The following is a 71729-nucleotide window of genomic DNA, read 5'->3' as shown; positions in this document are numbered from 1 at the left end:
TGAGGTCACACATGCCTAGGATTTTGGTTCCTAAATCCTAGTGCATGTCAGGTATGTTTGCATTGCATTGTTTATCTTGCCATATCTTGTTTATGCTTTGCATTCTGTTTGTGGAACCATATTTTTTTCTATCCCCAAATTTTCTCTTATTGTCTTGAGAAAATTTCTACTGGTATTTTATGGGGATGACAGAAAAAGCATGTCGGGCAGCAGCTTTTCTATCTTGGTATTTCTAAACCTCTCTCCTTGAGGACAGGTATGATTTTACCTCACATGCTAGGACTAGATATTTTTTCTTTTCCTCATAGCATGTCTTTGTTGTTTTTTTCATCCGAAAAAAAAAAGAGAGAGAGAGAAAGAAAAAAATTGGGGGAGAAGATGCAGAATTTTATTTTTTCTTTTGATAGCTTTTCAAATATTGCATGTATTTTGCTTGATATCTCAATTCATTGTGCTTTGATTAAAAATGCTTATATATGATTGAGAGTTTATGCCTGATATCTGCTAAGTTTTCCTGTTGCTTTTCTCATGCGATGAAAAATTGTACACTATCCAAAGCTCCTCTAAGGTACATTTTTTTTACTCTCTGATTTTTAACTTCTGAAAATTCTGATGACTGATTTTTTTTTTTTCTTTTGCCTAAGATGGTCAAATTGACCAACATGAAAGTTGAACCTAGAACTCATAAATTCTAGCATTGTCTCTAGGTTGTAGCACCAAGTGATAAAAAGCATTTAAATTTCAGTATATATGGATAAATAAAAAGATTCATTGCTTATTGTGATGTAAATCTATTCTTAAACTTGTCCCTATAGAAATAGTCAGTGACCAAATCATTACGAAAATAGACGGTCACTAACAGACTAAGTAAAAGAAAAGTACGGCATCTTAGGGTGAGTGTATCAAATGAGGGTGGCTAGGTCCTAGTAAAATAAGGTTTGACTTTTGACTAATCTAACATTGATTTTCTCTCTTGTTTAGAAAATTCAATTGTTTTAAATCATATCAGCAAACATCATACCCTATTAAGAAAACTTTCACACACACACACACACACACACACGCATAGCATGAATTAAGTCATCTATTTAAAATTTCTATCTGCAGGGAAATTTATGCTTATTGAATACTTAACTCTTAATTATATCTTTGCATATCTTTGAGTTGCTATTTGACTATCTTATCAGTTATTTATACATATGTGTTCTGAAGCTAACTTTAGGAAAAATTATCTTTATGCAAATTTTTCTCTGATTTTCAGCTTTTCAATGTGAAGCATCCAGACAGACTTGGCTTACAGTCCGGATGCATGCGGTCCTGCCGATTGCTAATCTGGCAATGAACCGTCCAGACGAGTTGGTAACACATCCGGACACGATCCTTACAGGTATTTATCCATCGCTTTCTTTCTCAACCAACTGCAAACCACTGCATTTTTATTGATTTATTTTGTCATGTTGTGTATTTCTCTCGCAAATTTCTCCTAAGATTTTGGCATTCCCTGCACATCTCTTCTTATTCCATTATATTTTCTTTGTTTTCCTTTGTTCTTTTAATTTGTTATCGTTCTTAGGATAATGGAATATTTATTGATTGGAATATTTTTGAGATATTGTGCATCCTATTCTATTTGTGTGTTGGGTTGGTCTTGATATCTCTGTACCTTATGGATTGCTGCTTTACTTGTGTAAGTTGTTTTGGCATCCAATTGATAGCTGTCATAATACCACATTGTTTTTGGAACTAATAAGATCTAATCTTTCTTGGTGGTGGGATTTTTGAAAATATTTTTGTTTAAATCTTTTCAGGAATATGTTAGCCAGGGGCTCCTAGCACAACATCCGAGAGATGGATCCATTGGAAAAGAGACTGTTGTTGAAGTCATATGTTCAATTTTCAAAGGTCTCGTGATTTAGATGAGCTTTGTCCCCCCAGCTCATGTAAAGCCTTTTGTAGCATCTTTCTTCATATCTGCTCCAGTTAGAGGTTCAGTGGTGAATCTTCTCATTTATCTTCCAGACTAGGTGACTAGAGGATTTCAATCTGCCGATAATCAGTTTTAGGCTTTCCAAACTAATTTCTCTCCATCACTTAGTTCAGTGGATTAGTAGGATTTGGAGCTTTGGGGATTTTTGTTCCTTCTTCTAACAGTTGTTTTACAAACTTCTGATTGTTTGAGCTACTTGCTGATACTTCTCTATTATCCCTATTATTTTTGGATTTTAGAACTTTTTATCTGTGGTTTTTCAATACTCTGTTTACCCTTTATCCTTTTGAGACAAAAAGGGAGAGTATTTTTATTTTTGGACTGAGATTGTATTTTTAAACCGGTCAAGTGATTTTTGTCCCAGAATGGCCAAAGGGGGAGTTTGTTAGTTTTATTGGCTACATTTTGTTAACAAAATCACTATCATGTAATGTTGCTGTCTTAACAGGGATACCGTATCCTTTCAGAATCATTAAATATTCAAAGATTATTTCTCTAAAATGGAAAGGGCCTTATTATGACATGTTTCAGTGTCACAAGCTTCAAGAAGGCAATTTCAAAGTTCTAGGAAGATTCTGCGAATCCAACTCAGTAAAAGTCGGATCCCTTGTTCCCATCCAGACGGTCCAGTGAAGCATCTGGACGCCCTCCTGTGTTGAGAAGATTTTGACAGCTCAGCGTGCATCCGTCCTGACATCAGGGCAACACCGTTCAAATGCGGCCTTAATAAGGAAACGCGTGAAACATGTTATGCAAAGGCGGTTCTACAGTTCACCATTCGGACGCTTTATGCCTCCATCTGAATGCCGCCTAGAGAAATTCAAATTAGTGTCAATTTAGGTCTTCTAAAGCTTAAAAATAGAGGCCTTTAGGCATGTATTATTTACAGAATTCGGTATTGAATTCTCTAGAGCTTAGAGAGGGTGTTTAGGTAGAAATTGTGTAAATCTGCTAGCTCTCTAAGAGTTGCCTGGTGTGTGATTCTTGATCGTGTGAAGTCTAGCTTAGGGAGGAGCCCTAAGGTAAAGGAATCCATTGAAGACTGTTAGTTTTTGTGTTGGCTACATTTTGTTGGACAAAATCACTTCTATGTAATGTTGCTGCTTTCACAGGGATGTTGCTTTATCCAGAGTCTACTCTTTAGCTATGTTCTTCGAGAAGATTCTGTGAAGTTTTCAAGGATTTGTTTCGGTTCCCTGTCAACCGTCCAGACGACGTGGTATTCCGTCCGGACGCTCATCAGTCAGTAACATCCGTCCGGACGACGAGAACTTTCCGTCCGGACGCCCATCAGTGTCTAGAAGCTTCGAACAGTTCAAGATTGCATCCGTCCGAACGTAATGGCCAATCGTCCGGACGCTCTTCAGAGTTCGAGAAAATCCCAGTGTTTCAGTGCATCCGTCCTGACGACGTGGTTATGCCGTCCGAACGCCATTCAGTGTTTGACAAGAATTAGGATTTCTGCCTCAAGACACAGTTATAGGAAGATGGCTGCTACAGTCCGGACGATGTGTGATCCCGTCCAGACGATGTCCTCTATAAGGTAAGAACGTGCATACCAAGTTCAACCATCCGGACGTTAGCCTTCATGGTCCGGACGATCAAGCTTCATATATGGAAATTGCATGCACCAGTTCAACCGTCCGGAGGTCAACCTTTCGGGTCCGGACGCTCAAAGCCTTTATATGGTAATGACGTGCAGCCGAAGTGCAACCGTCTGGACGATAGGGCATCACCGTCTGGACGCGGCCTTGTATGGAAGCTTTCAGTGCTACTTTGGAAAGGTCGTTGTAGTTGACCGTTCGGACGCTCTGTCAAGCCGTCCGGACACCCTCGGGTATTTTGGTTATAACTTTTTATTCAAATATCGGATTGGGACAAAATTAGCTTCATTGGAAAGCTAAGAAAAAGTTATGTAATTTGAGCATCCGGACGGCCATTAATAGGATCTGGACGGCCTCCATCCGGATGGAAAGATTTGCCCATCCGGACGGCCCTACAGAAAATTCCAGAATTACTTTCCGGACAAGAAAAACTTGACCTGTCCAGACGACCCTTGCTCCCGTCTGGACGCGCGTGTCTCAGACTCCGTTTTTGACTCAAAATAGGGTTTCCTAAGCCTATAAATAAGAGGCTCTAGGCATGCTTTCAACACAGAATTCGGTGGTGAATTCTCTACAGATTAGAGACGTGATATTTCCTCTAAAGCCTTGCCAAGTGTGTGATTTGATCAGCTGTGAAGTCTATCTTAGGGGTTGGCCCTAAGGTAAAGGATTCCATTGAAGACTCCTTCAGGTAGGAGACCTGGTTGGGAAGCGTTCGTGTTGGGTTACACGTTAGAGAGCAAGGTACGACCACTGCATCAGGGGTATGTGAGTGTTACTGCTTTGTATCTAGCTTTGTCTTCTAAATAGTAGATATCCTGGGTTTGGCTGCCCCGGAGTGGTTTTTCTCTTAATTGAGTTTCCACTTTGTCAACAAAATATTTGTCTCCTTTAAATTCCGCATTTAATATTTTGTTGCACACTGTTCACACACACTAATTAATTTAGAAGTCTATTATTTTTTCAAAGACCCCTTCAGGTAGGAGACCTGGTTGGGAAGCATTCGTGTGTAGGTACACGTCAAAGTGCAAGGTACGATCACTGCATGAAGCTATGTAAGTGTTACTGCTTTGTTACTAGCTTTGTCTTCTGAATAGTGGAATTCCTGGGTTTGGCTGCCCCAGAGAAGTTTTTCTCTTATGCTCCGTTTGTTTCGACGTAAAATGGTTTTCGTCGTAAAATATTTTCGACGAAATCAATTTCAGAAAAAAAATATTTTCTCAAAAATATTTTTCGGCCTTTGGTTCGCACGAAAAAATTACGAAAAGGGAAAATACATCTGTCGCCAGAATTCGGCAACAGCCGGTCGCCATTGCCGGATTCTGGTGAGCATGTTTGGCCGAAGCCAGCCAAAATGGCCAGATTCCAGCAGAACTCCTCCGGCTCCAGTCAGATCAGGCCGAATTCCGGCCATTTTGGCCAGATCCGACCGGATCAGTGGCCGGGACTGGTCAGATCAGGCCGGATCCCGGCCATTTTGGCCAGATCCAGCCGGATCAGTGGCCTAGTCCGGTCATATCCGACCGAATCCTGCCATTTTTGCCAGATCCAGCTGGATCCGGTCAGATCAGGCCGGATTCCGGCCGGTTTCTGACCATGACTGGATTCCGGCCAGATTTTGCCGGAATCTGGTCTGTCGGCATCCGGCGACGGTGGCCGGATGTCGCCGGATTCCGGCGCCATCATTCCGGTGCCGAGATGATGCCGGATTCCGATGCCGCCTGGTTTCGGACGACCGACTATTACCGAATTCGGGTAGTCAGATATCAAACGTGCGTGCAATGACAAAGAATATAATTTCAGAAAAGGATTTACGGTTTTTATTTTCCAAAAATTAAATAAGCTTTTACGGTCAAACCGAAAATGGTTTTCGTTGACCATTATTTTCGCCCCTACCAAACACCGTAAAATACCGAAATTATTTTTCAAAAATCATTTTACACCGAAACAAACGGAGCATTAATTGAGTTTTCACTTCATTAAACAAAATATCTGTCTTATTTAAATTTCGCACTTTGATATTTTGTTACACATTGTTCACATACACACGGTGAATTAGGAGTCTTTAATTTTTCAGCTTGCTTTGGTGAGACACTGGGTGTTTCACTTATTCTCACTTTGTTTCAACGTAAAATGATTTCCGTCGTAAAATATTTTCAATGAAATCATTTTTCAGAAAAAATGATTTTCTCGAAAATATTTCACCTACCGTTAAAAACAGAATCCGACAACTACTATTGGAATCCGGCCGCGGTCGCCAGATCCGTCAAACCAGATTCCTGCAATTACTCTTGGAATCCGACCAGTACTGTTAGATTCCGATCAAGATTCAGCCAATTTGGCCGGATTTGCAAGAACAGCCAAATTTCGATCATTCTCTGGCCTTCCAGCCAAAACGGTAGGGATTTAGCCATTTTGGTTGGATTCCCACTGTTCTCTTGCTGGATTCCGGCCATTCTGGCCAAAATCTGGTCTGCCAGAATCTGGCGACGGCAGCTGGACATCGCCATATTCCGTCACCGGCAGGATTCCGCTGGCCAACATTAGTTCTGAAATCCGACAAGTGCCGCTGGATTCCGGCAATCGGATACCAAAATTCGAGATCTTTGACGGTAGACTCGAGCTACCAACAAACTCCAATGTTTAGCTTTGGCAAATTCTCATAAATGTGCGGGCAAGAATGAAGAGTTTAAATTTGAAAAGCGATCTACGGTCAAACTGAAAATAATTTCCATTGACTATTATTTTTGCCTCCACCAAACACCGTAAAATGTCGAAAACATTTTCCCGAAAATATTTTACGTCGAAACAAACGGAGTATTAGTAAATATGGATTACAGATAAGTGTCCAAATGGAATTTAGGACAAGTGTGAGATTGTTGGGACTCATGTCCAAAACTCATATTGCATTGATGATATTTTTCTATAATTATATAATATTGAACAATGGACATATACATTAATGTTTTACATGTACATGTATGTTTAAATATTTTCATATTATATATGTGTAAGGTCCCAAAGTTACATTGTATTTGACTATAGTGTAAGTAATGAGATCATCACACAGAAGTTCTTAGTAAAAGATTTTTCATAATCGTAAATGGAACTGGGAAAGCCATTCAACCTCAACGATTTATCTTGATTAAGAGAAGCAGGTAAGGCTTCAGGTTGATATGTCGGTGTAAAAGCAAGGTAGTGTCATGCACCAAACGAACTACGTGAGTTATCATTCTTTTAATACTATGATAAAGAATGATGTACGTGTACGTGTACGAAGACTTATAACAATTACTCTAAATCCTGAGAAGATTGTGAACTTAGATGTAAAGTGTAGGTCACTTTGATGTATGAAAGTGAGATTAATCAATTGTTAACATATCTATGCATTGGGTGATTACATGTAGCATTGTGGGAACATTTTCTTCAAGAAAGAATCCAAATCCTTTGTCATGGAACGAAGTGATAAGAAATATTCTCCTTGATGTAGATTTAATGGGAATAATTATCCTAAAAGTTCGGGCCTAAGTGTTTCTGTGGTATTTACTGAAACTTTGTTTTGTGCAATGTGAGATGAAATCTCATAAGGTACAAAAAGCATATATCATGCAATTAAATTAGGTTATCAAGGAAAAGAGGTACTGAACAACGTTATAGTGTACTGACTTTGGTTTGACTACGGATTGATTCTATGGAGGGGTAATATATAATAAATAAGTACGTCACATGGATTAATTCATTAATTTAAAAATACATATTAGAGTGCAGTCACATTTGTTTAGTAGAATCAATTGTGATTAATAGTGTCGTGTGATATTGTCACTGACCTATTGGAGCTAATTGTACTTTTCCATTTAGGTCCCTTGTTGAGCTTATGAAAATTGACCATTTGATTTGAGCCTCAGTTATGCATTTATTTATTAGGATTCTTTTATTTGATAAAACATGGGCCAAAGGAATATGATTCCTACATGACTTATTACTTAGAAATGATTAGTCTTAGGAATTTATTTCCTAAGGGCTTTAGCAATTGAATAGCTTTGGACTCTTGAAATTTATTCCAAATGGCTTAAGTGGAGTTTAAAAGAGCATTAGGCCTAAATGATAAAACTCAAGCCCATGCTTAAAACTGTGTAGTAATTTAACCCTATCCCTAAATGCATGGGGAGAATTTTTCTCCCCATGGTCATTTGGTGCAAGGGCAAGGGGAGTCTTTTTCTCCCCTTGGTCGTGCACCCTAAAGTCCTAATCCTTCTAAGACTCCAATTTTGGTTCTATTATGAATCTAGTCCTAGTTCTACTATGGATTCAGTCCTAGCTCTACTATGGCTCTAATCTTGGTTCATCCATGACTCCAGTCCTAGTTCTACTACAACTTCTTGTTTATCTCTTAAGCCAATCATGATTGTAAATCCAAGTCTATAAATAGAGGACCATAGTGAAGCATAATTGATCAATTCACTGTATCAATAGTATGTAAGTCCACACTCACGGTTATAATCACTCATCAAAGAGAAGATCTAGAGGTTTAATCAAGAGCATCAAGAACGTGTTCTTGATCATTCAACATGCAAGGAGAATCTCAACCAAAGTTAAATAGCCCTACATGCCTAGGAGAGGCCGAATTCGATTGTAAGTACCTCGAACTTGTGTATTTGATTTATCTAGCCCTGTTTATCTGGAAAAAAAGAAAAAAAAAAATCTTGGGATTGGTTTTCATTGTGCTTACTCTGTACATGCATGATCCTTAGTAAGTGGTATTAGAGCAAACTTCAAGAAAACCTAGTTTAGATTTTATATGTCATAGGGATAAACCCATTAATTTGAAATACATATTAGAGAACAGTTACATTTGTTTAATGGAATCAATTGTGATTAATAGGGTCGTGTGATATTGTCACAAACCTATTGAAGCTAATTATATTTTTCCCTTTAGGTCCCTCGTTGAGCTGATATAAATTGACCATTTGATTTGGGCCTTAGTTATGAATTTATTTATTTAGATTATTTTAATTGATAAAACATGGGCCAAAGGAATAGGGGTGAAAAGGCGGTTGCGGTTAGCAATTATTAGCTAAAACTGCTAACCGCAACCATCTAGGCGGTTATCGAAAATCCATAGCCACCTCTGCTAACTGCCAACCGTTTTTTTTTTTTTTGGCCTTTTGGCTGTTGGACCTATTTTGAACATTTTTTTGCCCTTTTTTTTCTTAGTTTTCAAATTTAGGGCTTTAAATGTATGATCATATTTTTTTGTTCCTGTCAAAATGTCTATTATGAGTGGTAATATTGGATTATTTACTTGAAAATTCATAGTCCAAGACAATCATATAAATGAAAATTCACAACATAAAAAAATCAACAATCCAAAACAATATATCCATAGTCCACACACCTGCACTCAACATATAAATGAAAATTCAAATAATCAAAAGCACTTCTACTTCCACTTCCACTTCCACTCAAGTGGATTTAGACAAATAAAGTTTAGTAGAGAAATTCAACCAATAAGACAATAACAACAAAAAAAGGACAGCGACACAACTCCCATTTGGTCTTCTAGCAAAATCCTATGTAGATAACAACAAGAAATATTATAAACTTCAAAAAAATTGACAAACTAAGCAATAGTATTGTAATATAAATATCATGACAAGTCAAAAAAAATGATAACCTTCCTCTGGGCATAAGATGTTTCAGTCATTGAATTTGAAGGTTGATTATGAAGCCCATCTACAATAGAAAAAGATTGAGTTAAATAAATAAATAATGAAAAGTAAGTGAAATGAATTTATAAATAACTAATTCATAAATATTTACCACGCTCATCATAGCTGTCCATAAAGTCCTCCAACTTTTCCTCACTGTTGATTGAGTGGTATTTTAACAAGTCTTGTGTGTAAATCAAGGCCTCAACGATAAGTGGAGACAATGAACTCCTAAAAGGATCCTGATAAACGTCGAATGTTGCATATTCAAGCCCCTTAACTTATATATGTTAATTCCTTAGCATTGTTATTTGTTTAATTTTGTGTTGTTTTAATGTTTTCAGGTTTTAAATAAAGATGCAATTAATTCCATTGATTTTGGGCAAAAAGCACACTTTGAGAAGATTTAAAAGATATGTTTAAGCTTAACCAATCATAATAGAAGACCTATATGATGTGGTTAAGTTTAATCAAATCAAGTGAAGGATTAAATCGGAATTTCTCCACTAAGAATCAAAATCGGATTGGATTCAAATTTGGATTCTGCATATATCTCAGTGTTTGGATCATAACGTTTTCGTTAGATATCGGATTGCAATAAAATTAGTAGATTTGGAAAGATAATAAAAAATAAAACAAATATGTCAGAAATAGCTTTTCCCTAATTCGGACATTTACTATGCCAAAATCACCCCGCAATAAAAGACCACAATTTTGGACGAATTTGGAATCCTTTTCCTACTTGGATTGAAGTTTCAATTTCCTACTTTGACAAGAAGACTCAAGAGACGATTTTCCTGAAATTTCAAGAGCTTTTAGGCCTCTCCTAGTCTCTATAAATAGACCCCTAAGCTTCAAGAGAAGGTGTGCCGGTGCTTGGGCTTAACTTAATTAGATTTAGACAGAAAATTCTTCTTGGAGGCCTGACAAGTTGAAGAAGAGAAGAATATGGCAGGAGGCCATCCCAGCATCACGATGAGCGGCTAAATTCTTACAAGAGTGTTGACAGCCCTTTCCAAGTAACCATGGTTTAATTGTATTTTAATTTGGTATTTTCAATATGCATGATGGTTGTATAACTGTGAGAATTGATCTTAATGTTCATATTCAATCATTATGAATTTCTTATCTTGTCTTAGAAGGTCTTTTATATTGATTGAACTCAATCCTTTATATTTTATGTGATTATGTGAATAATTGTTATACAACGGTTTTAATTGACATATGATTAAAAGGGTTAGATAGACCATGCCTAGGGAAGACGGATTGTACTACACCCTAGTTTAGTGTAATTTAGGTAGACAGTTCGTACCAAACGAAGATGGTTTATACTTTTCCATTGATTGTGTGTATCCTATTAAAGGCGTAGCTAATCCATACCTAGGGAAGACGGGTCGTACCGCATCTTAATGGTTAGGTGGACGGTCCGTGCCAACCGAAGATGGATTATACTTATTCTTTAGAGATAATTTCTTGACTACTCGAGTAAGACAAGCCCTATATCATGCATAATATGAATTTTTCTTGTTAATTTATAATTTACCATTGTTATGCGGTGAGTGGTGAAATCAATCCCCTATTCTTTATCTCATCCCTACTCTTTTTAAATTTATGTTTCTTTTACTTTTATGTATTTATTTTAAAAAAACAAAAAACCAAATCAAACATATTTTTAATTAAGTTATATTTAATCTCGAAAAGCTTGATAATAATTTCTACGAAGTCCTTGAGGTTCGACACCCTCTCTATAGCCTTATCCTACAAGGATTCGTCATATTGCGAGTAGTAATTATTATTATTGATATAATTTGGTAAACAAAAGACCACATCAGATCCAGTACACGTCCTTCATTGTTAGAAGCGGGCTCAGAGGCAATGGTGAAAATAGGGATGGTCAATACATCACGGGCTATCTCTGCGGGAGTGGGATATTTTGGTGCATTAACCTTCCACCAAGTTAAGATATCAAAATCTATGATATCTGCTTCACACCCATCCAACAAATATTGATCCATCTCCGACCTACATTCCAAGTCATTCTCTGTCACAAGGTGTTGGGAAAATATCTTCCTAAATTGTCTCTCTCTATCTTCCTTACTACCATCACTATGAACATTCAAAAGATTGACATTTGATCTTCCTATATCTACAACAATGTTATATGACCTCCCCCTCTTCCCCCTATGAAACTTATTGTATTGCCCAATGAAACGATTGAGGAGGTCTCTCACTTTTGCCTCTATTTGATTCGCCCACACAGGCCAATTACATTTTCTCAACCAAAACACCAACGCCTTCATCTTGGAACGCAGGTCAAGAACAAAAGCAGCATACAAGGTATGTTGAATAATTCAAAGTCGCAAGAAATATGAATTGGAAGTGACATAAGTTGAACCAAAGAAAATCAATGTGGCATCATAAAAAGTTTGCAAAAAAGTCACAAATGCCCTAGCATTTTCCCAATTCAATAGTTTGAGGAACTACAAAATGATTATGCTCATCCTCCCCTAATAAGTCAAAAGCTTTTTGGTACTTCTCAGCTATTCTCAACATTAAATATGTAGAGTTCCTTCTAGTTGGAACATCTAGACACACCATCTTCGTACATTGAATATTTTTCCACTCTATACAATCTTTAAATTTTGCCATCCTCTCTAGTGAAGACCTCACATATCTCATTGCGTTCCTTATATTAGGAACACAGTCACCTAAGTCTTTCAAGCCTTCATTTACAACAAGGTTTAAAATATGAACAACACACCGCATGTGAAGAAATTCTCCTTCCAAAACAATAGAACTCTTGTCCTTCATCCTCCTTCTTATATACTCAGTCCCTACACCATTGATTGCGGCATTATCAACTATAATAGTGAACACACTATCAATCCCCACTGCATCAATGAAGTCTCTATCACTCTTCTAATAGTTTCACTCCTACGATTGGAAATTTAGCAAAACTTGAGTATTTTTTTATGCATTGTCCAATCAGAATCTATGAAGCTAGCAGTAACACACATGTAGTTTATATTTTGCGGGGATGTCCATGTATCGGTAGTGATGCAAACCCTTTTACCACTCAAAAAAGCCTTCAACCCAAGCTTTTCTTCTTCATATAGTTTCATGCAATCATTTTGTAAAGTAATACGGCATGGTACTTTGAACCTAGGTTCAATTCCATTCATCAATTCTCTAAACCCATCGCTCTCCACATGCCTAAAAGACAGCTCACTTTTGATGAAATACCGAATAACCAAATTTCTTACATCGTTCGAATCATACTTCATGAATCCCATTTGCTTCCTATTAGATCCTTCTACCGGTTTCTTAAATGACATTTGCAACAGTGTTTGATTTTTAGGTAGATTTGATTTCTTAAGTGGAGAGTTTGGGCAATTAGAGGTAAGGTGGGTCATGGGTGAAGTATCATTTCTCTTATAGTGACACCCTATCAACCTATTGTAGTAATTGCACATAGCTTTAGGGTTCTCCTTGTCGACCAGTTCTACTTTTCTTTTCTTTTTAAAAGTGATTCCATACAATGGAATCAAATTCAGGGTACTTACAATTGAATTCAGCTCTCCTAGGCATGTAAGGCTATTTAAATGCCTAGGAGATGCCAAATTTGATTGTAAATACTCCAAACTTGTTATCTTACCTTATGTATCTTGAAACAAAATTTTTCCTGGGATCGATTTCCGTTACGCTTACTCTATACGTGCATGTTCCCGAACAGAATAACTATTCCTTTCCTCTAGGAAAAAGACCATCCATTGCACTTCCACAAAAATCCGCACAAACCTTCGACACAACGACTGAGAAACCGATGAACAAATCCCATTGTTTTACCACACCTCATCACCACTCCCTCACATTATCACATCGATTTATCCGAAACAACCCTCTCTAGCTTGGTATCTTTTCATATTGTCTAGCTTAGTGGAGGACCGCAATGATAAGAAATAGGTTCGAGGCAACTTAGACCAAATTTTTTGAGTTGGACTCACCCAAGGTGAAGCGTCTCAAGGAATACCTTTTGGGGTTCCTCGACGACTTGGATCCTAATCCGACGATTTTGGACCTTGACTTTGTCATGAAGAGCTTTGAGGAAGAAATATCTCTGGTTTGTACTTCTTCCCCAGTGCCGGTAGTCGACCTATCGCCAGATTCTAGCGAGTCCCAACCAAAGCTCAAGTAACTTCTGAAAGCTTCGAACAACGAGCATGGTCTGCCACCTTCTAGGAATTCTTTAGGCGCGAAGGTGAATAACTCGGAGGCCGAGTTGGGCCGGGTCTTGTCCTTTTCATCCGGAATCAGTGAGCTTTGGGGATTCGAGGATCAGATTCTAAGTTATTACTCTTTCAATGGGTATAAATTATAATTGTATTACAAGAATATTTTAGGAAGCTTGATAACAATATGATTTCATCCTCCAATGTATTACACTGTACCAAACAAAGAAATAGGAATAGGAATAGCTATCCAATATTACAAACAAACCAAAAATTAGAAATAGCTATTCCATTGCATCTTTTTCAATCTCTAGTAATAGATATTCTAATACAATAGCCATTCTGCATTCCAAACGTGTATCCATAGTTTTAATCGATGGTGTAAATAATTAATTGAACTTTCTAAAATTCTTCCTTTGCTTTAAGATTAGGTTTAGAAATTCTTGATCTTTTATTATTATTATTATTATTATTATTATTATTATTATTATTATTATTATTATTATTGTTATTGTTATTGTTATTGTTATTATTATTATTCCAACTATAATACATCTATGTGGGTTCAATATTATCATTAACAGTCTAATCCCTTGTTTGGGGTATAATGCAAACACAATGAACCTGAAATTTGATTGATATTGGATTTTTCTTTTGTCTTTTTCTTTCTTTCTTTTTTTGGTGGTTTGTGTGCTGGGTAAGGTTTAGGGGTTGTTTTGGATTTCCATTATACATGTGAGGACCCCAAGCATATCTATTTTCACACATGATCTTTTTTTCCTTTTAATAATTTCAGTATGGGGTGAGAGGCGATGAGTAATGCCCCTCCCTCTGTTATTGTCTGATAGCCAAGACTACCATTGTCTGCTTTAGATTTGTTGGTATCCGAAGAAGTGAATTCAAGTTGGCATCTATTCCCTACAATCACTAAAACCAAAAACATTACAAATCAGAGAAGCTCCGAATCAAAAATTCTAATATTCCATCTCTATCTCACAAATCCTTTCCCTCACTTTTAAGCCATACCCAACATTTGTTTGTTTGTTTTCCTTACCTTACCTTCATGGAACTTTCATTTTTGTTCTGTTCCCAAAATTTGTGTTTTCATGTATATCAAAGTGTCCCCCTTTTCTCCATTCCCGCATTGAGTTTGAAAAAGAAAAATTGTATATCAAAGAGAGAGAGAGAGAGAGAGAGAGAGAGAGAGAGAGTGTTTGGTGGGTATTGTCAGAGTCTGAAAAGGCAACATGCCTTTTGCATTAAAAAAACATTTGATAGGGGTAATAAAAGTTACTCGTAAGTGTAAAAAAAGAAAGTGATAAAAGTAAATAAATTAAACAAATTTAAGACGTAGAAAAATGATACGGACTTAACTGAGTTCCAAGAAGATTAGGAAAAAAAAAAGAGAGAGTTCCAAGAAAGTCAAAAAAGTAAGTCTTAAGAGTTTGGCCCAACACAGAGACAAATATTCCTTAATGAATAATGAGATACTGGGCTTTATTTTAACCAATAGAAAATGTACAAGTCATCTGCATGAGTTACGGATGGTTATTTGAACCCATAGGTTTTCTCTCTCTCTCTCCTGGGCAAAAGAAATCCTTCTAGTCAAGGACACCCCTTTCCAGGAGAAAACAAAAAAATCAACAACTTCATCGTTGTCCCAGAAAAATGTGAAAGAGAAAATGAAAAAGAAGATTAATTAGGGATATAATAACAAGATCTGGTAACTACTTTTATGGATCTTTGATTATGAATCTCAGGGCCGAGGAAGGGCAAGTCCAACTTCTTTGTAGGTAATAGTTTACACACCTCTTTCAAATTACAACTTAAATCATAATGTTCTTTTCAGACTTTTAATTAAAATAATACTTCTCACTTACTAAGATGATGTGGAGCTTATTCATTGGTACTCATAATATTTTTTTTTTATTAATTGTTTTGATCATCTCCAATAAATAAGTACATGTAGCATTTCTCTTCAATAATTGTAATTTTAGTCTGGATAATGGGTAAAAACTGCAAACCCAAGTGGTTTAATGTAGTAATTTGTAATTCACTGCATCTCCATTTATTTCTTTCACTCTGCTCTCCTTCATTCTCAAGGCAAATATCGCTTTGTTTTTTTAATTTTTTTTTTTTAAAAAAAAAACGAAAGGATTCGTGGAAAATGACACGAAGAAAAGTTGACATTTCCGCATCATCTTTGAGTGACATTTGTTCAGGTGTGAATCTGCATTCGACATTTTTATTTTCCGGAAGTTTGAGCAAATTCGATGTTTCTGGAGCTTCTCTTTCGGGCTTCATTTCTCTTGAAGATCTCAGGAAAAAAAAGAAATTCTTCTAACATTTTGATCCCGTGGAAAATCAATGCCTTTAGTCGTGTTTGGCAGTTTGGCCCAATGGAGAAGGCGGAGCCACCCCTTTGGCCAAGGGTGATGGCTCGAGTTGTTCTATACGTGCATCAAGAGTCCAGCTCTTGTCCCTCGTGGACAAGTTTTTTTCTTTTTTTATTTTTAAAAAAAAAAAAAAAATTCAAAAACTAGTTTTTTCTTTCCCCAATTTTTTCCCTCCTCCCTCACCCCACCGACAGCCATCCCCCCGCCACCCATCGGAGTGTTAGAGAATAGATCTCTACAACAAGTCAAGCCTATCTCTGCAGCAAGCCAAGCCCATTCCTCTATCTGTGCAACAAGCCATCCAGAGCTGCAAGCCATATCTGCAGCAAGTCAAGCCATCCTCTCTACAACAAGTCTTCCATGCCAACAGCTCAGCAGACCATTCTTCAAATCTTCCACCCATACCTTCTTATATTTCTCATTTAGTTTTTCCTTTTGTCCTCTGGTTCTTAACCTTTATTAAGTCCATATATTAGCCTATTTTGTAATCAAAACTATGTAATCAAGATCAGCAAGATGTAGTCTTTAGTTTTACCTTGTGTTCTTCTCTTGTTCTTCTTTCCCTTCTCTGTTTCTCCTTCCCATTTATTTTTCTAACATGGTATCAGAGCATCCAAAGCCAACGCCAAGTCTCTTTCAATCCTCCTTCCCATGGCAACCGTAAACCCCTCATCTTCAAACACTTCACCAACACCCAAACACTGTCCCTGCAAATCGGTGATCCCGTCCAACGATCCAGTTCTCTCCATGAACTTTCCATTATTCCCTGCTGAAAGCATTGCTACAGCTGCTTCCGCATCCTTCCTCTACTGATCAGACTGCACTTTAATCTTTCTCAACTCTGCTTCCATTTCTGAATTTGCTGATTGTGCTGCCTCCAGCTGCTCAGTCACCCGCTCTGTCCTTCTGTTGCTCCTATCTGCCTCCTCCATCACAATGCCAAGCTTCATGAGAGCCTCTCGCTCAGCGTTCTTTGCTGTCTCTACTTTTGCAGCCACCTCGTCATTCACTCTCCCAACCTCTTACACCCAACACCACATAGACAAATTTCTCCCCAGATTTCTCCCCAATATTCAGAATTCTACGCCAACCTTTGCACCCTCTCCATCTCTTTAAAAAATAAAAAAAATAAAAAATAAAAAACGCTCCTTACTCTCTTTCAGACCTTTTGTCAAACACCTTAGCCAAAGCCTCTAACACACGACCTGCATCTCCTTCTCTTTACTTTCAGATCTATCTTCTTCTTTTCTCTTCATTTTTACATCCTCTAACTCTCACTCTCCTTACTCTCTTTCAGACCTTTTGTCAAACACCTTAGCCACAGCCTCTAACACACGACCTGCATCTCCTTCTCTTTACTTTCAGATCTATCTTCTTCTTTTCTCTTCATTTTTACATCCTCTAACTCTCACTCTCCTTACTCTCTTTCAGACCTTTTGTCAAACACCTTAGCCACAGCCTCTAACACACGACCTGCATCTCCTTCTCTTTACTTTCAGATCTATCTTCTTCTTTTCTCTTCATTTTTACATCATCTAACTCTCACTCTCCCAATGCACTGACTCTACAATCTCACTCTCACTCTCTCTCTCCTTCGTCTTCTACAGTGATCTACACCGCCACAACGCCATGAAAAGAAGACGAAAACCAACCCAGCCTGTCTCAATACCCATCTCAGCTTAGCTAGAAGTAAAAACAGAAACATTACCATCTCAGAAACACGTCTTTTGTTTTTCTGGTCTTTCAATCTCCTCGGTAGCTGTTCTTTTCTCCGTCTCTCCTCTCCCTACACTCTTTGAAAATCTCGGTATCTGCCTTATATTTGTCTACACGTGAGCCTACCTTTGTGTGTATTTTAATATTAAATGTCTTCCTTTTTAATTTTTTACACTCTACCGTTGCATTTTACAATTTTGTCTATGGTCCATGGTCATCACAGTATGTTCTATGTTTCACAGTATTGTCGATGGTCTAGGGTCTATGTTTCACTTTCACTCTTCTTTTTTTCTAAACTCTTCCGTTATATCTGACTTTGCACTTACGTTTTCACTTTCTCTTTTGTTTCATTGTTTGTCTCTTTTGTGTGTTTTACCTAATCTTACGTTTCACTTTTTGTAAGATATGTTTCGGTTGTATTTGTTTAAGTAATTGTTATGGTTAGTCGGACATTTAAAAAAAAAAAAAAAATATGGAAAGCCCATAGTTGGCCTTCTTCTCTTGGTCTATTGATGGCCCAATTTCTAATTTGTGACAAATGTTCAAAGGCCTAAGCTCATTTAAGTCTTTTGTTAGCTCTTTTCTCTTAGTCCATTGATGACCCAATTTATAGCTTGCGGCAAATGTTCAAAGGCCCAAACCTATTTAAAAGTTATTCGGCTCTTTTCTCTTGGCCCATTATTGGCCCAATTTTTTGCTTGAGGTAATTTTTAAGACCCAAGCTCTTTTAAGCAGTTTGTTGACTCTTTTCTTGACCCATTGATGGCCCAAAGTCTGGTTTTGTAGTACAGTTTGAAAACCCGAGCTAATCCATTAAAAAAAATAAATAAATAATGATAAGAAGCAAAACACAAACTAAACTACTGAAGGAAGTTTTTCCCCATCAATTTGCGGGGATTCTCGAACGGCAAGTCAAGCACATCTCTGCAGCAAGCTAAGCCCATTCCTCTATCTGTGCAACAAGCCATCCAGAGCTGCAAGCCATATTTGCAACAAGTTATCCACAGCAAGTCAAGCCATCCTCTCTGCAACGAGTCTTCCACGCCAACAGCACAGCAAACCATTCCTCAAATATTCCACCCGTACCTTCTTATATTTCTCTTTTAGTTTTCATTTTGTCATCTGGTTCTTAACCTTTATTATGTCTATATATTAGCCTTGTAATCAAAACTATGTAATCAAAATCAGCAAGATGTAATCTTTAGTTTTACCTTATGTTCTTCTTTTCTTCTTCTTTCCCTTCTCTATTTCTCCTTCCCATTTATTTTTGTTGGCTCTTTGTTGTATTTCACTTTTCTTTTGTAAGCATGCTGTTTTTGGACCTATTTGTTGTAATTTCTATGTTTAGTTGCTATTAAAAAAAAAAAATTAATTAGAAGTAAAAGTCAAACCGAAGGAAGTTCCTACTATCAGTTTGTAGGGGAATATTAGAGGATATCCACGGCAGCAAGCAAGTCACCGCTCCACTGCACCAAGCCATCCCCAAATCTGCAGCAACCACTCCTCTATCTCAACCCATACCTTCGAGCCATACCCATTTGTATTTCTTCTTTAGTTTATGTTTTTGTACTCTAGTGTTTAACCTTTGTTAAGTGTATATATTAGACCATTTTGTAACAGAATAGGCAATGAAATCAGCAACAATGTAGTCCTTAATTTTACCTTGTGTTTGTCTTCTTCTTCCCTCTTCTCCTTCTCTGTGTTCACTGTCTTCCCTTTATCTTTTATTTCTAACACGGAGCACCGCCCACAGCCGAGCAGGAGCGCCGACCACCGCATTCTCTCTCTACAGTCTCTGTCTCTGAAATAAGGTAACATCTTTGCACTTTGTTTGGTTTTACAGAGAAACCTAAGGAAACTGTTTTAAAAGGTCATGGAAGAGAGGGGAATGATTTTTGGGTGTTTTCTGTTTTGGGTTGATGTTTTTGGTAGCTGGAAGTTTTGCATAGCTAAAATCGAATGGAGTAGAGGGGAAAGATATTTTTGGGTGTTATTCCTTTTACGGATTTTGGTTGTGGCAGGGCCGAATTGGGGGTGATGGTTATTGAGCAATTTTTTTTTTCCTGTTGAAATTTCTGGGTTTGTTATGGCCGAAAGATAATGGTTTTTTCTGTTTAAACTTCTCAAGCGCATTAATCATGGTATGTTAATAGCTGAATTATTATCTTTGAAAACAATATAAGTCTTAAAAAATGGTGGGAAACCAATTCTATGGAGAATTTGATTTCTCTTCTGTATTGGTTGTAACCTTGGTCAATTCAATCGATTAGCATGAATGTATGGACTAAAAAATAGTGGCCCTTTGCATGTCTTGTGGAATAAGTAAGATTTCAGGGATGGTTTATTTCTGTGATAGCATCATTTGGTGAGTAGCAATTAATGAGCTTATATGTTCTCTATATCAAACTTTTTCAATTTTATATGTTGCTCCCAGCTCAGCTTTTGATCACTCATCTGATTGTTTGTTTTGATTGTTAAAAGGATTATGAAGACTCTGGTAATTCAATCTTTGAACGGATTTCTCGTTGTTACCCTGTCTCCTTCATTGATAAGGTTTGACAGTTGCCTTTGCTGAATTTCATTTACTTTACTATGAGCAATTCTATTGGTTAAATTGGAAATGTTAGAATCATCTCTGTTAGACTCTAACTAATTATAAGAATCCCTTGAAATTGGTTGTTAGATTTGTAAGCTTACCAATTTGCATTATTGACTAAGTTGATATTTATAATAACTCATGACATAGAGGAAAATACTGGTTTATACACATAATTAGTTTTCGTATTGTATACATGAGTTGGTCTAGTATTTACTCTTTAGTTAGGCTCTTGATTTTTTATTGATGTCTGATTCCAAATTTATTATTTCTCTGAATCTTTGCAGGCACATTTGGAAAAGGGTGATAAAAGTACGTTTACTGCTAGACCAATTTTGTGATAATATCCTCTGTTTATATGTTTATTTTCTCTTAATTCTTGATAGTTCTTAAAGCTGAAGTATTTTATTCCTGAAAACATGAACTAAGACATTTGGATTTTTTAGGGTCCAGCAACTTTAGACATAGAGTACCCTATATTATTTGAACTAATTAAGAAATCCTTCTGCTGGACGAGTTAGTCAATGTGGAGTCCTAGAATTTGTTGCTGATGAGGGACTGATATATTTACCATGCTGGGTATGCTTTTCTCTCTTTGATCTTCTAAAATTGCTATGGTTCTCCTGATGTTTTGCCTCTAATTTAGTGCTGCCTTTTGTTTTTTTCACTGCTAGAGGGAGACGTGGTGCAAGTGAAGAATGCCAGCCTTGCAAAGGGAACATATGTGAAGCTGCAGCCCCACACCAAGGACTTCTTAGATATCTCCAACCCCAAAGCTATGTTAGTGAATTTGCCATTTTCATATATATATATATATATACCTTAGCAACAGCCATGCTCTCCGTGTGCGCACGTGTTACTCTTGTCTCGTATCTTACCTCAATGTTCATTTGCAGGTTGGAAAGATCATTAAGGGGCTACTCTTGTTTAACCACTGGTGATACCATCATGGTTGCTTAAGCACGACCAACCAGAGGGTCAAAATGGAACCAATTATTCTAAGTCAACAAATCCTGCCTCACATCAACCCTCTGGAAGGCTTGTGTTTGGTTCAAATGCAAACAAACCTGAAAAGGAAGCACCAAAAGTACGTCTTTCTTGTCTTGTAATAAAGCTCCCTATTTTTTGAAAAAAAATAAAAATAAATAAAAAATTCTTGCATAACTGGTGCAAAAACTTATTGGTTTTTGTAATGGTAGGTTGCCCCAAAGAACAACAATCAAGAGCTGCAGCAGAAGATAGAAGAGCCAAAGTTTCAAGCATTCACGGGGAAAAAGTATTCACTGAAAGGATAATCATAGTTAAGCTTTTCTCCTCCCGTCCCTTTAATAGATATGAGATAGAATCAAAGTCATTTTGGCAATGAAAGATTCATACAGTAAGATTAAATCTACATGCAAGTTGTAAATTAATCTTTGTGGTATCCACTAATTAACTTAAATTATTAGGAGATCTCATTTACTTGATGTAAGTGTAAGGTTTTTAAGCATTACCTGCAAAGTTGATATATATTCCATTGTTTCTATTGCCTAACGTGATATTTCATGGTTCAAGTGATATTATTGTTGGAATACATATAACGATATTCTCTTATGATGTGTCATTTTTGTGAGCAACTGAATGAGTGACGTAGCAACTGAGAAGCATTTAGCAAAATGAGTGACTAACTAACTGTTAGGCAATTTCAAGATTCACTCTTCTTGGAGTAGGTAGATCTAAAGCCTATAACAGAGTTATAGGTGCTAACTCTTTTTCATATGAAGCATTCTAAATTTCTAATTGTTGTTTCTGGACTCAGCATTTTCCACTTATTTTTAACATTTTCTTGCAAGCTTGGAAACATTATGCTTGTGAACTTGGTTCTTGTCTGTTTGTAATGAATTCCAATGAATTTTTGTTATCACATGTGTTGTGTGGATGTTGTGGAGGGGGGGGGGGGGGGGGGGGGGGGAACCACCTACTTATTGTCCGTCAGACATAAATGTCTATATAGTGGATTTGTCAGGAGCATGAAATCATGTTTGCTTGTACGTTTGATGAAAATAAGATAAAATTAAGATGCATATCCATTTGTTCATTTTAACCAACACCTAGCTTGTCAACTTTGAAAATAATGTAGTTCTTATACATAAAGATAATATCAACTGAAACAACACAACTTTTCAAAATAATGTAATTCTTATACATGATAACATCAATTGATTTGTGTGCATGGTACAATACCTAACACCTATTACAAACACCAACAAAAATTACGTGTACTATAAACTCAAAAACATCAACAAACCAACACTACCATTAACTACAAACAACAAGAAACTTACAAACAAGTGCAAAACCCACCAACATACTACAATACGAAGTTTAAAGTATTTATATGCAGTACAACTACAAATTCTAGCTTGGACAAAATGAAATCAACTAAAAAACTCTAGCCCCCGACGCCAAGCACCAAGCCTGGAAACCTATAGCGAACAAAGGAGTTGGTGTTTTCCAGTGTGTTTTGGGACCATATAACTGCAGATCTCCATATTTGCTTAAGTTATACAAGGAAAAGGTCTCCACAATCGCCTATAAGTATTGGAGCTTCGAGCAATATCAAATTCTTCTTTCTTGATCTCTTGTTGAGCTTCTAGCATGATTGCAGGATCCTGGAATAACTTTGTCATTGCCCATTTAAGTGTCATCAATGTTGTATAAATTCCTGCAGCAAATAGGTACTGGGACAGATTTTCAAGGCAAGATCTAAGTAAGTAGAGCAAATAAATACTTGGATATTGAACGATGCGGGCAACATGGGCTGATGGGCTATAAGTATCATGGAAGGCCATTATATAATATATTAACCTTTAATGGAATTAGAAGGCATATAAATGACAGTACTTGGAATAAGTGGAATAAGACTGACACTTTAACACATCAATAGAAACATAATTCTATGTGCTATATTCAAGTACAAGGGAATTGCCTTGAAGCTATTTTAATTAATGAGGAAACAGCCAAACAGGAAAAATGTAACCAATATGGAGAACAGACAATCAAGAGGTACAAAACATTCACAAGCTTAAATTGCATAGACAGAGTGAACAGAAGGCAATGCCAAATTTTTGGCAGTAGAATCAAAATGGCCAGAAAGGAGCACAACCTAGAAGAAATATGCAGACAAAATTGATGTAATTTAGGGAGCAACTGTAGATTGATCAACAGAGGACTCTGTTCGTGGTGCTCAAAACAGAGGCAGAGTTTTGTTTTCTGTAAAAAAAAAAAAGAGTTTTTTTTTTTTTACTGTTTATTGATCTTTTTCTTTCCTCTTGCTGTATTTAACTCCGGTGTCTTGGTGATTGAACCGTCGATGTGCATGTTTAAGAAGTTAATGGAGAAGAGAAAAACGTGGTAATGACGTGCTGAACAATTCAGAGGAAAACGTGGCATTATTTTGAGGAGTTTTGGTACTTAATGGACACATGCACATTTACTGCCTTCGTAATGACGTGCTGCCGACTTGATTTGCTCGGTATTTCTCTCCTGGTGCGCTGTTTGTTTTTCGAGAAAATGTTGACAAAGGAAAGAACAAGAGAACCACTTCCTTATAAAGTTGTAACAGTGCCAACTCTTTTGGTTTTCACTCATGGGTTGAGCTCCCTTTAGTCGTTGACGTTGAAGACCAGTTTCTCATTCCAGTAAGGGTTGAGATCTTTCTGCTTGGTCTGAGTGCGTTGTTTCTGCGTGAGTTCCGGTAACTCTGTGCCTTTGTCCGAGTCTCGAGCCCATCCAGCGCTACCCAAGTGATTGTGTTCCAGCAGACAGGTACTAATATGAGAAGAAGAATATAAACGAGAGAGGAATAGAGATAGCTGCAGAGATGAGAGAGTGCAAGCGAGAAAGAGATGAGATAGTTTAGAAAAAATAAAAATAAAAAAAGATAAGAGAGAGAGAGAGAGAGAGAGAGAGAGAGAGAGAGAGTGAGAGGACTGAGGGAGCTGAGGGCAAAAGAGGAAGAAAAAAAAAGAAAAACTCATGTACGCGCGTGTGAGGCGTTGACCGTCGAATTTAACCCCTCTGACCGACGGAAAGGGAAAAAACATGTAACTTTAGTAGTTGAATGCTCTATTTTGATCGAGTTAGTAGTTTATGAAAGATTTGTGCAAAAGTTGGTAATTCATGGGGGAAAATATAATTACCCCCTTTTTTTTTACCAGTGAGATACTATGCAAGATCAATGTTAAGGAGATTTTCAAAAGTAATGACTACAAAAAATAAAAATAAAAACAAAAAATTCATAGGACCATTAGATCAAATACTAGTGTTAGCCTATAACCTTGACACCAAGAAAGAAAAGATAAACGAATAGGAAAATAAAGATAATAGCATAAATAAAATAAAATAAAATAAAGACAATAATTTTTATGTAGTTCAGTCTATGACCTACGTTTACAGGATAAAGTCCAAATGACTACATCATGCTCTTATTGCTTGATAGTGTTACAATACAGAATACTCCTATTAATAGGAGAATTGAGATAGATAAGAATAGTAATGAAATCTGATTAATTTGATTACCATCAAACCTAATTACAATCAACCTTATAAAAAAAAAAGTAACCTACAATATCAATATAATATATTTCCTTTAAATATAGGAAATATATATTATCTAACAATCCATTGGACAATAATGAACTGAGCAGGCTAACACTTAACAAACTTCCAACTAAAAATGGGTGATGGGTTGGCTTTCGTCTGAAAAAGGATTGGGTTTGAAATCTATATGGATATAAAAGATCCCTCCGTTTGTATTGTAAGTGCTGCTAAAAGGCTTGCAAAGTAGTGGCTTAATCATGCATGAAAGATAATTCTAATAGATAAGCATAAGTCAATGAAGGTGCCATATATTCTTTAATTATGGGTTTTTTAGCATTAAGATCCTACTTTGCATTTTTTTAGTACTCAAGAGAGTATTCAAGTTCCGAAACTAATTAAAGGAGATCGAGTTCCATTATTTTAGTTAACAAGGAGTTAAGCTGAAAGGTTTAAGTTGCAATTAATAATTTTAAACTTTAGGGTGCACGTACAAATAGTTGCTGATCGAGGGTCTCGATTGCAATATTGATTTAACAATTAAGTAGAGAAAAGATATTAATGTTGCAATTGAAAGCTTGAAGAAGGCTCATGATCTTAATTTATGAACTTGATGCCATATATATATATATATATATGTGTGTGTGTGTGTGTGTATTTAACAGCCAGTTAATACTTAATATTGAGTCATGGAAGGAATTGGCAATTACTATGGTAGAGAATTTCTTGCTCGCATCGGTTGCATAAAAATATATGTGGAATTTCTTCGTTATCTGGAATCCCAACACACCGGGTATGCTGCCAAACCTCGCAAATATCGCATGAAACCATTCGTTCGCCATCATCGTCTTTGGCTCCACATGCACAATCCACAGCATGGCTATTTGGACCACATTCGTAGATTTGCCTAATATTATTCATAATTATTCCATCCTCGTTTGTTCTCCCCTCAAACACAAGCTTACGACCCACTTCAACCAGCCCAAAAACCAAATCCGTTCCCCTCGCATTCAAATTCAACACTGATTCCACCACAAAGCTTCTCAATCCCCAATACATTTCCCGGAAGTTCTCTTGGACTTGTCTCTTCAGTTCATCGACGGTAGCACTGTTCTTCAACGTGACGCACTCGTATGGCGGCATCAATGCTTCGTCTGTACCACCTTCAATATTGCTTCTTAGAAGAACAGTAGAGTAGAGATTTAGCTTTCCTTGGAACCCCAACTCAACTTTCAAAGGCAGCTCTCCACAATATTCTTTGATGAGGTACTTGGAGTCGAGAATTATCCTGGCAGCCACGGGTATAGATGATAAAATCCCCGCGGGCTTCTGGGCTTTGAGAATGCACTTGTACAAAGACGACATGTCCTTCATTAATTGTACCCTGTTGATCTTGTACCGTGCCTTAACTTTGGGATTGGTCACGACAAAACCTTCTTGAGTACTGGGGAATACATTGGACACGTCTTCTAGACAATACTCGAGAACTTTTGTGACAGGATTTAAGCTGCGACGAACCAAGTAATTTCCCACAATGTGATTTCCCAGTGATTTGAGCACAAAGTCTAGTAAACCTGTGTCGCCAATGTAGGCACGGGCAGCATCCCTTACTTCTTGCCTTGAAACCCACCTGAATTCGGCCCTCTTCAGAGCTTCAATTATGACACGAGTGGCCATTTCAACCCTCTTAGGCGACCATCTGCAGGTTGTTTCCACCAGGATTCCCGGGTTGTACGTATCCAAGCTGCAGTTTTCCTTTGGAAGACGGGCCTTGAGCTCTAACATGAAGTTGAAAAGGTCACCGAGGTTGATCAAGGAATGGTCTGAAAGTGCTTGATATCTGGAGAAGATGATGGGTATTTCATGGTTGGAAGTGCCGAGGTGGGGGATTAATAAGCACAAGGGCATGCCTTGTACTGCTTCTATTGCCTTTTGGTACATTGGTTGAGTAACGCAATAGCTTCCACGCCCGAATCTGTAACCCCAGCGGCTGAACCATGCCTCCCCGTATGCTACTCCATGTAGTAGCCTTAATTCCATACCTCTCTTCTCAGAAATGTCATTCAAGCTCACTTTCCTGCCAAATTCACATCAATCTTTCTTTTAATCCTAGACCTGTTGGCCCATCAAGGAAGATTAATTGTAAGGAGGAAAACACTGAAAACTAATGGAGATTCTTTTTCATTGTTGCAACTAATAGTACTGATCGATCATATGGGTACTCAACAAAACAGACATTATCCATCATCTTACAATATTGTAAAACGTTCATGTCTTTTTTGACGTTCAAAGGCAAATAAATTAATGTTCAACAAAAGGTTTTGGTAAGAATTAAGTCTTTTTAGTAAAAGGGTATAATATCGCTTGTTAATGACAAGCAAGTAAATTGAGTTTAGAATTCCCTTTCATCTATCATGGGAGGGAACGCTAGTTTTGTCTTAATTCTTTTGCCTGAGTATTTTAATTTAGTAGATTCCTCTATATATAATTATCATATAATTAAATAACGTGGCAGTAAAAATTAGCTGATCTTAAATTTTTATTGTTACGTCATCCAATTATATGATAGTTGTATAAGAGTTTACTAAAGGTGTGTTTGACATTGTAATTTCGTAAACAAAAAATGTGATTTTAAACCAAATTACAAAAAATGAATCGTTTGGAATTACGTTCTTAAAAAAAAAAATTAAAAAAAAATGTGATTTAAAAATTTTGAAAATCTGCATTTTCAAATCGCAGGCAAGGAAGGTACTTTTTGAAAACGCACAACTTTAAAAACTAAACTGGAATTTTAAATTCAAAATACTTAACTACGTTTTTAAATATCAAGCACATTTTAAAATTATAGTTTTTAAATCACACTTATTGAAATCACAAGTCCAAACAGACCGTAAATAGCATTATTAGTTCGCTTTTGAAACGGCAAAACATCATGGTAAAGGTTAAGCTCATTACTAAGGTTTTAAAGAAATGAGATGAAACAAAATAAGCAGAAATCCACCTTGCTCGCAATCCGATGCATAAACGATCCCAGAAATCCAAAATATGGTGTCCGGCCAAGTCCGAACCCATTTCAACCCCATTAACACGCAGCAAATGGCCGAAGCCGTTAGAATGAAACACACCATGCATGAGATGGCCCTGTGATTCCACTAAATTTGAGTCCTTATCATTCGGTGGACCTGCCCCATTGGCTTCGCAGTTCAAATATGTAGCCCCCGTTTCCTTGGAAGGCAGTAAAAAGTGATACTTCTTATTGCAAATCATATGCTGGCCCCAGCCTGAGCTATACAAAAGCGAAGCACCGGCCATGAGCTATATATATATATATATGTTCAAGTCAATGTATATATAAGAAGAATGAATTGAATGAAGGTTAAAGAGAATCAAAAACATTACCTACGTATTGGCAGTGCTTGCAGTGAGGATTGAGGGATGCTTCAACATGTTCTTCAACAACAAACAGAAGGATTTGGACGGGAGGGTGGCGATGGAGTTCGAGCAGAAAAGACCAGCTTGGCATTTGCCTGCATGAGCTACTCTCGAAATGCCCAAATTCGAGGAGGGCTTTCACATTTTCTCGGAATGGCCCTACAAACTCAACAGGGTAACCAGGCTCACCAAAGCTCTTGAATCTGAAAACCCTCTCTCCCCTCTTTCTTTTCTTGCTACCAATTAGGTCCAGATGCGACATCTTGATGCCCTCAAAAGATAATCTAAGGATCGAGGAGTTATATGGTAGGCATGAACGATCGAGTTATGATAAAAGTGAAACTTCAAGTATATATGTTAAGGAAATAAAACAGCCTTTTTACATGTAGTACTGCATGCTCACGCACATGGTGCCTGGGAAATAAAATTGGAGGAGACCCAAAAGAGCCTCCCTCAGCTTCTACGGCCCGCTGTGTGCATGATATGTTTCAAAAATGGACTCCGTTGCAAATCTATCGCGGCAATGAATGCCATGACTGGCCTCTTAAGAGTAAATTAGAGGTACCATGCATTTGATGATGCAACTATCCCACCATTAGAATCCCTTTATGCTCCGACAATTTCTGTGGTCAGCTGGGAGATGTTGTTTTTATCTTCAGGAGAGACACAAACGAAATATTTATTGGCCAACTACCCTTCTCATGAGAAGGTTCAAAACAATTGAGCCTTAATTTGGTTTCTAACATGAGAACATATATGCATTTCTTTTTTCCAATATTGGAAGAGGTACCTAGCTAGCTAGTCCTAAAAAGTTCTGAAAATTGCTTCAAATTTTTAAATGATCGATCAATTTGTTAACAATAATACAAGACAAGTTGAACGTTATGATATTCAAAGTAAACTTGGTCTAAAAGCTTAGGCCCCGTTTGTTTGGGTGTAAAACGTTTTCTAGAAAACATAAAATGTTTTCCTCAATTTTGAGTCTTTGGAGTGGCTCAAAATGTTTGTCAAACCGAAACGTTTTCGATTGACCACAAAAAGAAGTCTAATGGGACAGAAAATGGTTTAAGCTTCTAATTTCAAAAAATAGAAAAAATTTCATGATATTTCCCTTAATATATATTCTCCTAATATTTTTCATAATCATTATGATTTCATATTATTTTAATCTCCATTTTAGGTATTATTCTATAATAATTATTTTTCTAGAATAAGGCGCAATACTCTATAAAATGATGTAGATATTGTAAGGAAATTTAATAAATGAAAACATCAATTGCTTTATGCAACAATTGGAGATTGATACCATTGAAGTGATCAATTGGAGGTTTAATCCCTTCGAAACGGTCGATATATCCTTTTAGTTTCTATATTTTTTTTATATAGAAAACCCTTGGGTTCCTATCATTTGGTATCATAGTCGTTCAATTCTCTTGTACTTTTTTCTTTTTTCATGTTTTTCCGTTTTGCCCATTCATTAAAAAAAAAAATCCAAGTTTGTGGTGTTTGAATGTGGGGTGACATAGCTATGCTTGTGGTGATGTTGTCGGGTTTGTGAGGTTTGCCCGTGGGGGGTGTCGTTCTGTTGTGTGCAGTGGTGTTGTGTGGTGTTCTACATGTGTTGTGTGGTGTCGGTTGTTGTGGCATGTGTTGTGTGGTGTGAAGTTCATCGGTGGGCTACAAATCCGTCAATGTTCTTGGTGTGAAGATTGTGAGTGGGCTGTGTGGGTTAACAATGACCGTAAGGTGGAGGTTCTGCCATGGTGGAGAGAGTATCAACCAAGAGTTTGTGGTGTCGAACGAAGTTGCAACAGTTGCTATGTCGGGCCGAGAACAAATGTGAACTGCCGGTGGTGTGAACGAGTTTTTTCCATCTAATACTCGTCTAGGGTAAGACATGGCTGAAGGTAATGGTGTGTGGGGGTTGTGGGTCTTCAACAAGGTGATCTGAGATTTTGGGTGATTTTGGTGGAAGAAATGGTGCATTTGGTTGCAGGCTCAAACCCTATGTGTGCTTCTTTATTCCTAACCTAGTACAAGCATAAACTTATTCAGGTATAGGAATTGTGTTATACTAGTTTGGGTTAATATCGGAGTCATTTGGTTGCGGGAATACCGCTTTGTGGTGTTGTGCGGGTTGTTACAACGTGTGTTGTGTGATGTGGAGTTCAACAGTGGGATGCGGATTCGTCGTTGTTCGTAGTGTTGTTTGTGGTGTTCAAGATTGTGAGTGGGCTATGTGGGTTAATCGTGACCGTAAGGTGGAGGTGCTACCACGGTGGAGATAGTGTCAGTCGAGTGTTTATGGTATCAAACAGAGTTGCAACAGTCGCTACATTGGGTTGAGAACAAAGATGAACCACCGATGGTGTGTGCAGGTTTTTTTTATTTTTTTCCCTTCGATGGTCGTTTCGGGTCTAGAAGATAGTGGTGTGTGGGTGTTCAACAAGGTGATCTACGATTTTGGTAGAAAAAATAGTGCATTTGGTTGCAGTCTCAAACCCATCTAGATGTACAACTATAAACTTATTCAAGTACATGAATTGTGTTATACTAGTTTGGGGTTAGTATGGGAGTCAATTGGTTGAGGGAACAAGGTTATTCTTATCTCGATGTTTTTGCAATTTAGAAGCAGTTTTGTTTTAAAAAGATATATATATTGTGTGTTTTTATGGTTTGATAGGATTAGATTGAGTCTTGAGACCAAACAGAACAATCACTATTTGTCTTACTAAATAGTATAAAAGATCTTTTTGTGGTTTGATAGGAGTAGATTGAGTTTTGAAGGGATCTTGTAATTAAATGCACGTTGTAATAAGTTTTGTCACTGAATGATTAAATGGGGAGAATTCTTTTGTTTTTCCTAAGGAAACATCGGGCCAAAGTGGGGGAGTTTGTTAGGTTTTTATTTGGCCTAGCTTATTCAGTGTCCAAAACAAGTGCCTTAAGTATATTGTGGCACATGTCTGAACAAGACATTTTGTTGTCCAGACAGGCTTCTGGCAAAGAGTTACATGCATTGGTCTGTGCGCACATGTCTGGACAAGAGAACTTCCAAAGAGTTATGTGCGCTAGTTTTCAGGCATGTCTACTTTCGAAGAGCTGTTTCCGTTGACCTATTAGTAGATGTCTGGACATGATGTTGTCCATGGAGTACCATGTGTTGTTGTGTGCATAGGTGTCTAGACATGACCCTCTTACAAGACATGAAACCCTAATGATGTTCGAACAAATCATTGACATATCTAGAAGCCCGCTGTAGTTTTTAGAACCAACTTTAGGTTTCAAGGGCTATTTTCTCAAGTCTATTTAAAGACTTTGTAGGCACGATTTTCGAAGAGTTGAGCAATGTTATTCTCTTTCTATATTGAGTGTTCCTAAACATTAAGTGCTTAGCATTGTACTAAGAGATATTAAGGGTTTGGGCATTGAAGCTTAAGTCTCTTAAAGTATTCAAACCACATTGTTTTTCATCAACAAAACAGATTGAAGTCTACTGGTGAGTTGGTAAGAGAATCATATAAGAAATATACGCCAGTGAGAAGCCAGAGCTGTTGAGGACAAGAGGCTAGTGAGAAACTTGTCTGCATATAGATGATCTTAGTCATTATAGTGGGTTGTAATTATACTATGCATGCGTATTATTCTTTCTTAGTGATTAATTTTCTAGGTTTGATTGCTCACATAGTGGCTTTACCTTTGAGATGTTCAAAAGGTTTCTACTTTGTCAACAAAACCTTGTGTTGTTAATGTGTGCATATATTTATTGCTTTGAGTAGTTTAAATTATATTTGCTGCAGAATTTTATTGTTTAAATTACTGCTTAATTGTTGTTTGTGAGCTTTGGGATGTAAATTTTGCGTCTCACTTAAGGACTACATGTATATATACAGAATAATATGCACATGTATATAATAATATGTCTAATGTTTTTGAAATAATTCAGCAAAGAAATAACTTTATTTAATAAACTAAAATGTCATACAAAAGGAATTGGCTTTGAGGGCATAAACCCATTTATAACATTAAATCTCTCTCTCTCTCTCACTGTTTTTTGTTTTTTGTTTTTTTTTTTTTTTTTTTATCAATAACCTTAATTTTACATTTTTCACATTTTCTATACCATACAAATTTATTATATTCTCATTTCAATATAACCTCAATACGTTTAATAAAAGTTTCATTATACTCTTTCTAATACAACAATTTATTCTAAGATTTGAATAGCTTCTATATACTTCATTTAGTCCTAACATAGCAATAATATTGTCTATAACAGTTATTGACCATTACAACAATTATAATGTACGAAATTTAGTCATAATTCGAGAATCTTGTATGAATATCCTTCGTGTATCAAACACTCACTAATATACTAAATTTTTATTCACAAATACTCACAAACATGTTGGATGCACACACTGTTGTTCACTGACATTCTGACCATTCACTAAATGAAGAAAATTTTAACCAATTTTTTTCTCTTGCACTCTATCCTTTAAATATAAAATTTTGCTTGATTACTTTTTAATTTGTTTGAACGATTTTAAGCTTGATCGAACGAACTTGCATTAAATGCTTTGTCAATTGACGTGCATCCCTACCTAACCCCACGCGTTGAGTTACTTGTGGTCATTGATTTTTGTTCGATCAAACTTATTCTCGATCGAACGAGTTTGTGTTTGTTTGATTCATCACATGTTTTTTCCTACTGATACATGGAGATGCTCTATTCTTTATTTTCAATCGAATGAGTTTTTGTTTCTTCCCGAGATGTGGAAGATTCTGTTTTTGTTCAAACATTGTTCATTCCGTTTGAACGAATCCCCTAAGTCTAATTTTTTCCTAAGTTTTATCCCCTTTTTCTTGTCTCTTTACTCTAACACATACGAGATCCGTCGTATCTCAGCTACCATTGTTTATGATGTGTATCTTCACTTATTTTCTTTGTATTCTATCTCTTAGTGTGTATTTTATGCATTTGTTTATTTCCTTAACAATTAGAATACAAATTTTTATTTCTTGGGTGTTACAATTGCAATTTTAGAGGAAAGAAAGTGTTTCTCATTGACGGCGTCAACTGTTGATACAGTGACCACACGCCAAGCACCAGAAGGAAGCTGAAGGGAAAACAAACAGTTATAAAGGTTCATCGGAGGTGTTGTAGAGCCACTTCCGATGCTTAAGTTAGAATAAGTAGGAGGGAAAGCAAATTGATAGAGTAAAGATGTGTATGAATGTGTACTTAGTGAGGGGTCTTCCCCCCCTTATATAGGCTCGTTATTCCCACTTCTCCTTCCTAGGGTTTGGGAGTCTCACACTTGAATTTGTTGAGACAATCAAGTGTTGTTGAGGGCATGGTTGATTCCCTTCCGCGAAGATTGGGGGAAGTTCTAGCATGGGGCAATCGTTATGTTATGGATCTCCGTAATAGAGGATGAACAATAAACAAGAATGATATATTTTGGTAGGATAATTCGAGGAATCTTGGGCCTCTTAATTTTAGGGTAATTCGAAGAACCCTAAAACTCCTAAAACAACTGTTAGAGTTGAATAATAATTTTCTTCATAACTTTTTATTCATAACTTCCTCCTTTTATAGAGTGATACATGGTAGAATAGAAAAATGAAATATACGACATATAAAAGAAATAATAAACCTAATGGGAAACAATAATTCCCTTATTTCCTTCCTTATAGAAAACCTAATCCTAATGGGATACAATTCCCTTATTTCCTAATGGAGATATTGTTTTATGAGCAAGTCTCTTTCTTTTCCTAATAGGGATAATAAATCTATTATTCTCCTAAACAGACAATACGACTCTTACCTTATAATAAACCCATTATTCTCCTAAAGAGACGATACGACTCTTACCTTATCTAAGGAGACTTATGACTAAAACCTAATTCTAATTAGTCTATCTTTTCCCCGAGTGTAGACCCGTAACACGTTATTTGACTTGGTGAGAGGGGAAATCGATTGTATTGCATCTCATCGAGGTGCAGGTGCATCCTAGTTCAAGAATAGGACTGGGCTTGGGTTTGACTGACGGTCCTCTTCCTGGCCCGTTGGCCTGGTCTATTTTGATAGGCCATTGAGCCCTTTGACAAATAGGCCCTTCAGCAAGCAATGAGGATTTGGCTGTGTTTGGGCCTAAGGAGCCCTAGAGTATACATGCCTTATGATGAGCACCCGAGGGGATAGGTACACCAACCATAATTTATGTTAATACTTAAAATTAAAAATGTGAATAAAACAAAAAGAAGGATGTTTATTTTTATGGCCAAAAAATATTTAATTCATATTTCACTATATTTTTTTTTTTTTTTTTTGTAAATACAACAGTAACCGATTACAAAGGAAAATAAAAAGCACAAACACAGCAGGGCATGGGCAACCCAAAAAGTAAACTAAGAACGAAAGTATGCGGGGGCAATGCTTCCGAAGATGCGAGCCCTTTGACTCGAGGCACGGATGCCACAAAGCCGGGGTCACCAATAAAGGTGATATCACAAGTGTATTAAGTCATAAAGACCCAATCACCAAAACAAGGGTGAACATGGGGAGAGGAAAACAACAAGTAAGCCCCAAAAAACAATAAAATAAACAGCAGCAGTCCAGAGGAAGGCGGGGTGGGAGCATTCCATGACGGCGCGTGGGGCACACGCGCCGCCAAGGGGAGGCCTCTCAGCAGCCGGATTCGCTGGTGAAGCCCAGAAACACTGGTGGCGATCGAGGTGGAGAGCGAGGAGCGCAAACGTGACATCCACGCGCCAAGGAGAGCAGAGAGCTCTCTAGAGCGTGTGTGCCACGCGTGGGGGAGTAGATGCCGGCGAAGGGAACAACGACCGTCGGTGAAATCCGGAGACGCCGGTGGAATCCGGAGACGCCGGTGAACCTGTTGGTGAGGTGCGTGTTTTGTAATTTTTGTTGGAGAAGTGTAAATCTAGATCCGAAAAATTGAAATGAAATCCCTTGCCAAAAATAACAAAAGACACGGTGGAAGGCGGAGGAAAAGATCAGGAACAGCCGGTGTATAGACGCAAGACACGAAAAAACAAGTAAAAAGCAAGTAAGATAGGTGGGTAGATGGAGCTTATGCCTTATCTCCAAAGGCTTGAAAAACTGTAAAGATAATAGATGGGTGAAGAGATAGATGATAGAAAGGGAGAAGTAAGGGTGGTTGTGTGTGCTAGGGTGGAAAGAGAAGAGATGAAAACGGAGATGGGTGGTGGGGAGGGAGCACAGTGGCGGTTTGCACAGGAAAAAAAACAGGGGATGGGATAGAGAAGAGAGAAAGGAGCATTTAACAAATTGGGTAACAATGTTATTTTCACTATATTATTTTCTTTATCCTGTTACAAAGGGTAAAAAATTATGTGATATGCACTCATTTGCAACCAAATAATAGTAAAAGTAATAAGAGGAAGTAGGAAAGAAGATTCATCCATGTTGAATTTTTACCAGTTTATCATGTGACCCAGAATACATGGTGGTATTTGTCCATATCCCAAAGATAAAAGTGACGTGTTAACAATTTATTTAATAAATAATTGAGTTTTACACTACAATTAGCCGATAAAACCTTTTAAGTCTTTTTTAAGAAAGGAATAAAAAAAGAAAAAAAAGAAAAGAGAAAGGTGGGGGCGAAGTGCGGGATGCAGATCGAACAAAAAGAAGATAAGAATTAGGCTTTTGTTGTGACATGGCAAATGCCCACAACACCCGCTCTTACCACTTCAACATGGGGGGATACGAGAAATCGGATTTCCCTTTAGATAGATTTTCCTTTATATTTTATAGTGACAACCCATATATGCTGATAGATACACATTTTTAGCTCTCTCTCTCTCTCTCATATTTCCAGGGCTTTCTCTCTCCTCTCTCCCCATCTCTTTCTCTTTCTTTCTCTCTCTCTCTCTCTCTTCATTTCTCTCTCCTCTCTCCTCTCTCTCTCCAGAAGGGGCAAAACCCTAAAGAGCCGTTTACACCCACCCAAGTAAGTTTTCTCTCTCCTCTCTCCTCTCTCCTCTCTCTCTCTCTTTCCATGTTTTGAATATATGGGTCCTTGTACTATTGAACCTGTCATTTGCATCCTTATTTTTTTTTTCCTTATATATATATATATGCTTGAAGCCTATATTGTGAATATGAATTTGTGATTCTTCGTATTGCAGAGATCTAGGTTTTTTCAGTCTCAGATTTTGATTTTCCGAAATTTCTTGAAATATTCATAAATGGAAATTAGGGATCTGCTCTATATGTTTTTACATGGGTCTCGTTTGGATGCTGAGAAAATGTGGGAAATTGAAAGGATTTGGATGTTCAAGTTTCTCTTTTTCGTCGATGGGATCCTCGAATTTCAACTTTTGGGATCTAGGAAAATGGAAGGCTCATCTCAACTGAGCCGGATTTCAGGATCTGGGTCGGTTGATATGAGATCTTCATTTCTTACGGGTATGGTCGAAGTAAAAGAAAAAAAAGATGGAAACAGTTTTTCATCTTCTTTTCCTTCGTTTTCTCAGCAGCCAAACGGGGGCTTGATGTTCTTATTTAATGGGAAGATCTATTTGATGCTCCTTTTTTTTGGGTACTATTTTAAATGCTTATTGTGCCTGATGATCAATCAGATTTCTGATATTAGAATCCACGATGTGTTTGTATCCATTTTTTTTTTTGTGTTTTAATTGTAATGCTGTTAATGGGTTTGCCGATGGCCCCTTTAATCTATGTTCAAATGCTGTAAATGGATCAGTTGCAAACGTGGCAAATATTGAATCTTGGTTTCTGTTTTGGCTCCATCTTTATAGTTGTCATGGATGACGACGCATTGAACATGCGCAATTGGGGTTACTATGAGCCGTCCTTCAAAGGGCATCTTGGACTGCAGCTCATGTCAACCATGGCTGACCGTGATACCAAACATTTTCTGCCCGGGCGTGATCCTAACAGCATTATGGTTAACCCAGCGAACGGAACCTTTCATCCTCGGGATTGTGTTGTTTCAGAAGCGCCTGTCCCTATGAATTATATGAGGGACAGTTGGGCAAACCAGAGAGATAAGTTTCTCAATATGTTGCCCCCCAATCCTAATTATGCCGCTCTCCCCGAAACTTCGGGAGTTCACTCCTTACAAACTTCGGGACCTCACTCCTTACAGATTTTACAACCACCTGATCCGTTGAGGGATGAGAGGGTGGGTAGAATTGAAGAGCAGCCTATTAAAAGTGAAGGCAGTCAACTGAAGAAAAGGCAGAATGGGGGTGCCCCAAAAACCCCAAAAGCAAAAAAGCCGAGGAAGCCTAGGGATAATAACAATTCTTCGGTCCAACGCGTGAAGCCAGCAAAGAAGAATATGGATGTTGTCATAAATGGGATTGATATGGACATCTCGGGTATACCTATTCCAGTTTGTTCGTGTACTGGAACTCCTCAGCAATGTTATCGGTGGGGGTGTGGTGGTTGGCAGTCGGCTTGTTGTACCACAAACGTGTCAATGTATCCTTTGCCAATGAGTACCAAAAGGCGGGGTGCAAGGATAGCTGGACGGAAAATGAGCCAGGGTGCATTTAAGAAGGTCTTGGAAAAACTTGCAGCGGAAGGTTATAATTTTGCTAACCCAATTGATTTGAGGACTCACTGGGCAAGACATGGTACCAACAAGTTCGTCACTATCAGGTAGAGTTACATGGTTGGTACTTGTTGGATGGGTTACACATTGCATTTGGTCTGTTTCATCTGTATATATATCTGTGGCCTTTTGCAGAGTTCAGCCGATTACTTTGTAGTCCATGAATTTTCAGTCACGATACTTGTTCTCATAATTTGGACATCTGGGTTCCTTTTCTTTTTAATCTTTTTTCTTCGGCTTAAGTGATAAAGGCAACCAGTGACTTCTGGCCACCAGGATTTATGTCAAGAGTTGTCATTTGTTGGACAGTTATTTTTGGATAATATCCTTTCAGCTTTTAATTTAATTTTGTTGAAGATTAGGAATTAAATGCTATTTTCTTCATTTGTCTTCACAATGACATACTACGATACTTGTTTCCTCAGTCTTTTGTGCAATTGAGTAACTGTTGTAGTTGGAATGTGTGATTTTGGTTTAGTGTTGCATATCTCTTCTTATTGGTGCCTAATTGCACAAGCATGTGATTAACACTCCTAAAAATTGTAATATCATTTATTATGTCCTAAGTGGATCTTAGTTTCTTTCTTTTGGTGTCTTTTTTTTTTGGTGCTAAATTTCCCCAAATCCTCCGTAGGATTAGAACCATTAGATTGTATACTTCAATTCTTTGATTTTTTTAACTGGAAGAAAAAGAAGTTGTGGTCCAGAGTGTGAAATTCATACTTTTTCCCTCCTTAACCCTAGTATTGATCATGTTGTTTTGAACAATTCCAATGGTGTAGTCTGAATACATTGACAGGAGTATTATGCTTTGATGCTCTTCTTGTATAGTGTCAGACATGAAAGGTCCTGATGGGCTGGGTTATGTATGAGTTTTTCTGTATGTCTTGGAATTGTGTGCATGGAGACTTGCGAAGCTTTATGGTCAAAATAATTAATATAATCCTTGTTGGAAAACAATAGATGATTCTCTCTCAAGCTATGAAGTAAAAACTGTAATTGCATCTGTAGAAGCATGTATATAAGTAGATATCCTGGGATATGCCAATATGTGTATCTGTCATTGTTGGCATGTTGACATAGGTGAACTATTCAACCTGGTGAAAGAAAAGTAAATTTTTTTTCAATAGAGAATTCCCTGAAGTATATGTTATCTTTTTGAGTATGCTGCAAAACACCATTATCTTATGTAGGAATTTGAACTGGTTCATTATTTTGCATCCCTACCAATTGTCTCATACTTTTTGTTCTTGTTTTGAGAAATACCACTGTTATCCCTGTGATCTATCTAGCTAAGAAATAACCAAAACAAGCATGTATGTCTTTCTCCTTCAACCCCTCACAGCATCTTATCTCCACATTTCACCACCATTATGAGTTTCTGAAAAAAAATTATATTATGGTGTGCTTTTGGTTACTAGTTTACATGGACATTAGTTTGTCAAGTTTGAAAATGACAAATTAATAAAATAAATGTGACATGGAATCTTCCTAACAGTGTTTGGAAATATTTGAAAATTACAATTAAGGGAAAAATACACATATTTTCTTTAAATTATCACTCAATTGTCAATGTCTTCCCAAACTACTAATTGTGTCATTGTCCTCCAAGATCAACAAAAAGACAAAAATGTCCTTATCAATTTGGGAAAAAAAAATTCTAAAATTAAAAAAAAACTAAATAAAAAAAAAACTAAAAATTTGACTTTTTAAAAAACAAATTAAAAATTAAAAAAAATTAAGGAAAAAGTAAAAAAAGAAGAAAGAAAATTGAACAAATGAAAAATTTTAAAAAAAATGAAAAATAACTGAAAATTATAAAAAACAAAGAAAGAAAAAAAGAAAAATGAGTTTTTATTTTATTTTTGTTTATAGTTTTTTATTTTTTTTATAACTTTTTGTTTTTTAGATTTTTTTTTTCAAGAATTTCTTTTTAAATTTTTTTTTAATAATTTAAAGAGGGAATTTTTGTCGTTAGGGGGTACATTGACATTTTTTTGGTAGTTTAAGTGAGGAGATTGACACAGTTGATAGTTTGAGAATGACATTAACAATGAGGGAGTAGTTTGATGAGGGTTTCGTGTATTTTTTCCTGCAATTAATGAGGTGAACCTTGGTTTCCATTGTGGCCCATATTATACCTGTGTGTAGAAAAAGATAATGCTTATGGAACTTAGCTTAGAAGATGATGCTTGACATATGTTTTGATTTTTACCTACCCCAAATCTGGCATAGCCTGCTTCAAGTAATGGGTGTGAAAGAATGTTAGGCATGCAACATATTTGAGTAATACAAAAACTTATACATTCAACTCTTAAGGAAAACTTGTGTGATGGTTTTTCAATCATAAAGCATAATATTTAACCATGCTTTGGGTAGAACCGCATTATTAGGAAGCATACTATTTATGAGTTGTTTAACCTATGTTCTGGAATTTGGTGCAATATGAGGTCTGGCTTTGAATGCATGGTTCTCTAACAGGCACTCAAGCTGTTTACTTAACGGGGTGCCTCTGTGTAGACCTTGAGCTTGAAGGTGATCTTAGTATGGTATTTGAGAACTTTTTTTTTTTTTTTTTTTGGTCACGATATGGTGGCATTGTTCTAGTACGAATGGCTTGAGAATTTGTTCGATCAATCGAAAATTCTCTCCATCGACAGTAAAGAAAAAAATCCAATTGAAAATCTCTTCTATGAATGGTTTGAATGCTCGTTGTGAAGGTCTTTGTGCTGGGGAGAAATGTTGCTGAAGCCCATATGTAGTAGTATCTTTATCGTTTTTCTAATGGGGTTTTGATTTTTGGTTCTTTTTCTTTTTGGTAACATTGCTTGAGGATGTATGGGTGAAACCTTTAGTTAGATGAAATTTATTCATTTAATAGGTTTATTTATTAAACAAATTGAGCTTAAACAACAATTTCTTTTTTTAGTAGAATACTCAATCCACACGTACCGAACGAGGCTCTAGTCTTCTAAGTCTATGAGTGGTTAGGCTCATTTTGGTATTTGGTTGTAGCTTCCGTAAGGGGATCGATCATAAACCATAGCGTTGAGCGGCATGTTACTTTTAAGCCAAGAAATCATAGAATGCAGGATAATGGCCGAGTTGAGAATCATAAGCAGAAGCAGTGATGCCAAAATGTTTAGGTCGTGGGCCAAGTGATGAAAGGTAACTAACTCGGGTCAAGGATTTGCAAGTCACCTTCACACCTCCTCAATCTTCAAATGCTGAAATACTTAGCAGCCATCTTAAGGAAAGAAATCGGGTTCTCTCCGGTTCAAAAGAGGAGCCGGTTATTAAAAATGGAAGGGTAAAATGAGCTAGAAAGGAGTCAATTCCTTAAAAAGCGGGGGCAAAATTGTAAAAAAAAAAAAATGACAATTTTTCCTCTCTTTTTTAAGCAGTCGGCTACTCTTTAGTTCAAATGGATCTGGTTCTGAAAATGCTGATTCCAAACCAATTTACATTCTTTTTATGTCATAATTAATTAAACACCGCTCCCAACCAAACAAAAAAATAAAAATAAAAAAATAAAAGAAAAAGAAAACATAATGCTGAGAGCTAGACCAAAGTGGTTTGTTTCATAATATTTACCAATGTCTAATGCTATTTAATATATTGCTATATAACTTTCATACAACTAGGATGGCATGATAGTGATTTTTATTTTATTTTTTATTTTTTTTAAAAAACTTTACTTAACCTCTCTGAACTTCCATCACATTTGCAATTACTTCCTTAAACTTAAAAAACTTTTAATTTAGTGTATCTATCTTTTAATTTTTTAATTTTATTTTTTTTTTTCAATTTGACCCATCTGTTAGGATAAATCCTAATGAAGAGGTGTCAAAATTCTTAAAATACATTTTTTTAAAATAATAATAAGAGAAAAAAAATTGCAAAGATTTAGACTTTTGTAAGGATTTACAGAATTTGAAAAAATATCCACATCTGAATCTTGAATTATATATATTAAAAAAACAAGGGTATTTAAAAAAAAAAAATTGATAAGATTTAATAGAAAAATCTAACCGAAGGGTGACATTACAAAAAACGAAAGTTGGAGACAGTAAATTTAGAATTTTTAAAGTTTGGGGGTGCGGGAGGGAGGGTAAATTGCAAAAGCAACGACAATTCAAGAAATTAACTGAATTAATTCCCCCCCTCTTTCTTTTTTCTTTTTTTCCTTACACTTAAGTGCTATCCAAAGGCTAATTTTTCTTACCATATCATCCAATTGTATGACAGTCTACTAAATATCATTACTCTTTATTTATATAATCGAAAAAGAAATGCTATTTAGTAACTCCTATATGATCGGCATACAACCGGACGATGATATGACAGTAAAAATCAGTTGTTGCATTAACTCTTGAAAAAAAAAAAAAAAAAAATTGATTTTCACTGTTATATCATCTCAGTTGTATGACAGTTGTATAACAGTCTACTAAATGTTATTACTTTAATAGGAATCATGCCTATATAATTTGGAAAATGCTATATATTATACCATTACCTCACTGGACTAATGAAGTAGTGCCCAACAATTATTGAATTTTTTTTTTTTTTTAATAAAAATTGATATAAGAGCTGATGAGTATTGCCATGTCAACCTAATGAGATGCTGTGGAATAAGGATGCAGTGTATAAGATTAATGTTACATTCTAGACCTATTGAATGCAAAGAATTATAAAGGATATACGGCTAAGGCTTTACTAGCGGACTAGGAAAAAGAAAGAACCTCGTGGAAATATTTATCAAACAACTTCAACTAATTAGTTTCTTACAATGCTAACGGTAAAAACGGTAAAAAGATCCTCAAAATAAGAAAAACAAAAAAAGTATATGCTAACAAACCTAACATTACAAGGAAAAAATGGAAAAGCTAGCATGGTCTGATCGGGAATTGAATTTTTTGAAATTTGAATTTAATTTTAATTTATTGTGCGAATTTCGAAGTTTGACTTTGCGAGATAAAATTTTAAAAAAATTTAAAAAGTTAAATAAAATATTATTTGTTTTTGAAAAAAGTAGAGAAAAATCTTGATTCAATCATGTTGCCATGCAAACACACCGGTAGACGTTATCATACTAACGTTTAATTTGTAATATTTTCTTCATAACTTATCAAACAACTTTGGGAGTGGCGAACCACCCCTATTTGGCTTAGCTGGGCCACCCCTGGCCAACCGAATAGGGGTGGTTCAGCCACTCCACAATTTTTTTTTTTTTTTTTTTATTTAGAATATTGTGAGAAAATTTTCTTTTTAAAAACTAACATTTTCAATTTTTAAATATTGGAGGTAAAATTTAAAAAGAAGTAAGAGTTTGGAGGATAAAATGTATGTTTTCCAAAACAAATAAAGAAAAAGGGGGTGCTGGAACCCACCCGGGCGAAGCTGTTTTCGACATTTGTAACCAACGTCAACAAAAGCCGGCAATTATTTTGTTGGCATTTGTCTTTTAGTTCTTTTAAACAAATGCCGGTAGGACTTTAGTAGGCGTCTTTGACAAATGCTGGGCAAAGCCTCACCGGTGTTTTTGAAATTAAAAAATGCCCTAAATGTTCCATCGGCTTTAATAAATTGCCGGGATAGAAATCTTTCGACATCATATATCCCCGGGCTTGTTTGGTAGAAGAAAGAAAATTTTTCCTCCCTCTCTTCACTTTTTTCATAAACAATTAAGTTCAAGACATTCTAACTCTATACTATATCAATAATTTTTTTTATTACTATTTAAATAAAAAAAATTACTACAATACAAAATTTTTTCACCTTTTTATAAAAATTCTTTTTACTTTATATCATATCTATCACTTCTTACTATTACCCCCAAGTCACACTTCCTTACCAAACAAGGCCCCAATGTTTAGGAGTGTCGAGAAAAAAATGCCTTGAAATTTGTCCTAGCATTTTTTTGACATTCCTTGGCAATTCTTGGTGGTTGATTTTTATTTATTTATTTATTTTATTTTTGTGAAAGAAAAAAGAGAGGTGGTGATTGAAGTACCCAAAGCGAGGATTGCTGAACCACCCCCACAGTCACTCTTAAAGCAGTTGAGGGGTGGTTCAACCACCACCTCATTTTATTTATTAAAATTATTTTTCTTCATTTTATTTTATATAATTTTTTAGAATAATTTGGATATTTCAAATAATTAAATTAGTACGTGCATGTTACTTGTGCATTGAGTCTTGATAATCAAGTCAATCTCACCATTGAAAAGAACACTAACAGGGAATGTCAGGCCTCGATCTCACCATTGAAAAGAAATGAGTAAAACTGAAACCGAAGATACTTGTCATTCATAATTTGTTACGTACCCAAAGGATAAATTGATAAAGTTTATTCGGTATTACTTTTTCGCAAAATGTATTTTAAGGGAAGGTGTTTGTTCAAAGCTATAAAGCCTACAACTTAATTATACCTTGGCAATTGTGAGACTCTTAATACACCATTTTACTTGTGATACTATTGTCCAAACACTTTAAGGGAAGAAGTTTGCTTAAGGCTATAAAACTCACAACCCAAGTATACTTTGACAATTATGAGACTCTTAATATGCCCCCTGACGTGTGGTACTATATATTGTCCAAACACGTGTATAACGGGAGATAAAACCCGACATTGTCCAAGGCCCTGAAGTTTTAATACCATATGAAAATTGAAAAGCCTATAGGTCTATTGAAACTCTCAAAAGATGCCAATTATGAGACTCTTATCATAAACAACCTTCCTTTCCTTGTGTCAATTGTTCCTCTCTTTCGTGTGACTTCTTGACTCTATGCTTCACGACCTTAATTTACTTGAAAAATAAAAGACAATAAGCATAACATGGCTGTCGTAGACAAATGGCTCCAACTCTACATCGTACAGATTTTATAGCATTGCTAGCTCGATCTAATTCGAATGGCATGAAACATTAACAATAATGAATTTCTGATACATATATATATATATATATATATATATATATATAGGGAATTGAAAATTAATTTTGACAAAAAATTATCCTTCAGGAAAGCAAATTAATCTCAATATTCCAACTTCTATAAACTAATTAAATCTTGAATAAATGGATTAGAAGCAAGTAGAAGCGGTAATGCAGTTAAAGTGGGTGTATAATAATGTGGTGTGTCTTCTCTCGCTGCAGTAGTTGTAATATCAGAGGAATTCCCTACCCCATTGAACTTCAAATCCTCTTCAAAAACTTCCCATTTCTCAGTAATTATTGTTTTCAAAGCTCTGCTTGATTTCCTTCCTTCAACAATGGCACCACTTTCTTTCAACACGATGGCCTTGTCCTCCGGCTGCATGCCATTACTATCCAAGTTCTTCCCCTTGAAAACCCCATTATTGATTATTCGCTCGAGATCTCTAATATCTTCGTCTGGGATTTGCTCAACCTTTGGGAATTCCGACGCGTTAATGACACCGATTTCCCTGCAAAACTCAAAATATGTGGCGAGTTCTTCACCTTGCACTCTTGCCTTTTGGAGAACTTTGAGCGCAATTTCTGCGTCAGCCTTCCCACCAGCCTCGTATACCTTCAACAGTGCCTGCGCGATCCCGCTGCAGACTCTGCTGTAAACCTCGAAAATCTCTACGACTACACATTCCATGGCTTCAAGAATAAGAGTGACGATCATACACTCAGCCGGTGGCTTGATTTGAAGCAGCACATCAAGCAAAGATTGCCATTTTTGTAACCTCGTGAGCTCCTCTGTAAACGGTTCCTCCGTCTCTCTGATACTTCCTTTTTGAAGCTTCATCTCCGATGCCATGAACGCAGACTTCTGGTCTAGAAACAGAAAATAAGCACGAATGAAAGCATTGTATCCCCATGTCTTGCCGATATTGGAGTGACCATCTCTGAAATTTGATAGATCAAATGGCAGCCTGCCAATCATTTGTACGGCCTGGGTTTTACAATGGAAAACGCCATGCATGAGCATCAAGCCCTTTAAAGCGACTGCCCAGCTCCGGGTGTTCTCCATTCGCATCGACAGCGCCCACATCAAAGGTCTCAAGTATATCGCAGATGTACGCACCCATTGAAAGACCCTTTGAGCGTTCTTGTAGTCAACGTAGGATTCGTCGTGGCTGGTGGCCTTGATGACCACCGCCTCAAGATCCGGGTTCCGGTACGGCGTCCTCCTAGATATGCTCGCCATCCATATGCTGTTCCGGTCTTTAAGAGCCCCGGCCGCCCTTTTCCATAGCCTCATTTTCCTCTTCGATCTAATGGGCGCCGGCCGGCGGTTCCTGACTATCTCTAATTAAGCTACTTTCCCTTATTTTTAGCTTTCTCTTGCGCATCTTCCTCTGTGATTTTTTTTTTTTTTTTTTTTTTTTTTTTTTTACTTTTAATTTTGTTTGTTTGTTTGTTTGCAACATGTTGACAGCTGGCTGATCATCATGAACGTGCAGAAATTAGTAATAAAATCCCAAACAGAAGGGGCCGGGGACTTCTGCCGGCCAAAATAAGCTTTCAATGTGTTTTTTTAGGATGATCGGGTAGCTGTATTATATATTGATTTTCCAAGTTTGTTTTCTCTAGAAATTAATTTCGGACATCATTAAGCATGGGAGAATTTGTCAAGGTCGTTATGATCTCACCGTTCACGCGTTTTTGTTTCGTGGACAACCTGGCTTACGCGATCTAACCGTTATATGTTCCTCTTTTCTTTTCCATGGGAATCCAAATTTGTCTCCCATTTTTTTTTTTTTTTTTTTTTTTTTTTTATTTTTGTATTTTTTGGTAGATATTTAGTTCATACGGAAAATAGCGATGGCTAGCAATTGCCAGTAACATCATATCCAAAATTGATAGGTAAATTTTGGTGAACTTCAGTGACAACCTGACAACCTCCATGTTGTTAAATTCTGGAGGTAGTAGAGAATAAACTTTGAGAGAGAATATGTGCGAGAACGAGAAGTTTAAATTTAAAAAATAGTTTATGATATTAAAAAATGAAAACCATTTTTTGAAGATTGAAGAAGCTTTTTTGGTCAAATCAAAAATGTTGACCATTATTTTTCAATCGCAACAAATAATAAAAAAAATTATTTTTAAATATATTTTACGTTCAAACAAAAGAAGTCTTATTGAGTTTTTATTGTTTAAGATGGGTAATGATCTATTGGTATATATTATCATTATTATAATGGACCGTAGTCATTCTGAGAATTGTCTGGTATATGGCTTATTACGCGTCCTAGCACTCCTTGTCTTTCCTGAGGATTTTTCTTTTGCTTTCGGGACATAGAAAAAAAAAAAGATAAAATAAAATAAAATAAGAAAAAAGATGAGAAAGAAGGAAAATGAAGTTTTGTTAAGGCAAATTTTAGTGTAATTGTGTTGGTGAATTTCTTTGATACATAATTAAGGAAATAAGTTTCTTTAATTATGGAATATGTTATATAACATGTTATTGATCAAAATAAAATAAAGTAACAAGTTGTTTGGATGTGTATTACAAGTACTTGGAATTTGATTTCAACTTCTTGAGATTAAAATACGTGGAATGAAATCAATATTGTATTGATTTTTGAGTACTGCATGGTTTTCATGTTGTCAATAATTTGAAATGAGTTTTCATATTATTGAACATGATTTTGCATTCATAAGTTCTTTTTGGGTGTATAGTGATTTAATTACCATGCATACATTAACATGAGTTTTACTCGTGATCAAGCAAGAAGAAGAACCATGGGCCTAACCCATGACTATGGCATCGATCACTTGGAAGTAATGGCCAGCCACCACTTTAGGAGTGCAATACCTAAGGGGTGGCAAGCCTTGGATTATTTAGGGTTTTCCAAACTCTAATCCTAATCCATAAACCCTAAAGGATGGATCCAAAAATCTTTAACCTCATAATCTTTCTATAGAAGGTGAACTGTTTGGAATTTTAGGAGTATTGTAGCACCAATCACTGAGTGTATGAAGAAAAGAAAATTCAACTGGGGTGACGAAGCTGAGCAAAGTTTCTCAATCATCAAAGAAAAACTAAGCACGACACCTGTACTTGCCTTACCCTACTTTGACAAGCTATCTAAAGTTGAGTGTGATGCATCAATCGTCGGGATAGGAGCTGTGTTTGTCTCAAGAAAGGAAGCCTATGGAGCTTTACGCTGTATTAAGAGCCCTCAAGGTGTGGGAGCACTACCTAATCCAACGGGAGTTTGTCCTCTATTCCGACCATCAAGCATTAAAGTTCATCAATAGTCAAAAGAATATAAATCGGATGTATGCTTGGCGGGTTTCTTACATCCAACGATTCACTTTTACTCTCAAGCATAAGTCAGGAAAACTGAATCGTGTAGCTGACGCTTTGAGTCATCGAGCTACCCTACTAATCACCATGAAAGCTGAAGTAATTGGATTCGAGTGCATAAAGGAGTTATATGAGGAAGATGAAGATTCTGTTGAAACCTGAAAACTTTGCAAGGCAGGGCAACCAATTTCTAAGATACATATTTAGGAGAGGCATTTATTTTGTAGAATCGTTGTGCATTTTGAGGAGTTCCTTACAGGAACAAATAATCCAAGAATTACATGCTGGAGGCTTGGGTGGTTATCTGGGAAGAGACAAGGCTATTGCTCTGGTAGAGAAGCGGTATTACTGGCTGCAACTGAAGAAAGAAGCAGGTAATTTTGTCCGACGATGCCAGACTTGTCAAGTCGCCAAGGGGCACCCAAAATACGGGATTATACATGCCTCTACCAATACTGGAAGCATCGTGGGAAGATGTATCTATGGATTTTGTATTAGGTCTACCGAGAACCAACGAGGAGTAGATTCTATTATGGTCATTGTGGATAGATTTTCCAAAATGGCTCACTTTGTTGCTTGCAAGAAAACATATGATGTTGTTTAAGTGGCCAGTCTATTTTTCTGAGAGGTGGTTCGATTGCATCGAGTCCAAAAGTCTATCACTTCTGACCAAGACACCAAGTTCTTGTCTCACTTTTGGCGAACATTATGGACGTGGTTCGACACAACATTGAACTTCAGTAGCACGATCCATCCGCAGACGGATGGGCAGACAGAAGTTGTTAATCGAACTCTGGGTAATTTGTTGTATTGCAGGCGACAAACTAAAACAATGGGACCTGGCTTAAGCTCAGGCTAAGTTTGCTTACAACAACATGGTGAATCGATCTATTGGGAAGGCACCATTCGAAGTCATCTATGGGAGAACTCCGAGACTTGTAGTAGATCTTGCAGCTTTATCTAAGTTACCGGGAGCAAGTGTAGCAGCAGAGCATTTAGCAAAATGGGTGAAAGCTACCCAAGAGGGAGTTCGTCAGCATCTAGAAAAATTCTTTGCTAAGTACAAGACAGTAGTAACAAGGGTCGGCGATCAAAGATTTTTCGAGAGGAGATCTTGTGATGGTGTATCTGCCCAAGGGGCGACTACTGACTAGTGTTTCTGGAAAGCTGAGGAATAAGAAGTACAATCCATGCAAAATACTTAAAAAGATTAACAATAATGCATATATTGTTGATCTTCCCAAGGGCTTGGTAGTATCTTCAACATTTAACGTCCCAGACATTTTCGAATATTTTCCACTAGAGGATTTGAAACATAACTCGAGGAAGAGTTCTTTTCAAAAAGAGGAGACCGATGCAAGACATGCAGTCCCGGCAAAATAAAAATTTAATTTTTTTTAATTTTTAATTTTTTATAGGATTAGGTTTACTATTGCTACTAGGAATAGGTTTACTATTACTACTAGGATTAGGTTCACTATTGCTACTAAGAATAGGTTTACTATTGCTACAAGTATTTCTCTTCTATAAATAGGTTTCTTTATTATGTAAAACTCAATTAATTGAATTATTATCAAATCAGAGATTTCTATCTCAACTACTCTACGGAGTTTTATCTTTCTTTTAACCTGCATGCTTGTTTTAATCTTTTTAGGTAGAGGACGAAGAGGCTTCTCGTTAAAGAATCAAAGACGCTGCTCTTTGATTAATTACCTTAGTCTTCCACTACGTCAACCCAGCAGGCCTTGCCTTAACTCGTCCTCCTTTTTCCTTTCTTTTCTTCTTCTTCTTCTTCTCTCTTCTCTCTCTCTCTCTCTCTCTCTCTCTCTCTCTTCTCTTTTCTTTTTCTTCTCTTCTCTCTCTCCTGCTCACATTCTGCATGAGTTCCTCCTTTTATAGGGGAAGATTGTCCCCAGATCTGAGACATTTGTCCCACATCTGCCCATCAAGGCTAGGTCATAGCGTCATTGGTAACTCTAGGACTAGTGGCATTTCATTTTTTTTTCCTGTTAGGCTAGCTTGCATTTCGGGGCCATTTTCGACCACTTCCCGATCTCCGATCGACACGAAATTTTATGAGAACATAGAAGACCTTGAGACGATTGTTTTGACATGGCATAAAGCGTTTTAAGTTCCTTAGATCCCACTTTTAGTGCACCTAAAATTTCGCCCCAATTGTCTTTTTTATTGAATTAGGCCCCGAAATGAACTCCGATTGATTCCAATTTTTACCACATGTTCCTAACACGTAAAAGACCCTATAGGAAGTTTTTTAATTGAATAATTCACTTGAATTGACCTTTAATTTCTTAGTCACATTTTTTCGACATGAAATAATACTAAAAAATGATAATATTTTCTATTGCCATTTTCTAGTCTTTTAACTGCTCCCAAAATAGGTCGATCACAAATTATTTTTATTTTTAAGCGCAAATCATAACATTTAATTAATCATCCTCTTATTGTCATCATAATTCTTCTTAAATCTCTATATTACTTTTAGAATCCTCCTTTAAAAGTTAAAAACCTATTTAAAATTAGCGATCAATTATTCTAATAGACCTTTACAATAAAACTAAAAATCCTTACTCCTTGGAGCCAAAATTATTTTATTTACCCAAATATGTTGTCACTATAGCCTTTGAAATGTCATTTGTAACATCCCCAGCCTGAAAAACAGATATGATTGTCAATTTACTCTCTCAGAGGCGCAAATATTTCTAAAGTTTACCAGAGCAATTACTACATGTGATACTAAATGCATGATAGAATAAAAACATCAAATTTAAAACTTCATAAAATGCGGAAAAGTTTGCTAAAAAAAAATATAATTATCATTATTTATTGAATAAGTCGTAATCCTGAAATCGTGCCAATGCACATATTAAAAATAATATGCAGCGGACTAAATAATTAACCCCCCCCCCCCCCCCCCCCAATTCCGGCCTCCTAGATTGAACTGCTGATCACCTGAAAACAAAGAAATAAATTGAATGAGCTTAAAGGCTCAATAAGTAAATCCCCAACCAGAAAACAGTTGGGCAAAAGTCAATATTAAGTAAGTTTAAAGGATTAATTGTTTTAATAAAAAAAAATATAAATTAACTAGAGTGCAATTAAAATTATTTAGTGGAATCAATTGCAATTAAATAATGACTTGATGAGTTGAAACTATTTTTTGGCTAGTTTTTATTTTTCTTTTACGTCCCTCACCAAGCTGATTTAACTTAACCAGATTAGGCTTTTTATTTATTGGGTTGCTTGTTTTTTATTTATTAAAAAAAAAACATAGGTTAGAGAGAAATTATGCATGAGATGCAATAGGGGAGATTGGGCCTTGGGATAAAACCCAAGCCCAAAGGAATAGCATATGACGCATGGGCTAAGGTATTAATCACTTAGTACAACTTATCTCTCATTGCTTAAGTCTCACACTCTCATAGTATTCAGAGCCTATAAATAGATATGCATGTAGCTCTTGAAAAGATAAGCAACTGCAACAATTCTTTAGTTTTTACTAAGAACTAATATTCTTGAGTTAACTCTTGAGAATAAGTTTAAGTTTTGAAAAGCAAGTTGAGAGCCCACTCTGTTGGTTACCATCAATTATGGGTGAGAAGATCTGAAGGTCTCATCATACATTTTTCATCGAGGAGCAAGGAGCAAAATCTTGCCCATAAAGCCAAGGAGTGGTCGAATTCTTCAAGTAAGTGTTTTAAGTTTTGCAATTTATTTTGAAATGGCATTGTTCTTCACTTGTTATTCATAAAGTTTGATCTTAGCTTGGGAATTTTATTTTCCATTGCACAAACATATTTTTACAAACCAATTCCCAACAGGAGAACCTACCAAGCACTTGGAAAATGTATGAGCCCATCTAGATCTTCATGGGACATCAGATGAAGTGGCGTGTCGGGCTTTCCCTTTTACTCCTTTTGAGATTGATTTAGGAAGCTACCCCCAAATTCCATTGATAAATTGGAAGATTTGGCTAGGATATTCTTAACACAATTTCTAGCTTCAAGGACACGGAAGAGGCCCTCAGGATTTTTGTTGACACTGTAGCAGCGCAGTAACAAAACTCTTAAAGAGTTCATAGCCCAGTTCAATTTGGAAAAGATCACGGTTGAAGACCCAACCGATGATATGGTTTTTGCTGCTCTCTACAAAGGCATCTCACCCGAGGGGCCCCTGATGAAGGAGTTAGCCTAGAAGCAACCGAGCGCTTTGCAAGTTCTAAGAGATAAGATAGAAGAATTTATCAACCAAGAAGAGACTTTGAAGGTTATGACTAATTCAAGGAGATCCTAGGAGAAAGTCCCAAAAAAGAAAAGAAAAGAGTTCGAAAAAGCTGATGCAGAAGAACGGAGGCTGGGAAAGAAGTTTAAGGACTATGACTTTACACCCCTCAACACTGGGATACCAGAGGTCGTCGTGGAGATTAAAAGAGACCCAGAGTTTTGCTGACCACCAAAGATACTAGGTAACCCTCCTCGGGAGAATGAAAGTAAATATTGTGAGTTCCATGAAGAGGCAGGTCATAACACTGAAGAGGGCATAGCCCTAAGGTTTCTAATCGAGAAGTTCATAAATAACGGCAAGCTGGTTTGATTTGTGGGAGAGCAAAGGAATCGGCCAGGAGACAACTGGCCCAAGAATCGTTTGGACTACAAACCCCGGGACCATCAGCCTGGGGATTACTATCCGCGAGGTCATCTTCGGTCGTCTCTTCTTTATCGGAGATCATTCTCCTGACCCCTTTCGTCTTGTTGAGACAACCGAAGGCGATAGAGAAGTAGGAGTCAGCTGTATAGAGAACCGAGGAACCAGAAGGTTATAGCTGAAATCTGGTACTAACACTCATCAAGAGTCAAAGGCAGGACGATTGTCACCTCCTATCAACAGAGCATTTATAAAGATACTACTAGTAGTATCTCCATGTATTTTATTTCCTTCATTTATGTTTTCCTCAAGTATGTTATTATCTTCCAATAAGCCAAATTTATTTTAATAATAAAGACAAAAAATTCTTTAGATTTTGAGAACACATATTTTGAATAAAAGAATAGGGCTGACTTAAGCATCAGATTGTTCCCGGTCAAGAGACTAGGAACCCATTGATGCCGCTTTTTTTATAGGTAGGGAGAAAACTCTAAGGCAAATCTAGGGAGACAACCCTATTAAAAACAATAAGACATGGAGAAAATCCTAAGGCAAATCCAAGGAGACAATCCTGTAGAGAAAACAAGGTAGGGAGACAGTCCTATAAAAACAAGTCAGAGAGAACACCCTATTAAAAACAAGGAGACATGGAGAAAGCCCTAAGGCAAATTAAGGGAAACAACCTTCCAAAGAAAACAAGGCAAGGAGACAACCCTTCAAAAACAAGGAAGGGAGACAACCCTCGATTTTCAGGTTACAGATTTATAGGTACAAGGGAGCTACCCTCGGTTTTTATGTTTAACCCTCGGTTTTCAAGTTTAAACCTTGGTTTTCAGGTTTAACATGCTATGGGGGTATATATATTATGTTGGGCGTTAACAAGTGTTATTGCAGAAATCACAAAGGCATCACATAATTTTGGAAGATATTATAGGAAAATATTACAAAGTTCACTAAGGAGCACACCCTAAGCAACTTCAAACCCAAGATATTCGGAGGTAGGAAGCTAAAGATTGTTCAAGCCTCAAAACAAGCAAAGGCTCGGATTTTTCGAGACATAAAATTCTCACTATTTGAGCATGCCTCGGATAAGGGAATTGGGGGTAACTGTTGGGCATAATCCTACTCCAAGTCGAATTGTGGTAGTAGTCCTAATCCGGGTCCAATAAGGACTCCTTGAAGAATCTGATCAATAGTTTAACTCCAAGTTGAATAGAGATATGACTCTCAAATCAAATCAAACTCCAAGCACTCCTAGATTAAGTGGGAGTAGAAAACACAATTTAAGTTTGTCTCAACTTCTTAGCCTATAAACCCATGTATGTATATAAAAAAAAGAAGAAAAAAGACTGAATTATTTTTAGCATATTTTTCTCTCAGAGACTGATATAGGCCTCATAGTGAGATCCCCAAAATGGTCTCTTAATTTTAATTGTTTTGGAAACATCAAACAACGTGTCGTTCACCGCGTGTCGGTAACTGTCCTAACAACATAGTAAACACATTCAAAATATTCACACTCTAGTTTGCAAGGGTATCACAAACTGGGGTCCCGAATCAATGTTGAAGTGGGTTTGTTGTTATTGATAGGTAATAGGTTGGGGATTTGAGGTTGGGTTTCGGTTTGTGGAGGACTTGATGGTGAAGAAGTGAGATGGAGGTTTCGAAGAGTGGGTGATTGGGAGCTTGAGAACAGGGTTGGGAAGATCGGCCACCAACTTTTTTTTTTTTTTTTTTTTTTTTCTATAATTAAATCTTTTTTTTTTTTGAAACCATTAAATTTTTTTTTGTTGCTCAGGAAATAAAGCTTGCACCCTCAAAAAAAAAAAAAAAAAAACAAAAAACAAAAAAAAAAAGGAAATAAAGCTTGTAAAAAACTAAATTAGTAGGGATATAGCTTCTCTCCAGATGTTGAGATAAACAGTGGAAAGTTGAAGATGAGATATATGGGGAAGTAGTCGAGTCGGAAAGCATAGATTGGGTTGTGCCTCTCACTTTACAACCGATTACATCGAGATGAACAAACAGCTACCAAAAGTGTCTCAAGGCCGCAATCTTGTGCTTGCCGCTCTCTCTGTCTGTCTCTCCACAACGAGGGTATCCTGGCAAAGCAAAGCATACAGCTCATCTATGTATGTCTCGCTCTCCTGCATTTCCATATTCTGCAAAACCAAGAAAAGCAGAAAGCGGGGGAGATTGTTAGATTTTCAACCAAAACTGCTACTGTTTTTTAAAGCAACAAAGTGAAAGCGAAAAAAAAGCTCTCTCATTCCCAGGGGTGAGAGAGATGGGGACCCAATAAAGAAAGGAAAAGTTTTGAGAATAAAGTACTTGAACAAAATCACAAAAAGAGCAGAATGGTGGGGAATCTTTCTTCGTCTTCCACTGTGCAGGCGATCCCACAGCGACACCTCTGTCCATCCATTCTACTCCTTTTCATGCTCTTTTTCTTTTCGTTTTGCCTCTCTCTCTCTCTCTCTCTCTCTCTCTCTCTCTCTCTCTCTCTCATTCTACTCCTTTTCATGCTCTTTATCTTTTCATTTTGCCTCTCTCTCTCCTTCTCTCTCTCTCTCTCAAACACACATACGGACAAAGTTGGATTTGTTCTGCTCTTGGCGTGGGCTAATGAACATTTCTATGGGATTTTCATGTGGAGATGATTTTGTAAGTCTCTCTCTCTCTCTCTCTCTCTATGGCTTTCATAGCTGTTTTATTAGATTGTGGAGTTTAAATATGACATTAGCTATTCTAATCTAAATGTGTTTGTCAAGAAGGAATTTGGGACTTGATCACTTTCATATGCTAAGCTCTTTTCTCTTTCTTTTATTTATTTTTAGGATACGACGGAAAGCAAAGCTCCATTGACAGATGAGGAAAGTAGAGAGGCAAGACAGAGGATTGGTATGGATTGGCACCATCTTGGAGTTGAAGTCGACATGGAATTCTGGCCAGTAGAACACCCAATGGAACCACCCGATGAAGATCGCCCCGTGAAATGCCCAATGCCTGACTCTTCTGTTATCAATGTAAGAATTTATGCTTCATCTTCTATATAATTAGTTACTGCTATTTCAGTGGGGAAGAAAATGTTTTTGCATTTTGCTTTGTGTTTTATTTATATTCTCTTTACAGGTAGAATAAAAATTGTCACTTCTTAGTAGCCATATGATTTACTTACATCAAGAACATGTTCACATATATAGATTGTGTTGAAATACAAGAGATGTTTTTTCTTTCTGACATCAAAATCTGATAATATAACTTAACAAAAAAATAAAAAAGAATCTAATCTTTATCCGGTAATTTACATTCTTCATATTGTATATTCATATGGTATATAAATAGGCATTATCGCTGTATTATCAAAACCAATCATTAAGTAAAGACGTAGTTATATCGAACTCTTTCTAATGGTGAACGTAGGCCTCTAAGACCCAACTATCTGAAATTGCTGCATTCTCCCTTGCTTCTGCTCTCTTACTTTCTTAATTTTATTATAAATTTGTACATAATGGAACATAAGTAACCACATATATGAGCAAATGTAATGGTCATACTGGATGCTATATATGCTCCAGTAGTGAATTAAGAATAATACAGCTTAAAGATGCTTTAAGAACCAATTCGTGTGAGGGTGGTTTTTTATTATTGGAAGAATGAATATATGAATTCACTTGGAAATGAAAATTTTAAGAAGCCTTATCTCACAATCGCATAACTGATCCCTTTGATGGGGTCTTTGGAAAAGGAATTGGTTTTTCTATTTCAGAAAATCAGTTCAAGATTAATATATCTAGCAAATAAACCACTTTGGTGTCACATTCATCGAAGACCAGGCAATCTTTGAGTGTCAATCTATCTACCTTGGCATGTGTGAAAGGTTGGTGTCACAAAGTAGGTAGATGGACGAAAATGTTGCAGCTGGTCTGGAGAAATAGGTGCGTAGAAATTTTTTCTAGAATTGTACATGCAACCTAGGGGATTCAGACTTTCAATTAAATTAACAAGCTTTCCACTTACTTCAATATAAGGGAAAGTGTCTTTTCATTCGTGGATGTCTCCTTTCACAAAGCAGGTTAGATATTCCTTGGTAATTGTCATGTCTATTTTGCAGATCTTCAAATAAGTATAATACCAACATTACGAAAACAGTTTATTCTCTTGGAAAATGATTATTATGAGGATGAATTTGTACTAGAGAACAGAATCTAATCATAAAAAAAGTTTATATAGAAGAACGTTAAATATATTAGAACAAAAGTGAACATAAATAAAGCATGATGAGAAAATATGGCGTGGAGTTAGTTAGCTGTGACAGTTAATTCTCTGTAGCAGTTAAAAAACTTGAGGTGGTTAGGAGATCTGAGAAAGAAGTCTAGTCACGCATGAAGGCACATGAGGTGTCTCTTCCGGTGACCGATGATCTGTCTCCGGTAATAGATAATGGCCGGCAAAGAAGGTTAGTCAATATTTTCTTTGATTTGCTTCTTTATTTTTGGGAGGTAGAAAGAGTATGGCTAGACCGTCTTGTAGGGGATGAGGGAGAAGTAAAGGATTGAAACAGATACATGATGAGATTAGTAGTGCTGCTGAAGCGATAGAAAATGGGGAAAAAGAAGTTACAAAGGGAGAAACAAGTGGAATTGAGGATAATGAGGAGCTTGCAGATGCAAGGGATGGGGTAAGTTTCGAATGAATGGATAGTGAAGATGGGAAGTGTATTAGAGGGGAAGGGAGTATGGAGATTTTAATGTGAAGGAGGATGAGGGGATTCGGATATTGGGAGAACAGAATAAGGAGGTAGAGGTAGTACTAGTAGTAGTAGATTTTCCCAGGGAGCTGGGAGGAGAGAAAACAGAAATGGAAGAAGAGGATGGAGAGGTTAAAGGGGATGAAAATAAGGGGAATTACTTGGGCAACATTCAAGATTGGAGAGGTCTTTTTAATAGTGAGAAATCAATAGGTAGTCTGTAGTATAGTGGTAAAACCTCCAGAAACTGTGGAGAAGGGTATAGCAAAATGGAAACCAAGTCTTGTAGGGCAGCTTTTGGATAAAACTCTTCCTTTTTTCCTGGTGAAAAAGACTGTTGATATTATGTGGAGTCAATATGGTGGAGTTAAGGTTCTTTCAAAGGAGAATGGGCTCTTTATTTTCAGATTTCCTGATGAAAAAACAAGAGATGCAGTCTTGGTGAAATTCTGGCCTATTGCAAATAAACCATTTATATTAAAAAAATGGCAACAAGGTATGCAACTTTTGAAACTTTCTTTGTCTAAAATTTCTTAATGGATCAAATTGGTACATCTACCCATGGAATTCTGGAGTCCTCTTTGTCTTAGCCATGTGGCAAGTGGAGTAGGAAATTCTCTGTATGCTGACTCGGTTACTGAAGAACAATTGCGGCTTGGATATGCTAGAGTATTGGTTGAAGTCAATGTTGATTCTGAATTTCCTAAAGAAATTGATCTGGATATGGGAAAAGGAAAATCCATTACTGTTGGGGTATAATATCCTTGGATTCTTGTTAAGTGTTCTACTTTGTAATGCTTTTGGCCACTTGATGTGTGCTTGTCCAAGAAAAGAGAAACAAATACGGGTTCCTAAGCTTCAAGGAGGAAGGGATGATCAGCAGATGGGAGCTAAATCACAAAAGCACACAAGAGAGGTTGACTTGAGTAATTTTTGTAAAACTATCCAAACGCCTAGTTGGTTATAGTTTATGTTCAATAGTTTCAACTTTTGCGTCACGTAAAGACCTCTTAATTTCAGGCAGATTGCAGTTGCTATCTTCAGTTCTGTATAGCGTACAAGTTTATTGGTATAGTATTTTCATTCTTCTAAAGAAGATTATTAGATCAACTAAACAAAAATTCAGTCACTTTTTGTGGTCAAGGAATGAGAATGCAAATACAAGAGCAAAAGTGGCATGGGAATCAGTTTGTGCGCCTAAAAAGGAATGTGGTTTGGGTCTCAAAAGGATTGAGGAATGGAACAGGTCAGCCATTGTGAGACATATTTGGAAATTATTTACCAAAGCTGGTTCACTTTGGGTGACTTGGGTTAAGGAGAATCTATTAAAAGGACAAAGCTTTTTCCAGATTAACATTCCTCAGAATTGTACTTGGAGTCGGAGGAAAATTCTAAAACTTAGAGATACTGCCAAGAATTCTATAAAATATGTAGTAGGTGATGGGAACACTATTCATGTGTGGTTGGATTGGTGATATCCCGATGTAATCCTTTATGCAAAGTATGGAAACAAAATTATTTATGATGCAGGGAGCAAAGCCAATGCAAAGCTGGAAAGAGTATTCAAGGGATAAGAATGGTTCTGGCCAGCAGCCAGATCAGAGTTGGTATTCAAAGTAAGCTACCAATGGTACCAAGCTGGGTTAAACTCCAACATAGAACCAAATCTAACAAACTTCTTGGTGTGGAATTGGATAATGATGTATTGAATTTTATCATTATCCAGTATTTCATTATTCCATGAATATTCGATCTGTAAGAGCATTTGAAGGACTCGGAAACTGAAAGTAATAGATTTCAGCAAGCAACTTTCTATAGTAAAGTATAGAATATATCAATACAGTAAAGTGTTTCACAAATACTACATGCTTGAAATTTTGTATGAGATATTGAACCTTTACCACTCTGACATTTATATTGAGTCTTTCCCATGAAATTCATTTACAGGATGGAGGAGTGAATGAGAAAAGATTTTCTGAAAGCATGCGGAAGAGAACAGAAGTACCAATAGTTGTAGAAGGACAAAGAATGGTTGTCGCAAATGCAGAGCCTCCTGTTCGAGCAGTGCGTAAAAGGCATCACACTCTTACCCATGGAGACCATATTATAACCCCTCTAATGAGAATGCCACCTTTGCCTCCCCTCCCAACCCACAACATTTCCATCTTTCAAATGCTCCAGCAGTTCGACAAGTTTGAGTCTTAAAAAGGTTCGAGTCTTTTCTCATGTAAGTTCTTCTCAACCCATTAGGAAGCGATGAGAAATTCATCTTGATTATAACCAATCGTGTAGCTGCTTTAGAACAAGAGAAATCCTAGATGTAGCAATGACTTTGTAACTCTAAAGCTATCTTCGAATCGTATTTTGTATATTATCATCAAATCTTGTTGCAACTTATATTATAATATGGCGAAGTCTTTATTATTAAAGTGTCCATATATAAATATTAAGCATGATATCACCAATTATCAAACCGAATGTCATTGTCAGATATATTCACCAATTCGAAGCTCATAGTTCGATCGATTAATTTCTGTCCTGATGGAAGGACTTAAAAGGTCATGAGTTGACCTCCTTTTCAGTACAGCAATAGCACTATTTTGTTTTCTGAATAATAGAATTGAGATTTACCCGAATGGGAAGGTACATTAGATTTAGTTGAAATGGACACGCTGTCATTACCAGCAATGGATTTACTGTTTGGACGATTTTTTATTTTTTATTTTTTTCCCGAATCATCAAATGCACATATAGTCAAATATGAACTGTGGAAGCAACTAAGAACACTTGCATGCATTACTTTACTTGCCTCTTAAAATGTACCATCAGAAGGGTTGAACAGTTGAAGAATAGGCACCTTGTGAAAGATCCTCTTCCCAATGACGTGAAATTTTTCTACAAGCATCACTAATAAGCTTGAAGTACATATTGCATATATTTTTAAGAATGAGAGGTTTCCTCAATTTAGTCAGGCATTGTTTGATCAAAAGGTAGTTTATATAAACATTTGAGAACCGAGCCCTCCTTAAAGTGCTCACTGCACCAGACGAGTTTAAAGTAGCTTCAAATTAAACAACCAATTTAGGGAATAACAGTTTTGACCACACGCAATTGCAAACGGTCTAATTGTGAAGAAACAAAGGTTTTGTTTGTTAACGGCTTTGTTTTTTGTTCTCCAGATAAAAACATTAACAAACAATCCAAAATATAAAAATACTCCTCGTAAACATACCCGATATTGCTTGCGACCCCTTTCCTCGACTTCTAGTTGAGGTCTTGTTTGGACAGGTCTCTGGCCCATTTCCAATTTCCCCTTCTTGGTTGCCTTTGTCTCTTCTTAGATCTGAATTGTTGTAAAAGCCCATGGCACAATAACTGGCCTCTCTTTGTACACCGCTTGATTAGACATTTCTTGGTTTGTATTTCACTAACCAAAAACAAGGGTGCTTGAGGCCTCAGTCGACGAAGCTTCATAACGAGCATCAAATGCCAATAGAGTTTGAAACTGGTCCCCACAATTAGTACATGAAAAACTCATGCCAAGATTAAGCACATTATGATATGAGCCAGAAAAGACGTGCTCTTTCCACAATATAAAGTTGACATTTGACAGTAACAGACAGAAATCATCCCCACTAAAATAAACGGGGAAGACGAAAGCGTATGCAATTATTACTTGAGAGGAATATGAATGCCAAGGACATAAATGGACAATCTCATATTAAGTCTTGTTATAATAGTTTTTGGTATGGTGTGGACAGCACGCTTTCCAATGTTCTTTGCGTCCTACAAACCCACGATCACTACAAAAACTAACACTGTCAAGAGAACACACCGGTGTGGCCGATGGATCTCACTCCGATGCCTAAGACAGATTTTGAGAAAAACAATAAGCGTAATGCACGATAATTCAGTCTAAGTTTCATACCATATATCAGGGCCAATTTATAGGCTTAGAGGTGAAGGAAAACCTAAATTAGGGTTTCATCTTCAGCTAGTTCCAGGAGCGCCGTCAAGGCTAGATAGCCTAGATTTGGACTGGAAATCTCAATGGAGCCCGATAAGGGATTCTTTCATTATCTGTGTGGGGGTTGAGATTCTAACTGGATCTTCAGGGGTTAGATCTAGTCCCAGATTTCTTGTGATAGAAATCTTAGCTGCTTTCAGATGGTCATGTCGGTTCCCGGGTCAATCTCTTCCCGGGACTTTGAGGGAATCAAACTCTGGCCCTGGGATAAGTTTACTCCCAAAGCTAGGCTCGGATATATCGCATGATCACTTATCCCAGGGAGCGACTATTTCTTGGGATAGCTAACCTAGACGCTTGTTCTCCGGGGGGGTACTTTCTGAGAACTCGCGCTACATAGGTTCAAGGCTTATAATCCTCATTGGGCTGATGTAGGTTCGAAGGCCCACAGTCTTCTAGATGGGCAGGCTGAATGGGATTATTCCCAACAAGTCTTAACATTTGTCTATTATAAAACACCAATAGCAAACGTGATAACTTCTACAAATATCTTCTGATATTTGAATAGTATGTGAGGCTGGAGCTTGATAACTTATACAAGATAATGTTGCAGATGTAGAAGCTAACTTACAATCAATTGTTGATGTGGATAATATAGGAAAGAGAAATGATTGATTTTTTGTTTTTCTTTTTTGGCTTAAATGGATCCAGTTTGGCAAAAATGATGATGCACTGATGAAAGTGGTAATGATCCTATGTGGCAGTAGCAAGAGATACTAGAAGTGAGCTCTGTTGGGATCATGCATTAATCAAAGTATGCGCAATGGAATACCGATCCCAAAAAAAATTATTCAGGATAAACAAGGCTAGATTAATTAAACTAACATGTTCATGGTATTTACAATCGAAATCGGCCTCTCCTAAGCTACTAGGTTCAGTTGACTTTGGTTGATTTGCTTCTCGCATGTTGAATGGTGAAAAGCCTGTTCTTCGTGTTCTTGACTCAACTTCTAGATCTTCTCTCTGATGACTAAATATGACCGTGAATATGGGCTCACAATTTGAAGCAGTAAATTAGTAAATAATACTTAACTATGGCCCTCTATTTATAGACTTAGATTTACACTCACGATAGGGTTAGGAGATAAGATAGGGCTGTAGCATAGATAAGATAGGAATCATATGAGGAGTTGAATTCCACCTCCTACTATTTAGGGTATACGGCCAAGGGGAGTGAAACACTCTCATTGGCCATGCACCACACAGCTATGTGGAAATAATTATCTCCCCATGCATGTAGGGCTAGGGTTTTTAACCTTAGCCCATTGCTACCAATTTTTCAGTAAGGGCTTGGGTTTTATCCCTTAGGCCCAATGCTCATTTATCTCTACTTAAGCCATTTGAAATTAATTTCAAGAGCCCATAGCTCTTTAATTGCTTAAGCCCATAGAAATTAATTCCTAACCCCATAGCTCTTTAATTGCTTAAGCCCATAGGAAATTAATTTCAAAGCCTATTCATCTCTAAGTAATGAGACACATAGAAATCAAATTCCTTTAGCCCATGTTTTATCAAATAAAATATTCAAAATACATAAATAAATAACCAAGGCACAAAGCATATGGTCAATTTACACTTGCTCAAAGAGGGACCTAAAGGGAAAAATATAATTAGCTTTAAATAGGTTTGTGACAATATCACACGATCCTATTTAATCACAATTGATTCCACTAAACAAATGTGATTGCATTCTAATATGTATTTTCAAATTAATGAATTAATCCCCGTGATGTACTTGTTTATTACATATTAATCCTCCATGGAATCATTCTGTAGTCGAACCAAGGACGGAGCCAGATGACATGACTCTTGAAACTAACATTCTCTTACTCCTTTTGTTAGAACAATCCACTCTAACCAATGGCGAAACCAGAATTTTGGTTGAGGGGAGTCAAAATTTAAAAATAAAATTATTTAAAAATATTAAAAAAATATACCTGAGAAATAAATAAACTATTTATATTGGAGTCTAACGCTCAATAGAATCATTGTTGCATGCTTTTCATAACAATTATACATTTTATACAATTAAAATATGTAACAACAAACAAAACTATATATATATATATATATATATATATATATATATATATATATATATATATATATATATATATATATATATATATATATATATATATATATATAACATTAATTTAGAATATAAATCTAAATATAAAAGTTTAATCAATGTTAAAGTTTGATTACATACCTTTTTTTTTATGTTAAAGAAATGATTAACTTTCTGCTCTATTATGGACAATTTTTCTACTGTACATGTTTCCCCCTCTTAAAAAAAAAAGAAAAAAAGAAAAAAAAGAAAAGCTAACTAACTGATTTAAGAAAAATCGCAAATTGTGGACGGTTTCTGATTTTCAATGACAATTTGACAAGACTTGTGTTACTGCCTTATTTAATATCAGAGTTTTAAATATATAGCTAGGTTTTGGCTGTTAGGCTTTCAGAGTAATATTTTATTTAAGCGTTGCAACTCTTTTAAGGCTTTCATAGTTTTTGACTTTTCGTCAAAATGGCCTCTCCACAAACATTGCCACGTTAAGTCAAACCGCGTTTTATGTCAAAATGGCCTCTCAGGTTTCTCAACAAACAGCGTCGCGGCACTACTCGTTTTAGGCTTTTAGTTAAACGGCGCGTTTTGTATTATTTAAACGCTCGTTTTGTAAACAAAAGGCAAAGGTTAAACTATGTGTTTTGAAAAGAAATAAAAGACTGCATCCTCGTCTTCAACCTTTGTCATCTTCAACCTTCTCTAATCTAATTACCAAAACCCCTGAAACAGTGAAAAAAAAAAAATCACGCGCCATGAATCCTGATCCTTTTGCCCCTTGGAAAATATTTTCCCTCTCGTGGCTGAGGGTAGACAACTAGGGCATCCAAAAAAAATTCTATAAGGGGTATGGGCCAATAGGTGAAAAAACCTTATAAATTTTTCCTTGAACCCTACCGGCCCCCCCTCCCTCCGTCCCCGAGTCGAACCAAAGTCAATACACTGTTACTTAGTTCCCTACATCTTTTTCTTAGTACTCCTGATTTAATTACGTGATATATCAATTTTGTACATTATGATATTTTCATCTCACCTTGCACAAAACAATGTTTCAGTAAATATGACCGAAACACTCAGACTCGAGCTTTAGGATAATCATTCCCATTAAATCTACATTAAGAGAAATATTTCTTATCACTTTGTTCCATGCTAAAGGATTTGGATTCCTTCTTGAAGAAGGTGTTCCTGCAATGTTACATGTGATCACCCAATGCACAGAAATGTTGACCAGTGATTTGATCTCATTCTTGTACATCAAAGTGACGTACATTTTACATCTGAGTTCTCAATCTTCTCATGATTTATAGTAACTATTATAAGTTGTCATGCACATACATCATTCTTAATCATAGTGTTGAAAGAATAATGACTCACGTAGTCCATTTGGTGCATGGCACTACCTTGCACTTACACCAACATATCAACCCGAAGCCCTTCTTGCTTCTCCTAATCAAGATAGATTGTTAAGGTTGACATGTTATAGTCTACATGGATTTTTTAGTTCCATTTCTGACTACGAACAATCTTTTACAAATGACAAGGACTTAGGACTATGATCTTCTGTGTAATAATCTCATTACTCACACCTTAGTCAAATACAATGTAACTTAGGGACCTTACATATATATCGTAAGAAAATATTCAAATATATATGTAAATGTAAAACAATAATATATATATATATATATATATGTCCAATATTTAATATTATACAATTATATAAAAATAACATTATTGCAATTAGAGTTTTGGACACCAGTCCTAACAAGCTCATCTGGGGCAGGAATCAAACTGTGAGCTCGATCTAACAGTGAAGTAGGCAACGGTCACTAACGTACATGGCGGCATACTGTTGACCAAGATGGTGGCCAATCGTTGACCAATCGTGATGGCCAGTGACGATAGTCGGGGACGGTGATAGCTAAATAGAAAGTTTCTGGAGATGGTGGCAGCCAGAAAGTCTTTGAAGATGGTGGCCACCAAAAACAATGGTGGCTGGAGATGGGCAAAATATTGGGCCAAAATGGGCCAATAATTGAGCCAAATAATGGGCCAAAACAAGGCCAACTGTGGGAAAAAGAAGAGGGCCACTTTGGGCTGATTAATGGGCCGAAAAAGAGCCTAGTCCAACAAACAAGACCAACAATATGCAAAATGACTTGGCTAACAAATGGCCAAAAGATCCACCAACTATAATGGCCAGAGAGTTAATTAATAATGTTAGATTTTAGAAATTGGCCTTATTCGGTGTGTCAAAACTAGACTTGTTGTTCTTTTTATATCACAAGCGTTAGGTGTGAAAAAGGTGGCTGTTTGAGGGTTTTGTGGGTGTAATACCCGGGAAAGTACTACGCTTAGGATGATAATGCATAAATAAAAAATATGTGCACTTGCATGCATAAGTATAAGGCCTAATAATTATTATTGCTAGTTTAAATAGAATTGTATTTATATATATAAGTAGAGAAATCAGATTAGTAAAGAAATTACTAACCAAAGTCGATCGAGCGACTCTACAGTCGATCGAGCGACTTTGGAAGTGAAGTCGATCGATCAGATATTAGATCGATCGAGCGACTTAAAATTTGCGGGTAAATATGATCGATCGAGCGATTTTGGGTCGAAGTCGGTTCCAGATGATCATACCCCTTCTAGTTAGTCTAGTTAGCCCTATTGGCTTCAAACCAACTAGATTTTCATAGATATCAAGCAATCAATGCCCAAAGGTGTGGAATAGTAACCTAGGGGATTTGGGCTACGAATTTGGAGGATTATTTGGCTTAAATTCGACCATTGAAGTGTCTCATTGCTGGCTTGATTTCAACCCTTCAAGATTGCTATATAAGAATGCATGGGTGATTGATTTCCATGAAGAAAAACCAAGATTGCAGCCAAACTCCCTCTCAAGTACATGCTGTCTTCTTCCCTGTTCTAGTGCAGCAACTCCGAGCACGAAAATTTCCTTGTTTCACCTTGTTTTCTAACACCTAGTAAGCTAGATTTAAGCCTCATATCACCCTCATTCCATCACAAAATCAGTAGGAATTTTAGAGCAGAAACTATCTCTGTTTTATACCCAAAATTAGAGCATCATTCTCTTTGTTGGTGCCCATCCTTTTCTGGACAGCAACCTCTCTCTTTCCAATTGGGTCACTTTCAAGCAAGCATTAGAAAAGAAGCTATTGGCTGACTTTTGAGCAACAATATGTAAGTATAAAGCTTGTAAATGAATGTGTGTTGATGTTTTGATATGTAATATATATATATATATATATATGACGTGGGTGTGTGACTTTGTACGAATATGTGTGTTTTATTAATGCATGTTGACGTGAGTGTGTTGAGGAAATGGCGGGTTTATTAACTTGTGATATATATATATATATATATATATATATATATATATATATATATATATATATATATATATATATATAGAGAGAGAGAGAGAGAGATGTGTGTGTTATATAGATGTGCAAATAATACATTGGTTGAATAAGATTGGAATAGAGAAGTGGAATGAAGAAGAAAGAGACATACTTGTGTGTCAGTAGTATGGGTTAATTGAACATATGGTTGTGGTTAACCCTAATGCCTTTAGATTTTTGTGTGTATGTGGTGCTTAGGAGAAACTGAGCACTATATGTTTGTCTACAAATGATGTTTAGCTATGAGTTAAGTTTAATTCTATCTTGCAATATGATAATTGCAGTTATGCATGGCAAGGCTTGAGTTATGGTTCCTTCACAAGCAATGTCAAGGATATGTAAGTATATTCATTAATGAGGATGATACTACATTTTAAAGTTTTAATATTTTAATATTTTGTAAGTATATTACTTATTGAGCAAATAATGAGTTTTAATGGTTTTCAAAGAATGGTGTATATCTATTTGATTAAGTCGAATGTTTTATGATAATATATGGATTGTGGGTACTTTTGCTAGTTTGACATGTGTTTTGAAATGTCTTATGAACTGTGTTTAAGGAAATGATGTTGATTTTTGCATATATATGAAATGAAAGATAACTAGTTTTATGTCATGCATCATGAACATATACACAAAAGACAAAATGGGGGTGTGAAATAAAAGTAAAAGGGGAGTAAACTAAGCTATGGAAACAAAGACTGTGGGTTAGGATCCCACAACACCATTCGGAGACTGAGGGTTAGAGTTTCTCAGCACCATAACAAGAAAGGACACGAAAAATGAAATGATAGGGATCAACGGAAGCTTGTATTGCATAGTTTTATGTTGATGTTTATGGAACGATTTTATGAGGGATTTCATGCTAGATGTTTAAGTACACATATGTTTCTGGATTGGGATTCGGAGTGTATGTATATAGTTATAGCTGGTTGCATATGCTGATTTTGCTTGCTTAGATATGCTCATATGCATGTATTTCGCTTAAGGTAGTGGAATGCGTGCATATGAGTGTAGCTAGGTTATATGCTATACATATATGCCATGACTTAGATGGGTTTGTTTGTGTATGTTTCTAAGTGGAAGATGAAATATGCACATATACTCACATCTAAGGAATTATGTTTAATTATTCTCTACAATGTTTACTTCATCAGCTACGAATTGATTTAAATGTATTGTAAAACCAAATGTAGTTGTTATTTTAACCTCATCATATAAACTAAAAGTCAGTTCAATTATTAAAAGTCAAGGATTATTATACTTATTGAGATTGTGGACTCACATATCCTCCTATGTTATTGTGGTAACCCTGCAATCACATAGATATTGTTGTTGTAGGAGATTAGGGCATAGATGAGGATCCGATAGCCTCATACTTTGGCTACTATGATTGAGGCCATGGGATGCTGGATGTGTTTTGAGTTAGACTAATGGTTTAACCTATCTTTTGAGTACTTCATTGTTGTTATTTATATAAACACTTATGATTTATGTTGGGCCTTGTGCCATATGTAACACCTTTGTATAGCCAATATTTTTAGTTATGAAAATGTACGATGTAAAGTTTTATAAAATATAGATGTTTATAGTTAGCTCTGCGTGTTATGTAACATTTATTGTTCAATGTCTAGATGTTTCTACTACGAGTTATAATACTTTGATATGATATATTCATATTGTGAGAAGTTATGTAAGGTAACATTATTGTGATGATTGGGCCCTTGTTATTATGAGGCAAGGTACGGGTTGTCACACCAAAAAATGTCACCATTTATTTTTTAACAATTTTTTATTTTATTTTATTCAGGAGATAAACGATCTATCGTTTAGGGGTCAAATCTGTTGAACCATCTAAACGACTTGTCATTTACAATTGAGAAGCATGAAGGCGTGGAGGCGAATGAAGCTCATGGCACGTGTGAATCGTGTGAAGGCGGGTGACATTTCCTTCTTTGAGTTGTGTAAATCGGCCAATGAGCTTTTGATATATGTGGTCAAAAAGTTGATAAGATGCTCGAAAGACAAGGATTTGAGGCAAAAAGTTATTGAATGCTAGCGAGGAGTCCCAGGAGGGAGGCACTGTTGGGAAAAGAAAGAAAACAAAAATTGGAGTCCACAAGGCCATTAGGGATCAAAGATTAGTGGCAACTGATGGGTTATATACCATAAAAGAAATCGAAGAGCAATTCAGAATTTGGAAATGGCAGCTTAATTTCGTATGTTGACCATGTTTTCTATTTATAACCAGCAATGTACAATTGAGTTTAAAATACTACACTAAAGAGTTACAGCTACTAATAAGTTACATTGAAATTCAAATTAAACTTACAAACTACAAGCTGCCTATCCATTTGGTTGTTGAAGAAACCATGTGATGATCATGAGGAGCAACAAAATTATCTTCTAATATTGGAATAGTATGTGAGGCTTAAACTTGATAACTTCTTCAAGATAATGTTGTAGATGTAGAAATTAACTTGGAATTTAATTGCTAATGTGGAGGATTTAGTAAACATATTCTACCATCCTCCTCAAACTTAGTGTGGAAGCTTGAGCTTAGAAAGAGAAATGATTGATTTTTTTTTTTCTTTTTTAGTTGCATCAGATCCAATGTGGCAAGGACCAAATTTTGAACGTGAGCTCGGCCTTCAAATCTGTCGATGAAATGATGATGCAGTGAAAGTGGTAAGGATCCTGTGTGGGAGCAGCAAGATGTTAGAAATGAGCTCGTCTAGGGCAAGAATCAAGTGTGATTCTCAACAAAATTAAACTATGAGTTCGATCTAATAGTGGACCCAACAACAGTTGCTGCTATACATGGCGGGTTACTATTGACGGAGATGGTGGCTAATAGTTGATCGAAAGCGGTGGTGAGAAAAGATAGTCGAGGACAATGGCGGCCAGACAAAAATTTAATGAAGATTCTAGCAGCCGAAAAGTGGCCGGAGACAATGGCGACCGAAATCTTGCCAGAGATGGTGGCTGCTAATAACAATGGTGGCCAGAGATAGGCAGAAAATTGGGCCAACAACAATGGCCCAACAATTTTCCAACACAACTTGAACCAAACAATTTTAACGCCCTCAAGAATTAATTAACTTGTAGTTAACTCCGTGCGTCTCCCAAGACTTATTTAAGACGTAAATAAGTCACAAGGATTTATATAACTAGTTAACTCTATATAAAATAAAGCGCAAAAATAATTGTAACTTATTTCTAAAGCAAATACAAAAGGTCTATTTGTGTTTGCGATTTCAAAATGTACGATTTAAAAACTCAAGCTTTAAAAAAATAGTTAAGCGTTTGGTAAAGCATCACTTACCTAATTTGAAAATACAATTTTTCTTTGTTTTTCAAATCGCAATTTTTTAGAAATGCAATGCCAAACAATACATAAATCTCTCAAAGGAAATAACTTAAAAACCAAAGCGTTACAATTCCCAAAATATCCTCAAATCATCAAATAGTAAAGAAACTCCAAACATAATAAGAATCCCAAATCAACATCAAAATCAAGGTTGAGTCTTAACAAGTTAAATCAAATAAATAATCTTGATCATCTCGCTACGCGTGTCATTGTTATCCCACATGCCCTGAACCACTCTGAGTCAATCTTCTCAAAGATGATCCTAACTATATCTTCCACAAGTACATATCATCTCAAAAGGCTCACCATCTAGGTGCTGGCTAGCTGTAAAACAGAATTTTGTTTCACGAGTGAAAAGAAAAATCAAGTGTAAGTCCACGACTTACTGAGGTAAAATCACTTGTAAGGCAATCATCCATTTTGTAAACTCATGGTTTTATCAAAAGGTTTTCTCAAGTTAAAATTACATAATCATATAAGACAGTTGATATCAATAAGAAGTATGCAATGCAATATAGATATAGGTACATGATAAATCTTGATCATATCGTCATAGCTCAATTACATATGGTCTATTCAAGCTCTTACCCCTTCCCGACAGGGTTTGCCTGTTCTCGAAAGAATCTTTGGTACAATACTAGTGCCCCAATGTGCACAAACTAACTATCATCATAAAACAACCCAACCAAGTCCAACCCCAGGTGGCCCACACTGCTAATAATGGTGTATGGTCATGACCACCATGTGTACATGGTTGCACCTAATCATTTAGCTAGCCTCTTAGATCCATGGCAAAACACAAACAATCTGGACCCTAAGGCATTGCTCATATAATAGTAGCCCACGATATAAGGTCATGTCATACGATGCAATTTATATGATCTTTCTTTCACATGCATGCATGATAAAATACTTGTATGAATTCATCATATCTTATAACTCAATTATCTTGTATGCACAAATGGAAGAGTTCACATGTTCACAAAGTATTGTTCGTGTAAGTAAAAGTCATGCATGTTTTCTTTCATATAACATAGTATGCTAACATGAATGCCAAATAGATAAGAGTATCCATGTGAGATTCACTCGCCTGAGTCATGGAAAAGGTCCTCAACACCAACCTTGAACTCACCAAGATGGTTCAATGCAAAAACCCTAGTGCTAGGAAACTCTCACGGACCAAAAGCACTGACCTAAGACCTAAGAACTGATAAAACAAGGTGCTGGGACAGCTTAGGATCAACCTTAGAAGGGTTGGG

General features: G+C 36.5%; 5 protein-coding genes and 1 long non-coding RNA gene across 7 annotated transcripts; 4 read left to right on the top strand and 2 right to left on the bottom strand.

Moving 5' to 3' along the window:
* The first annotated feature begins 18487 nt into the window (after positions 1–18487).
* Positions 18488–21757, top strand: LOC133858728 (uncharacterized). 2 transcript variants are annotated; one of them, XR_009898560.1, is made up of 7 exons: positions 18488–19451; positions 20122–20193; positions 20524–20548; positions 20758–20815; positions 20911–21016; positions 21133–21323; positions 21436–21757. It is a non-coding gene; the product is annotated as an uncharacterized LOC133858728 (long non-coding RNA). The 2 variants fall into 2 exon arrangements; XR_009898559.1 differs by having other exon boundaries at positions 20683–20815; positions 21436–21756.
* Positions 21758–25501: 3744 nt separating this feature from the next.
* Positions 25502–28508, bottom strand: LOC133858317 (PHD finger protein MALE STERILITY 1). The gene is made up of 3 exons (XM_062293779.1): positions 28214–28508; positions 27816–28095; positions 25502–26891 (listed from the first exon to the last, which is right to left on the bottom strand). Exons 1-3 carry the CDS (start codon positions 28506–28508, stop codon positions 25502–25504), a joined length of 1965 nt encoding a protein of 654 aa, XP_062149763.1.
* A 7475-nt stretch (positions 28509–35983) lies between these two features.
* LOC133877914 (protein BASIC PENTACYSTEINE2-like) lies at positions 35984–38256 on the top strand. The gene is made up of 2 exons (XM_062316371.1): positions 35984–36249; positions 37061–38256. Exon 2 carries the CDS (start codon positions 37066–37068, stop codon positions 37930–37932), a length of 867 nt encoding a protein of 288 aa, XP_062172355.1. The 5' UTR covers positions 35984–36249; positions 37061–37065; the 3' UTR covers positions 37933–38256.
* Positions 38257–44884: 6628 nt separating this feature from the next.
* LOC133858727 (putative clathrin assembly protein At1g25240) lies at positions 44885–46215 on the bottom strand. The gene has a single exon (XM_062294196.1). The coding sequence runs from the start codon at positions 46111–46113 to the stop codon at positions 44935–44937; it is 1179 nt and encodes a 392-aa protein (XP_062150180.1). The 5' UTR covers positions 46114–46215; the 3' UTR covers positions 44885–44934.
* A 1794-nt stretch (positions 46216–48009) lies between these two features.
* Positions 48010–49013, top strand: LOC133858309 (uncharacterized). Its single transcript, XM_062293767.1, has 3 exons — positions 48010–48315; positions 48425–48539; positions 48982–49013. Exons 1-3 carry the CDS (start codon positions 48010–48012, stop codon positions 49011–49013), a joined length of 453 nt encoding a protein of 150 aa, XP_062149751.1.
* A 5727-nt stretch (positions 49014–54740) lies between these two features.
* LOC133858726 (uncharacterized) lies at positions 54741–60006 on the top strand. The gene is made up of 3 exons (XM_062294195.1): positions 54741–55491; positions 55665–55853; positions 59525–60006. Exons 1-3 carry the CDS (start codon positions 55453–55455, stop codon positions 59780–59782), a joined length of 486 nt encoding a protein of 161 aa, XP_062150179.1. The 5' UTR covers positions 54741–55452; the 3' UTR covers positions 59783–60006.
* The last annotated feature ends 11723 nt before the right edge of the window (positions 60007–71729 follow it).

The sequence above is a fragment of the Alnus glutinosa genome, chromosome 1 (genome assembly GCF_958979055.1).
Source record: "Alnus glutinosa chromosome 1, dhAlnGlut1.1, whole genome shotgun sequence".
Classification (NCBI taxonomy): Eukaryota; Viridiplantae; Streptophyta; class Magnoliopsida; order Fagales; family Betulaceae; genus Alnus; species Alnus glutinosa.
The sequence above is the reverse complement of the archived record's forward strand: the minus strand, read 5'-3'. Positions and strand labels throughout refer to the sequence as shown.

What these genes read in the sequence shown, in the direction of transcription:
- LOC133858317 (XM_062293779.1), bottom strand. Translation starts at nt 28,508, where the DNA reads ATGTCGCATCTGGACCTAATTGGTAGCAAGAAAAGAAAGAGGGGAGAG. An exon ending in CAAGCACTGCCAATACGTAG is followed by an intron (nt 28,096 to 28,213) that starts GTAATGTTTTTG and finishes TGTATAGCTCAG; the next exon opens with GCTGGGGCCAGCATATGATT. An exon ending in TGCATCGGATTGCGAGCAAG is followed by an intron (nt 26,892 to 27,815) that starts GTGGATTTCTGC and finishes TGAATTTGGCAG; the next exon opens with GAAAGTGAGCTTGAATGACA.
- LOC133877914 (XM_062316371.1), top strand. Translation starts at nt 37,066, where the DNA reads ATGGATGACGACGCATTGAACATGCGCAATTGGGGTTACTATGAGCCG.
- LOC133858727 (XM_062294196.1), bottom strand. Translation starts at nt 46,113, where the DNA reads ATGAGGCTATGGAAAAGGGCGGCCGGGGCTCTTAAAGACCGGAACAGC.
- LOC133858309 (XM_062293767.1), top strand. Translation starts at nt 48,010, where the DNA reads ATGGAGCTTTACGCTGTATTAAGAGCCCTCAAGGTGTGGGAGCACTAC. An exon ending in ATGAGGAAGATGAAGATTCT is followed by an intron (nt 48,316 to 48,424) that starts GTTGAAACCTGA and finishes AGTTCCTTACAG; the next exon opens with GAACAAATAATCCAAGAATT. An exon ending in GCAACTGAAGAAAGAAGCAG is followed by an intron (nt 48,540 to 48,981) that starts GTAATTTTGTCC and finishes GTTGTATTGCAG; the next exon opens with GCGACAAACTAAAACAATGG.
- LOC133858726 (XM_062294195.1), top strand. Translation starts at nt 55,453, where the DNA reads ATGAACATTTCTATGGGATTTTCATGTGGAGATGATTTT. An exon ending in TTTCATGTGGAGATGATTTT is followed by an intron (nt 55,492 to 55,664) that starts GTAAGTCTCTCT and finishes ATTTATTTTTAG; the next exon opens with GATACGACGGAAAGCAAAGC. An exon ending in CTGACTCTTCTGTTATCAAT is followed by an intron (nt 55,854 to 59,524) that starts GTAAGAATTTAT and finishes ATTCATTTACAG; the next exon opens with GATGGAGGAGTGAATGAGAA.